Source organism: Trichosurus vulpecula, chromosome 3, assembly GCF_011100635.1.
Source record: "Trichosurus vulpecula isolate mTriVul1 chromosome 3, mTriVul1.pri, whole genome shotgun sequence".
In the NCBI taxonomy this organism is placed as follows: domain Eukaryota; kingdom Metazoa; phylum Chordata; class Mammalia; order Diprotodontia; family Phalangeridae; genus Trichosurus; species Trichosurus vulpecula.
Genome location: NC_050575.1, coordinates 418,671,157 through 418,743,245, shown reverse-complemented (window position 1 = coordinate 418,743,245; position 72,089 = coordinate 418,671,157). Strand labels below are relative to the sequence as shown.

Genomic DNA, 72,089 nt, shown 5'->3' with positions numbered 1-72,089 from the left:
ACCTCAGAGTTCTCTAGGAAATAGCCCACAGAGGTGTCACTGGGGGTGTGGTTTTTATTGTGAAATGTCACTAACTTCACTGTCAGTTGAGGCTAAAGGGGAATAGTTTCTCATCTAGTGTTTTGTTAGACAAAATACTATGTCTGAGATACACAATAGGAAGGTCAGTGAATAGTAAATATGGTTATGACTCAGTGTACTAAGGAAGAAGCAGTGATAAGCTGAGGCATGCTGCCCTTTAGCTAGAGAGAGATAGCCTGAGAGAGGATATGTTTTGAGAACTAGATTTGTTTATGAGAACTGGATGTGTTTTGGAATTGGGGTTCAGGCACAGGCACCAAAGCAGAGGTTGTTAGAATTAGGGTTCAAGCACAAGCACCTCATTAGTTGTTGTTGTTGTTCATTTCTAATCCTATTTCATTACTTTTTAAGTGGAGTTTTGTTCCTGGAAGACCATGGACCTGGCCCCTGTCTTGCTATGCTGGGGTCTCTGTGGCTGATTCCTTACCTGTTATCCTGGGATTTTCTGGTCTGTAGGTACTGGGGCTTCCGTGGGTGGCAGTGTCTGGGCTGAGGCCCCAGGGTGTGCCAAGCCTGATAATTAACCTTCTGTACCAGGGCAGAAAACCTTACCACAGTCTAGCTGTGCCACTCGCCTAATTATCTGGGCTTTTTAGGCCATATTTGCTGATCTGTGCAGACCCTAGGAGCCTCCTTCTGGCTTGTCCAGAGACCACATGTGCTGGGCTGTGCTCCTCTTCTACCCAAATGAGACAGACCTTTCTTCTAGTTTTCTTTTTAGTTATCTTAGTCTAGAAAATTGTTTCACCCTTTCCTGTTGTGTTTTATTTTGCTTCTGAATTCATTTTGAGGCATAATTTAAAGTTACTTCAAAGTGAATTGAGGAAAAATCAGGCAACTTTCTCCCTTTTCTCCACCTTCTTAGCTCTGTCTCCAAGAAACACAGTAAAGCAGAGAGACAAATGGAGTTAAAATAAGATAATGGAGCAGAATCGCTTATGCTTTAGCTGAAGTAAAATATCAGGGGTACCAATCAAGATCTCAGAAAAAAAAAACATATGCAAAAGCATAGCTCCAATTGAAAAGGATAAACAGGGAAAATATAACTTGCTAAAAGGAAACATAGAGAATAAAGTAATAAGAATACTAATCAATATGAACTAACTGGAAGAGCATCCAAACTCTTAAAGGAAAAGTAAAATGAATTAAAGAAGAAAATAGAAAATAAAATATATTTTACAATTCATAAGGACATCTATTTGTATAAGGGAAACTCACAAACAAGTACAGGAAAGAAGAAATATTAAATACAACTCACTAAGACCATAATTTAATAAAAAATGCCACGGAAGCATAAAGTAAAAGTTAATAGAAAACTAAATAATCTTATATTAAAGAATGAGTGGATCAAAGAACAAATCATGAAAACAATAAATAATTTCATTAAAGACAATGACAGCAATAAGACAAAATCTTGCAACTTGTGGGATACAGCAAAAGCAGTACACTGGGGAATATTTTTATCTTTAAATGTATACAACAATAAAAGAGAGAAAAAGCAGATCAATAAATTGGGAACACAATAACAACAAAAAACTAGAAAAAGAACAAATAAAAAATGTCTAAACATCAAAATGGAAATCCTAAAAATCAAAGGAGAGATAATAAAAGTGAAACTATTAAAAAACAAATTAATAAATTAAACTATGAAGTGATTTTATGAAAAAATAAAATAGATAAAACATTGATTAATTTAATTTCTAAAAGGAAAGAAGATAACCAAATTGTTAGTATAAATAATGTAAAGGGTTAATGCAGAATAAATGAGGATGAAATTAAAGCAATTATTAGGAGTTTTTTTGCACAACTATATGCCAGTAAAACTTAAAATCTAATAAAGTGGAAAAATATTTATGAAAAATAAAATTTACAAATTAACAGAAGAGGAAATTTGTCCTTTTTAAGTCACTTCTGCCATGTGAAGTAAAGCAAGGAAGTTTGGTATCAAAACTATCATTCAATATTGTAAAAGGAACATTATTGTAACAATAGGATAAAAAATAAATTGAAAGAATAAAAATAATAGATGAAGAAGCAAAATAACTCTCAGCCAATGACATGACGATATACTTAGAGAATCCTAGAGAATAAATTTTAAAAAATTTAAGCAATTAAAAATTTCAGAAAAGTTGTAGGGTAAAACCCTCATAAATCATTAGCATTTCTATATGCTACCAACAAAACTCAGCAGGAAGTGATAGAAAGATACATTCAATTTAAAGTCACTGCAGACATTGAAGAAGGTCAAATACTGAAGGTGAACCTTTGACCACATGAGACAATTGGACTCATTGGAAAAGACCTTGATGTTGGGAAAGATTGTAGGCAAAAGGAAAATGGACAGCAAAAGATGAAATGGATGCAAAGTGTTATGGAAGCAACAAATACGAGCTTGGACAAATTTTGGGAGATAGTGGAGGATAAAAGCCCTTGGAGTGTTATGGTTCATGGAGTCATAAAGAGACGGACCTAATGGAACAAATGAACAACAACAAGAATTTTTTACTACAAGTCCAGAGATTTATTAATCATAAATTACTGCTGCTGATAAAATGCTGAACATATTCATATGCATAATAACACAAATTCTTTCTATTGTGCCATGTTATTCATAAGTCATTCTCAAGAGAGCTACTTAGATAGGTAATGATAGTGTGAAATTCACCACCTTGCTTTTGGAAATAAAGAAACTGAATCTTTGAAAGCTGTCATAATTTCTTGTGATGATCAAGATTATAAGAATCAGAGGTTAGCAAGCATATAACTCAGGTATTCTGTCCTTAAAAATGGTCTTTCCTTGACCTTCAAAAAAAGCAGATAATATGCCATGGTTTCAGTTTTTTTAGTGGTAGATCAGGTTCTCTGTGTAGATTACAATTAAATCCTTAGTTCTACAGATTTGCTGTTTGGCTCCTCCCCCAGGCCATTCAAGTTGAATTAATTAATTAACATCATCTTAAATTATTTTACAATAGATGAAATACAAAACCAGGGCAGCTGGTGTGTCTTCTAGTGGGTCTGCTTCCGATCCTAGGAAGTTTGTAGGAAAAAGTTTGATTATTTTATTTGCTTTCTACATAGCTACATCACAGGTCAGCAAGGAGTCAACCTGCCTTCTCCATCATAAGAATCTTTGAGGTAGGCAGGCCAAGTGTGAGAAAGACTTATTTATTGAAATTAATCAGTGACACTTTTCATCACTTAGTAAACCAGAGTCTTAATTGGGTATCATCCTTTTTGTGTTGTAAATTTAGTTGTGAGACAATGGCACCCATGCACATTGGATGAGGGGTAGAACTTGGCAGCACTAGAGACAGTAGAAAGTGTGGTGGCTCAGAAGACTCCAACCCACTACCTGAAGATGCTGATCATTCTCTAGGGCCATGTGAGTCTGGTAACTACAGGGAAACCAGAAGCAAGACAGATGTGGTTCTGAGGTAATCTTGGGATAGAATTTTTGTTTGTTTGTTTGTTTTCCCTTTTTATTCCCATTCAAGTTTTTCAAGAGGTCTATCATAAAAAAAACCTTTTCTATCTACCTTATTAACTTCTTTCTTATTTATTTTGGTTAGATTTATGTAATTCTGAGAGAGGGAGGTTGAGGTCCCCTATTATCATAGTTTTGCTGTCTTTTTCTTCCTGTACCTCACTTAACTCAAATTCTAAGAATCTGGAAACTATAACAGTTAGTGCATATATCTTTGAAACCTATATTACTGCAAGATGCAGTTTCCTTCCCTGTCTCTTTTAACTAGTTCTATTATTTGGCTTTTTCTTTGTCTGAGATCAGGGTAGCTATTCATGCTCTTTTATTCTCTTTAGCTGAAGTATAATATATTCTGCTCCAGTCAATTACCTTTACTCTATATCTCTCGACTTTAAATGTGTTTCTTGTGAACAACATATTTTAGAATCCTGGTTTTTAATCCCTTCTTCTATCTGCTTCTATTTCATGGGAGAGCTCATCCTATTCACACTCACAGTTATGATTACTGTGTATTTCCCTTCATCCTATTTTTTTCTTATTCATATTTCTCTCTCTCTCTCTCTCTCTCTCTCTCTCTCTCTCTCTCTCTCTCTCTCTCTCTCTCTCTCTCTCTCTCTCTCTCTCCCCCATCCTTTTAACCTGTCCCTTCTCACCAGTGTTTTGGTTCTGACCTTGCTCAATTTGTCTTCCCTTTTATCACCCCCCGCCACACACACACATACCTTTTCATTATCCCTTCCCCTCCAACTTCCCCATAGGGTAAGAGAGATTTCTTTACCCAACTTTATGTGTATCTTTGAGCCAAATCCAATGAGAGTAACATTCAAACAGTGCTCACCCCTCCCAGCTTTCCCTCTACCATAATAGGTCTTTCATGCCTCTTCATGTGATATAATTTACCTCATTCTGTCTCCATCTTTCCTCTTGTCTCAGTACAATCATTTTTCACCCCCTTTTTTAATCATCACATCCAGGTCAATTTATACCTTCACCCACTACATCTACCCCTTCTAATGGCCCTAATAGAGATACAATTCTTAAGAGTTATTAGTGTCATCTTGCCAAGTCCAGATGTAAACAGTTTAACCTTTCTAATGCCATTTCTGTCTTCCTTCTTTGCTTTTTTATGCTTCTCTGGAATCTTGAATTTTAAGATCAAATTTTCTGTTCAGCTCTGATCTTTCCATCAGGAAGGTTTGAAAGTCCCCTATTTCAATGAATACCCTTATTTCTCCCTGAAAGATTAAGCTCCATTTTGCTAGGTAGTCAATTCTTGGTTGTAATCCAAATTCCTTTGCCTTCCAGAATATCGTATTCCAAGTCCTTTGATTGTTTAATGTAGAAACTAAGTCCTCCTGATTGTGGCTCCTCAATATTTGCATTGTGTTTTGTTTCTTTGTTTGTTTAATTTTGTTATTTTGTTTTGTTTTGTTTTGCTGGCTGCTTGCAGTACTTTCTCCTTGATCTGATAGTTCTTGAATTTGGCTACAATGTTCCTAGGAGCTTCCATTTTGGCATCTTTTTCAGGAGTTGATTGGTGGATCTTTCAATGATTCTTTCACCTTCTTTCTCTAGAACATGAAACCAATTTTTCTCGATAAGTTTTAAAATTTGTTTGACATCACAAGTATTTAATATTTAGAATATTGCAATAATATTTTTCACATACATAGCACCTTTCAATTAAGGATGTTGATTTCCAAACATTAAACAGATTAGAAAACGAGGTCAGCTAAAAAAACTGTTACGTGCCCAAAATCTCGTTATTAGTTAGTAGGAAAATGACTAGTATATCCAGGTCTGCCAACTTCCACTCTTTGTGGGAGCATTCATGCCATCTTACTATGACAATGCTCTCTTAAATATTGAACTTCATTTCCACAGAAGGACATACGAACATAAAACTGGACTTTAGCTTTTTAAAATGCTCCTATTTATTGTGTTGTTAAGTCTAAAGAGTTACTAAGCAATGTGAAAAACATGTTGAACAAAAACCTTGCTCAAGTTAATACATAATATTAAAAAGATACTGAAATGAAACCCATTTTAAGTTGTAAAGTTTTAATATAAAAATTATCAGCATTGAAATGCAATTAAATCAACTTTCATCAATATTAAATGATATAATTGTATATAGTGGCTAGTGTTTTTTTCATAAACTGTAATTCGACCAGAAGAATAACATTTTCTCCCTCTCTCCTTCTCCCAATATATTCCTCTCTCACCCCTTAGTTTTAATTTTTAAGATATCATCCCTTCATATTCAACTCACCCTATGCCCTCTCTCTCTTTATCTCTCTGTCTGCCTGTCGACAGTATATATGCGTGCATGTATATATGCATGCATGTATATATATATATATATATATATATATATGTATGTATGTATATTCCCTTCAATTACTCTATCTCTCTCTCTCTCTCTATATATATATATATATATATATAGATAGATAGATATATATATATAGATATATATATATATATATATATATATATATAGAGAGAGAGAGAGAGAGAGAGAGAGAGAGACAGAGACAGAGACAGAGACAGAGACAGAGAGACAGAGAGAGACAGAGAGAGACAGAGAGACAGAGGGCACAGGTGCAAGTTGAATATGAAGGGATGATAGCTAAAAACATAAAATTAAGGGATGAGAGAGAGGAATGTACTGGCAGAAAGGGAGTGAAAATTGTAGAATGGGGTAAATTATCTCACATAAAAGAGACAAGAAAATTATTTTACAGAGGAGGGTACGAGGGGTAAAGTGAGAGGGAGTGAGTGGACTTTACATTTATCAGAATTGGCTCATAGAGGGAAGGATGTACACAATCAATTGGTTATAGATGTCTATCTTACCCTAAAAGAAAGTAGGAGGGGAAAAGATAAGAAAAAAAACAAGGGGGATATGATAGAAAGGAGGGCAGATTGAGGGAGGGGGTAGGGTAGTGAAAAGCAAAACATGTTTGAGAACTGACAGAGTAAAAGGAGAGAGAGAATAAAATAAACAAAAGGGAATAGGATGGAGGGAAATACATTTATCAGTAGTAACTGATCTCAAGCCCAAAAAGCATTACTGGAAGAGCTAAAGGAGCATTTTTAAAATGAAATTAGGGAGGTAAAAGAAAAAAATAGAAAAAATGGGAAAAAAACCAATGATGAAATCAAGTTCTAAAAAAATAAGATTGGCAAAATGGCTATGGAGATTCAGAATCTAAACAGAGAAAATGACACCCTGAGAGGTAAAATCAACAAACTGTAAAAGGAGACTCAAAAGCAAAATGAAGACAACAAGTCATTAATAATTAGAATTGAGCAAGTGGAAGCTAATGACTCTATGAGGTATCAAGAAGTGGTGAAACAAAATGTGAAGAAGGAAAAAATACAAAAATAAATGTGAAATATCTGATTGGAAAAACAACTGACTGGGAAAATAGATCCAGGAGAGACAATTAAAGAATTATTGGTCTACCAGAAATCCACGATGAAAAAAAGAGCCTTGACAGTATCTTCAAAGAAATTATCAAAGGTAACTGCCCAGAGGTCCTAGAAGCATGGGGTTAAATAGTCATTGAAAGAATCCACAGATCACCCCCTGAAAGAGATCCTGAACTGAAAACACCAAGAAATATTATAGACAAATTTCAGAATTACAAAGTTAAGAAGAAAATGCTGCAAGCAGGCAAAAAAAAACAATTCAAATATCGTGGAACCACAGTCAGGATTACGCAGGATTTCTCAGCTTCTACATAACAGACAGGAGAAACTGGAATGTGATATTCTGAAGGAAAAAGGAGCTGGGACTACAACCAAGTATCAACTACCCAGCAAAACTGAGCATAATTTTTTCAGGGAAGGAGATGGATATTTGATGAAATAAGGGAATTCCAGACTTTCCTGATGAAAAGGCCAGAATTCAATGGAAAATTTGATCTTCAAATACAAAACTCAAGAGACACATAAAAAGGTAAACAGGGTGAGGAGGGGAGAAACCCCACAAACCTTATTAACCAATAAGGGCAAATTATTTGCATCTTTATATAGAATTATATCATCTTATGTATGAGATATATATATATATATATATATATATATATATATATATATATATATATACATACATACACATATATATGTCAATCTTGAGAATAGTACAGCTATTATGAAAATTGGAAGGGATACACATAGACTGTGAATGTCTGTTAAAAATAACTGATATAGGGGGGGCGGAGCCAAGATGGCGGCTGGTAAGCACGGACTAGAGTGAGCTCCGTACCCGAGTCCCTCCAAAAAACTATAAAAATGGCTCTGAACCAATTCTAGAACGGCAGAACCCACAGAACAGCAGAGGGAAGCAGGGCTCCAGCCCAGGACAGCCTGGATGGTCTCTGGGCGAGGTCTATTCCACACAGAGCTGGGAGCTGGGAGCTGGGAGCTGGGAGCTGGGAACAGAGTGGAGCAGAGCCCAGCCTGAGCGGCATGGACGATCCAGACCAGAAGCCGGGCGGAGGGGGCCCTAGCGCCCTGAATATGTGAGCTGCGGCAGTTACCAGACCCCTCGACCCACAAACACCAAAGACTGCGGAGAAGGTTAGTGGGAAAAGCTGTGGGAGTTGAAGGAGTTCGCGGTTCGGCTTCCAGGCCCGGGGGCAGCGGAGGTGGGGCAGCTACGGCTGTTGTTACTTCCGGCTCCAGGCCCACCTGGTTGGAGGAATTAAGTGGCGGATCAGAGCAGGAGGGCAACAGCCTGCTGAAGATCTAAGTCCAGTCTGGACTGGGGGTCCTTGGGGAAGGAGGAGTGCGGCTCTGACAGAGCTGGCACCTCCCCCCCAAACGTAGAACATAGAACTCGTTAGTCTACAAGCAGTCATACCCCACTGAAAAACTCAAGGGTCAAGTTAGTTGGTTGGGAATATGGCCAGGCAGCGAAAATGCACCCAGATTCAGTCTCAGACTTTGGATTCTTTCTTTGGTGACAAAGAAGACCAAAACATAAAGCCTAAAGAAGACGACAAAGTCATAGAGCCTACAACAAAAGCCTCCAAGAAAAACATGAACTGGCCCCAGGCTATAGAAGAACTCAAAAAGGATTTGGAAAAGCAAGTTAGAGAAGTAGAGGAAAAATTGGGAAGAGAAATGAGAAGGATGCGAGAAAACCATGAAAAACAAGTCAATGACTTGCTAAAGGAGACCCAAAAAAATACTGAAAAATACACTGAAGAAAACAACACCTTAAAAAACAGACTAACTCAAATGGCAAAAGAGCTCCAAAAAGCCAATGAGGAGAAGAATGCCTTGAAAGGCAGAATTAGCCAAATGGAAAAGGAGGTCCAAAAGACCACGGAAGAAAATACTACTTTAAAAATTTGATTGGAGCAAGTGGAAGCTAGTGACTTTATGAGAAATCAGGATATTATAAAACAGAACCAGAGGAATGAAAAAATGGAAGACAATGTGAAATATCTCCTTGGAAAAACCACTGGCCTGGAAAATAGATCCAGGAGAGATAATTTAAAAATTATAGGACTATCTGAAAGCCATGATCAAAAAAAGAGCCTAGATACCATCTTTCAGGAAATTATCAAGGAGAACTGCACTCATATTCTAGAGCCACAGGGCAAAATAGAAATTGAAAGAATCCATCGATCGCCTCCTCAAATAGATCCCAAAAAGAAATCTCCTAGGAATATTGTTGCCAAATTCCAGAGCTCCCAGATCAAGGAGAAAATACTGCAAGCAGCCAGAAAGAAACAATTTGAGTATTGTGGAAACCCAATCAGAATAACCCAAGATCTGGCAGCTTCTACATTAAGAGATCGAAGGGCTTGGAATGCGATATTCCGGAGGTCAATGGAGCTAGGATTAAAACCTACAATCACCTACCCAGCAAAACTGAGGATCATGTTCCAAGGCAAAATATGGATTTTCAATAAAATAGAGGACTTTCAAGCTTTCTCAGTGAAAAGACCAGAACTGAATAGAAAATTTGACTTTCAAACACAAGAATCAAGAGAAGCATGAAAAGGTAATCAAGAAACGGAAATTGCAAGGGACTTACTAAAGTTGAACTGTTTTGTTTACATTCCTACATGGAAAGATGATGAGTATGATTCATGAGACCTCAGTATTAGGGTAGTTGAAGGGAATATGCATATATATATATATATATATATGTTTATGTATATATATAAGTGAATGTGTATGTATGTATGTATCTTTTTGTATATGTATGTATGTGTATGTATGTGTATATATATGTGTGTTTATATATATATATATATATATATATATATATATATATATATATATATATATATATATATATGTAAAAGAGAGAGAGCAGACACAGGGTGAGTTGAAGATGAAGGGAAGATATCTAAAAGAAATAAAATGAAATTAAGGGATGAGAGAGTAACATACTGAGAGAGGGAGATAGGGAGAGATAGAATTGGGTGGATTATCTCTCATAAAGGTGGCAAGAGGAAGCAGTTCTATGGGAGGAGGGGAGAGGGCAGGTGAGGGGGGAATGAGTGAACCTTGCTTTCATCAGATTTGGCCTGAGGGGGAATACCATACATACTCAGTTGGGTATCTTACCCCACAGGAAAGAAGAGGGAGGAAGATAAAAATAAATAAAAGGGGGAGGATGATGGAGGGGAGGGCAGATGGGGGTGGAGGTAATCAAAACGAACACTTTGGAAAGGGGACAGGGTCAAGGGAGAAAATTCAATAAAGCGGGATGGGTTGGGAAGAAGCAAAATGTAGTTAGCCTTTCACAATATGAGTATTGTGGAAGGGTTATACATAATAATACATGTGTGGCCTAGGTTGAATTGCTCAACTTCTTAGGGAGGGTGGGTTGGAAGGGAAGAGGGAAGAGAATTTGGAACTCAAAGTTTTAAAATCAGATGTTCAAAAACAAAACAAGTTTTTGTATGCAACTAAAAAATAAGATACACAGGCAATGGGGCGTAGAGATTTATCTTGCCCTACAAGAAAGGAAGGGAAAAGGGGATGAGAGGGGAGGGGGGTGATAGAGGGGAGGCCTGACTGGGGAACAAGGCAACCAGAATATAAGCCATCTTGGAGTGGGGGGGGAGGGTAGAAATGGGGAGAAAATTTGTAATTCAAAATGTTGTGAAAATCAATGCTGAAAACCAAATATGTTAAATAAATAAATTGCATTAAAAATAAAAAATAAAAACAATAACTGATATAAGGATAAAAAAATATAATTAAGATATGTAAAGGGAGAGTTATGGGAGAAGACGTAAGGAGGTAGTAGAAAATGGTAAATTGCCTCAAATGAAAAGGCAGAAAAATACATTTTAGTAGAGTGAAAGAAGGGAGGGAGAAGAGCAGTATTTGAGCTTTACTGTCATCTGATCTGGTTCAAGAGGTGAATAACATACCCAGATAAGTATAGAAATCTAATTTGTACTACAGTTAGTAGGAGGGGAAAGGGGGAAAAAAGAAGGGTGGTGGTCAGAAGGGAGGGAAGAAGTAGCAAGTGGAAAACAGCAAGATGAGGGAGGGGAATCAAGAGTGAGTGTAAACTGAGGAAGGCAGCAGTCAAAAGCAAAATTTTGTTGAGGAGCGGAAGGGGAAAGGGAGAAATAAAAGCATAAATGGGGGGAAATGGGATGGTGAAAAAGACACAGATAGTAATCATAACCGTTAATGTGAATGGGATGAACTCTCTCATAAAACAGAAGCAGATAGCAGAATGGATTAAAAACCACAACCCTACAATATGCTGTTTACAAGAAACACATTTGAAACAGGGGGATACACACAGGGTAAAGGTAAAAGGCTGGAATAAAATATATTGCGCTTCAGCTAAAGTAAAAAAAGCAGGTGTAGCAATCCTAATCTCAGACAAAGCAAAATTAAAGATAGATTTAATTAAAAGAGATAAGGAAAGGCACTACATCCTGCTAAAAGGCAGTATAAACAATGATGTAATATCACTGTTTAACATATATGCACCGAGTGGTAAGGCATGCAAATTCTTAGATGAGAGGTTAAGGGAGTTACAGGAAGAAATAGACAGCAAAACTATAATATTGGGAGACCTCAACCTCCCCATTTCTGAACTTGATAAATCTAACATCATAATAAATAAGAAAGAAGTTAAGGAGGTGAATAGAATTTTAGAAAAGGCAGATATGATAGACCTCTGGAGAAAACTGAATGGAGATAAGAAGGAATATACTTTCTTCTCAGTGATACGTGGCAAATACTCAAAAACTGACCATGTAGTAGGGCATAAAAACCTCACAATCCAGTGCAGAAAGGCAAAAGGAGTCAAAGCATGCTTTTCAGAGCACGATGCAATAAAAAAAAATATATATTTGTAACGAAGAACCATGGAAAAATAAGCTAAAAATTAATTGGAAACTAAATAATCTAATTCTAAAGAATGAGTGGTCCAAAGAACAAATCAGAGAAAAAATTAATAACTTAATTCAAGAGAATGACAATAATGAGACAACATACCAAAACTTGCAAGATGAAGCAAAAGCTGTTCATAGGGTAAGTTTTATATCTCTAAATGCTTACATGTATAAAATAGAGAAAAAAGGAGATCAGTGAATTGGGCATGGAACTAAAAGAGCTAGAAAAAGAACAAATTTAAAACCCCCAATTAAATACCAAATTAAAATACTGAAAATCAAAGGAGAGATTAATAAAATTGAAACCAAGAAAACAATTGAATTAATAAATAAAGCAAAGAGCTGGTTTTATGAAAAAAAAAAATAAAATATGATAAACCTTTGGTCAATTTGATTAAAAAAAAGAAAGAAGAAAATCAAATTACCAGTATCAAAAATGAAAAGGGTCAATTCACCTCTAAGGAAGAGGAAATCAAAACAATAATTAGGAATTATTTTGCCCAGTTGTATGCCCATAAATTCGACCACCTTACAGATATAGATGAATATCAACAAAAACGCAAATTGCCCAGGTTAATAGAAGAGGAAGTAAAATTTCTAAATAACCCCATCTCAGAAAAAAGAAATTAAGCAAGCCATCAATGAACTCCCTAGGAAATAATCTCCAGGGCCAGATGATTTTACATGTGAATTCTGTCAAATATTTAAAGAGCAATTAATTTCTATACTTTATAGACTATTTGGGAAAATAGATGAAGAAGGAGTCCTACCAAATTCTTTTTATGACACAAATATGGTAGTAATACCCAAATCAGGTAGAGTCAAAACAGAGAAAGAAAATTATAGACCACCTTCCTTAAAGAATATTGATGCAAAAATATTCAATAAAATACTAGCAAAAAGATTGCAGCAGCTTATCAGGAGAATAACATACTATGACCAGGAAGGATTTATTCCAGCAATGCAAGGTTGGTTCAATATAAGGAAAACTATTTGCATATTTGACCATATCAACAACAAAACTAACACAAACCATATGATCATCTAAATAGATGCAGGAAAAGCCTTTGACAAAATACAACACCCATTCCTATTAAAAACACTAGAAAGTATAAGAATAAATGGAACCTTCCTTAAAATCATAAACAGCATCTACCTAAAACCATCAATAAGCATTATTTTTATTGGGGTAAGCTAGAAGCATTCCCAATAAGATCAGGGGTGAAAAAGGGATGTCCATTTTCACCCCTACTACTCAATTTGGTACTAGAAATATTAGCTGTAGCAATAAGAGAAGAAAAACAAATTGAAGGAATTAGAATAGGCAAAGAAGAAACTAAAATATAACTTTTCACAAGTGATATGTTGATGTATTTAGAGAATCCTAGAGAATCAAGTAAAAAACTACTTGAAATAATAAACAATTTTAGCAAAGTTGCAGGATATAAAATAAACCCACATAAATCCTCAGCATTCCTATACATTAATAACAAAGCTCAACAGCAGAGATAGAAAGAGAAATTCCATTCAAAGTTACTTTATAGACTATGAAACATTTGGGAGTCTATCTGCCAAGACAAACCCAAGAACTATATGAACATAATTATAAAACAGTTTTCACTCGAATAAAGTCAGAACTAAATAATTGGAAAAAAAATCAGTTGCTCATGTTTAGGCCAAGCTGATATAATAAAAAATGACAATTTTACCTAAATTAATCTATCTATTCAGTGCCATACCAATTGAATGAACAAAAATTATTTTACAGAGCTGGATAAAAGTATAACAAAATTCATCTGGAAAAATAAGAGGTCTAGAATATCTAGGGTATTAAAGAAAAGAAATGGTAGAGAAGATGGCCTAGCCATACCAGATATTAAACTGTACTATAGAGTATCAACCATAAAACTACCTGGTACTGGCTAAGAAACAGAGTCATAGATCAGTGGAATAGGATAGGTGCACAAGATGGAGAAGTCAACGACTATAGCAATCTACTCTTTGATAAACCCAAAGAGGCCAGCTTCTGGGCTAAGAATTCACTATTTCACAAAAACTGCTGGGAAAATTGGAAAATGGTAGGGCAAAAACTGGACATACAACAATATCTTACACCATATTCCAAAATAATGTCAAAATGGGTTCATGATTTAGGAATAAAGGCTGATACTATAAACAATTTGGGAGAGCAAGGAATAGTTTACTTATCAGATTTATGGAAAAGAAAAGAATTCATGACCCAACAAGAGATAGAGAGCATTGTAAAATGTGAAATGGATAATTTTGATTATGTTAAATTGAAATGTTTTTGTACAAAAACCAATGCAACAAAGATTTGGAGGGAAGCAGAAAATTGGGAGAAAATCTTTACAACCAGTGTCTCTGATAAAAGCCTCATTTCTAAAATATATAGGAACTAAGCCAAATATATAGGAATACAAGTCATTCCCCAATTGAGAAATGGTCAAAGGATATGAAGAGACAGTTTTGAGAGTAAGAAATGAAAGATATCTATAGGCATATGAAAAAATGCTCGAAATCACTACTGATTAGAGAAATGCAAATCAAAACAAATCTTAGGTAGCACATCTCTCCTGTCAAATTGGCTAACATGACAAAACAGGATATGATAAATGCTGGAGAGGATGTGGGAAAACTGGAACATTGTTAAATTACTGGTGGAGTTGTGAACTGATCCAGCCTTTCTGGAGAGCAATTTGGAATTATGCCCAAAGGGCTATAAAAATGTTCACACCCTTTGACCCAGCAATACCACTTCTAGGGTTGTATCCCAAGGAGATCACACAAGTGAGAAAAGGACCCATATATACAAAAATATTTATTGCACCTCTTTTTGTGGTAGCTACGAATTGGAAATCAAAGGGATACCCATCAATTGTGGAATGGCTGAACAAGCTGTGGTATATGAAGTTAATGAAATACTATTGTGCTATAAGGAATGGGGATGATACGGACTTCATAACAACCTGGAAAAACCTACACAACATAATGCTGAGTGAGTGGAGCACAGCCAGGAGAACATACACAACAACAGGTATATGGATTCTGTGAGGACTAACCCTGATAAACTTTGCTCTTCTCAGCAACACAAGGTGCAAAGACAACTCCAAAGGATTCACGATGGAGAATACTATCTACATCCAGAGAAAGAACTATGAAGTATGAATGCAGATTGAGGCACACTTTATGTTCACTTTTTTCCCCTTTTTTTTCTCTTTTTTGTTTTTGTTCTTGGGTTTGTTTCTTTTGTTTTTGTTTTTGTTTTTTTTTGCTTCTGTTTCTTCTTTCTCATAATTCATTCCATTATTTATAATTCTTCTCCACAACTTGACTAGTGTATAAATTGGTTCAGTGCGAAGTTATACATGGAAGATATATTGGATTCCTTGCCATCTTGGGGAGGGAGTGGGGGAGGGAGGAAGAAAATCTGGAACTCAAAATTATGTAGAACCGAGTGTTGTAAACTAAAAATAAAAAAAAAAATAGAAATTAAAAACAAAAGAAAAAAAACAATTTTCTCTGAGAAAGACTGGATTTCTCAAACATGCAGAAAACTGAGACAGTTTATAAAAAAAATAAATCATTCCCCAACCAAGAAATGATCAAAAGATACAAACAATTTTCAGATGATGTAATCAAAGCTATCTATAGTTATACAAAAAATGCTCTTACTATTAAATGGACAAATGTGAGTTAAAACAATTCTGAGGTACTATCTCACACCTATTAGACTGCCTAATTGAACAGAAAAAGAAAATGACTAATGTGGAAGATGTGGGAAAAATGAGATATCAGTGCCCTGTTGGTGGAGTTGTGAAGTGTTCCAATCATTATATAGAACAATTTGTTACTATGCTCAAAGGGCTATAAAACGATGAATACTATGTGACCTAGCAATACCACTACTAGGTCTGTATCCCAAAAGAGATTTTTTTTAAAAAAGAAAAAGAACCTATTCATACCAAAAATATATAGAGCAGCTCTTTTCTGGTCAAAGAAAACTGGAAATTGAGGATATGCCCATAAATTGGGGAATGACTGAAAAAAATTGTGGCATGTAATTATGATGAAATAATATTGTGCTATAAGAAATGATGTGCAGAATGCTCTCAGAAACACCTGGAAAGACTTACATGGGCTGAAGCAAAATGAAATGTACTGAGTACAAAATTAACAGCAATATTGTGTGATGGTCAGCTGTGGATGATTTCAATATTTTCAGCAATAAAATGATCCAAGACAACTCTGAAAGACTTGTTATGAAAAATTCTATCCATACCCAGAGAAAGAACTGATGGTGTTTGAATACAGATTGAAACATATTCTTTTTTTACTTTATTTTTTGAGTTTTTATTTTTTGTCTATGCTTTCTTTCACATATGACTATCATGGAAATGTTTTGCATTACTACACATGTATAACCAAATTGATTTGTTTGCCTTCTCAATGGGATGGGAAGGGAGGAAGGGGGATAATTTGGAATGAAACATTTTAAAAATAAATGTTAAAAATTGTTTTGCATGTAACTGGGGAAAAATAAAATTACAATGTAAGATAAACAAAAAATTACGGAGTAGAACCTGGTTGTGTGGAAATTATTCTTCAGAATCATGGTACTGCCCATGTCTGTACATGATTCTTATCATCACAGACTAATACAAGGTGTTTAACTTAGAGCATGATCTTTACAATAGGACTTTGTTGAACTTTGAACATTTGGGAAAGCTGCGGTCCTGAGCTAACTGTTTCTAGGTGCTGTACAATTACTCTTACAGTTCCAGAACTTTACCATAGACAATCTGAATCTAATTACCACTGACACTTGTTTTAGGTGTGAGGTAGACACTAAGTGCTATAATAGCATTATTTGAATGATCATGATAAAATTTAGTTATAAGAAGTTCATTGTCTTTGATTCTCAAAGAAAATTTCTGCATATCTACATAAAAAATGGATCCATTGTTACAATGCAACAGGAGCAATGATTGAGCAGTTTCACAGCTATAATAGAAACAACATCCTGAACCTAACAGTGTTGCATGCTCCTATTGTCCCTTTATGACTTATGGCCAGCAACTGGTTCAATGAAGAAGAGAGCATCTACAAAAATTCCAAGACTGAATGCTCCTATTTCACTGCCACAGTTTCAATCTCGAATATTCCACAGAATAATAGTGCTATCTGAGGCAACAGTCACCATCTTATCTTTGTCTTCATGTGGACCTTCAACTACTTTTGCATTCAAAGTCACTTGTTCAATAGTCCAATTCAAATAGGGACTTATAAACACCTGTTGCCATCCAGAACATTCTTTGATTGTGTAACAAACAGCAAAATGGGCATATGCAGTGACAATCCAGTTGTGATGACCAGCCACTCTCAGCACACTTCATGGAACCACAAGAAATTACAGTCTAATTGCCTCTTCTCCAATTCTAGAAAAAAATGGCTGGGCACCATTTTTTCAGGCTGATGGACCTGAAGAATTCTGTCCTATTTCCAGAATCTGCAGAGGGTCCAGGAGTATTGTTTATTTTGCGACTAGGTGGGGGCAAGTAGCTATGAAAAAGGACACTACCACATGACAATGCTCTAATTCTTCACATAAGAGAAGCCTACTTACTAATGGAGGGGGGCAAGTGAGGCAGCTATGTAGCCAGGCTAATAATGGCCAGAAGGCTGAGGAGGGGAGAGCCTGCCTCCCTTCAGAGTGGCCAGGAGTGGGCAAGGAGGGAGTGGTAGTGGGACCCTTGTCCTCCCCTGTGATTCCAAACCCTGTCCCTACAGCCCCAAGGCCACAGCAGCCTGGACTGCACCCTCCAGTTGCTTCCCAAGTACTCTACAGGGCCCAGGCTATGGCCTCCTGATAATTTCTTGAAAGATGCTGTCCAGGCCGTTCTGTTTTATCATGTCTTTCAGGTAGTCCAATAATTCTTAAATTATATCTTCTGGATCTATTTTCTAGGTCAGTTATTTTTTCCAGTGAGGTATTTTACATTTTCTTCTGTTTTTTTCATTCTTTTGATTTTGGTTCACTGATTCTTGATGCCTCATAAAGTCACTAGCTTTTACTTGTTCAATTCTAATTTTTAAGGAATTATTTTCTTCAGATAGCTTTTATATTTCCTTTTCCATTTGGCCAAATCTATTTAAAAAGAGTTGGTTCCTCTAGTGGAATTTTTTTTCCAATTTGGCCAATTCTATTTTTAAGGAGCTATTTCCTTTAGTCTTTTTTTGTGTTTTCTTTTCCAACCTGTTGACTTTTTTCCATAATTCTCTATCAAAAGTCTCATTTCTTTTCCCAACTTTTTTCTATCTTTCTTACTTGTTTTTAAAATTCTTTTTGAAATCTTCCAGGAGGACTTTCTGGGCTTGAGGCCAATTAATATTCCCCTTTGAAGATTCATATGTAGGCATTTTGTTGTCCTTTTCTAAGTTTGTGTTTGGATTTTCCATGATGCCACAGTAGCTTTCTATGGTCAGGGCTATTTTTTTGCTTTTGCTTATTTTTTTTAATCAAGATCTTCTCCTGGGGCAGAAGAGGCACTGTCCCAAGCTTATTCCATGGAGATACAGGGGTCCTGTCACTGGATTTCTGTGCCAGATCCTCTGGAACTGAAGGCTTGACCACTGTGTTAGGATAGTCTAGTCAAGTAACACCTGTTGTGCCCTGGGTTCTAGGACTGGCAGTTGTCCTGCTGCACAGGGGCTGAAGGTCTTACAGCTGGCTTGCTGTACCACTAGCCTGCTGGTTTAGGACCAGTGCTGATCTGTGTTTTGGCTAAGAGCCTACCATTGGCTTACCCAGACACTGCTTGCCCTGGGCTCCACTCCTTTTTTATTCAAGTGAGACAAGCTTTTCTGAAGTCCCTCTAAGTTATCTGGGGCTGGAAATTTTTTTCACTCTGTCATTTTGTGGATTCTGTTACTCCAAAACTCTTTTAGAGGCTTGATTTAACATTATTTCTGAGAGAAACTGGGGAGAGCTCAGGCAACTTCCTGGCTTCTCTCTGCCATCTTGACTCCATTGAGGCAAGATTCTTGATCAGCTCATTGTGATTCCATTACTTTATCCACTGGGCCACAGAACTTACTGACTGCCATCTTGATTTTCATTTGTAAAATGACTGTGATATATGTCCTACTTACCTCCCAGTAATGTTAGTAGATGAACAAGAAAAACCATTGACATTATGCAATATGTAGTATTCTACATAAAAGTCCATCTATATTTTTATCATCATCCTTATATTTCCATATCATCCTCCAACAATTGCTGTAGAATTGTGTGTATTGTCATTATTGCTGGGAAATATTTAAGGAGAACACCAATGCTTTTAGGTCCTATTTCACAGGGCTGCCGACAAGACAGTGCTCTGGAAACCTTAGAGCGCTACAATAATGCAAAGTGTTGTTATTTGCACTATTCTCGATGTTTTCTTTAAAATGAGGATAATACTTCAATGATTATAGAGTAGTTTGTCTGAGAATAATATGGGCATATTTATGGACTGTCCGGGCAATATGAATCACCAGTGGGACACAAAAGCAAAAAAGATGGTGTTATCTTGTACTAAATACTGTTAACCAGAGTATCCAAGAATAAGGACATACCCATATCTTTGTCCTCTGTTCTCTTCTCTCTCTAGACCTCACTCAAGTGAAGCTTTATGACCAGGACTGGGGACCTCAAGAAGGATTATGAACTCTGAGTTAAAGGAAAGAAATACATAGTGGTAGGTTGTGACTGCCTGATTTGAAATCTAATTAATTCTATAATAGTTTAATTAATATTGAGAAAGAGAGAATATAGTATTCCAGTATCTCTGCTACTACAAAAAATGAGAACTTTGCAATGGCAAATATTATGTAGGTATGAACTAATTGCATTAGTATTGATAGAATATATACTTCTCAAGAGTAGGGATTGGTTGTTTTTATTTCTTTGTGTCATTACTGCCTTGAACAATGTCTTGCACATAGTAGGTGCTTGTTAAATTGAACTGAAATGATGCTAAGCAGGATCACTCTTAATAAAAATTTAAGAAGATCAGATTTAAGAAGACAAACTCCAACCCCACATGCTCAGACTTCAATGAAGAAGACTGGGCTCATTTCTGTAGCAAATTTTAAACCAAGTATCACAAGCAAGGCTCTTTGAAACTCATTATTAAAAAAAAATAGCAACTAAAAATGGGAAATGTCCATGCCGTTGAGTATTGCCAGTCTGTGTTTTATTTCATTCCATCCTGTTTGGAGCTTAGTTGGACAGAATTGGTGTGCTCATTGAATTGAAAACATACCTCTGTGGAAAACACTTATGAAGGCGGTTTTTCACTGGAGCATAAAGGCTGACAACCCATAATATCATCCTGTTCCTGATTCCATTCTCACACAGGTCCCTTGGGAGCCTCTTCCATTTTGTTTTGCCAAGAAACCACCCAAACTATCTCAAATTTTAAAGGATTGAATTATGTTGAACAAATGTCTGGACATTTCCAAAGCTGTTGTGAATCATGGAGACAAGAGCCTCAGTTTTGAATACATCAATGTATTATCAGTGGGAATTATGGCCTTTGTGGATTGTAGGAGGCCTTTTTTTTAAACCATTGTTTGTCAGTTTTAGTCTTTGTCTTTCAAGCATTTATCATATTTAGTCTAATGTCTTTGATTGATTAAGCTCTTTAGTAGAGATGTCTAGCCTTTGTTTCTGCCTAGTTCATACCTATAACTAATTGAATGTCTCAATGCATGTGTTCCCACTTGACAAAGTTAGTGTCTTTTAAGTGCGGTAGGGAAATTGATTGATGCAATGAGTTGTCATTTATATTAGTATACTTTTAAAATTATCAATGTTCATATTATTTCATTCCCTCCATATATTTGTGACATATGTACATACAAACAGACTGATAAAAGACAATTTGCTTTGCATAGTATTTTAAATCTTGTTTTCATTCATAATTATTGTTTTTAATTCCAGTTCCCAATCAAAGGTGTCATAAAAGAAGTTAAATGAAAAGTTAGAACTGGAACAATTTGAACAATCTTCAGTCTTGAGGTCCAATAGCATTTCTCTTATGACATTCTATTGTGTTTTCTACCATGTTTTCCTTGATATAGTTGAGCAGAAGTTAATGAAATGATGATACAGTAAGAGAATAATATTTGGAGCTATGAGACTGTAATTTTAATAGAATAGGAAGATCTTCCCTGTCCATTAATAGGTCTATGCAACCACATGTGTTCAATCACCACTGTGACATATCTTGAATCACATAGGGTTCTTTGGGGGAGGAACTTGCTTAAGGAAGAGCTTGCTTAGGGGAAAGGCTTGTTTACTAAGAAGCTTGTTTGTAGAAAGGCTTTCACACCTTTTTGTGTCAAGCTAGTTAGGCACTGAGTCACAGGATTCGTGATGCCTTCTGATTCTCAGTCTGTTAGCCAAAAGTGTGTGTAATTATGTCTTTCTATCTATCTATCTATCTATCTATCTATCTATCTATCTATCTACCTACATATATGTGTGTATTCTGAGGTGAGATTTTGCTTTAGGGGCTTCCTCATGAGGAGGACCTTTTGATTCCATGGACAAGACTTAGAGTAGCTGTTTGTTAAGAGCTCCCTGCCTACTCAAATGCTTCATGCTCCCTCAATCTGGTGGTGTATATAGGTGGTTTTTTACTTTGTCCAGACAATTGGAACCCTGTCTGTTGACCTTTGTGCTAATTTCTATGCTTATAGTTTCTCTGCTTGCATTTTCTCCATGTTGAGGGTGCTGGCCTTTTCCTTGAACTAGTGAATGTAAATAAGGTAAGATTGCTGACCCCTTTAAAGGCCATTTTCTTTTAGAAAAGCAGATCAAAGAACCTGTGCTAGCAGGCCATCCTGGGTGTGCCAGGGTGCTTGCTATTACAGAGACATATTTTCAAATGCTGCTTAATATTCCCCTTCATTTGTTTTGAATTTATCTAATCCACAAAAGGGTGAGATTGAAAAATGGGAGAGGATTTACAATGTGAAATCTCCATATTTAAATGTTTACCACTCTTCCCTTAAATACTTCTTCAATGGACCATGCTAAAAAGTAGATTATCAATAGCATTTAATAAGATACCAATATATATATATATATATATATATATATATATATATACACACACACATACACACATATATATACATATATATATATATATATATATATGATAATAAACATATAATAAGAGGGAAACAACACATAAGTCAGTTCAGTAGTATTTGAATAAAACCTTGTTTTAGTTGAAGAAATTGAACCTTGGAGATTAGGGAGATACAGAATTCCAAAATTCCACTTGTTTTATGTAGATTCACTATCTAGGGCTTTTTCCACTTTGACATGACCCTCTTTATTATCAAGCAGTATCCTCAAATTATCTTTCCCCTTCCAACAACTGGTAAATTGATCATTGCCATAGGAACAGGGATACTGGTAGTGACCTAAATCTTGACTTCACTCTTCTAAAATGTCAAGAGTTCTATGTAACTTACTTGATGCTGAAGACAATTTCTATGATCTTATAACATTCAATTGTGGAGGAGGAGTAAATATTTCCCTCAGTCTTAAAAAGACGTGACAGGAAGCACACTGTGACAAGGCATGTTTACCCCTACTTATGAAAGAAATGAAGAGAACTGAGTTATAACTCAACCAGAAATAAGAAAAAGTGAACTGTGGTTGAAAATGTCTAGTCTGAAGGCCATATTCACAGCTCTCTGACAAGCCCTTTTGTGTAGCAGCATATAAGTTGAAGTACTAAACGGTGTATGTTTTAACTAGCTCTGAATATTGTTGCTTACCATATTCTCATTCTACAATAGGCAATAGTCCTTTTTCTAGAAGAAATGGCAATGGTGAAAGCAGCAGGAACAAAATGTATTTGACAGAACAGTAAAGTTCCTAAGTCTCAAAAGGAACACACACATGGGAAAAGATCACCAAAATAAGGAAGGAATTCCAAGATCACTTTGAGGAACAATGAGTCACAGAGCAGTGATCTGGAGAATCAAGGAAAAGTGTTTCCGTCACTGGTACAGTGGACCATATAGCTTATATTGTTACTTTTAAAAAGTAGAGCCTGTAGAGAGGAGGAGTTCCTACTTAACTGGATTTTTTCTTGGTGGGTATGAACACCTTCAAGTTGACTGTATAAATCCAGGGTGGTTGTAGAAACCCTGGTGAGAGAAGCAGAGGGATAAATTGTCCTTACTGTCTGTGGTCTCAGATACATCCTTTTTTGGTGTTATCTGTGGTGTCCAATAGAATTTTTCTATGACATTGCTTGTTGGGTTGATCAATCATAGAAACAAAAATTTAGAAGTCATCTAATATAAACTGAGGACTAGAAGGATATGAATTGATTTTCCTGAATTCATAGAGGTAAATTTCAGAGCTAAGATTCAATTGCAGGGTTGCTAATTTCTTCATTTGTGCCATGTTGACAAAGTAAATGAAAATGTTATCTTTAGAGGAAAAATGTGAACTATTCATACTAAGGGAGAAGCTCTGTGAGAGCCTGAGCCATAGGGTAAAACATTATTGTTCCTATGTCTGCCAAGTTGCATCTCTAGAGGGAACTAAAAAATGATAAAGGGCTTTGTAGACAGAACTCCAATTAACATCCTCTGCTTCTCAATCTAGCATGATTTCCACTTGTTCTACTTCTAATATGGCCCTGAACAATATCATCTAAGAGAACAATCTTTCTGAAAAGGAGCTCACCTTCCTTGCTAACACAACTACTCTGTTGTCACCAGAGTCATCACAATCTTTACCAGTAAGACCATCAACAGTTGACTGACTAACAAGAATGTGAAAGAAAACCAACAATTTCGAATTCAGCAACTCTCTAAGCCACCAGCCTTGCTTCCAAATACACCTTTATTACCATCAATAAGGACCACAACCCATATGCAGAAGGTCCATAACACCCTACTATCAAGTGCAACTAGGTGGAGGATAGAGTGCTGAGCCTGGATTCAGAAAGACTCATCCTTGTGAGTTTAAATCCAGCTTCAGATACTTACTAGCTGTGTGACCCTGGGCATGCCATTTAACCCTGTTTACTTCATCTCCTCATCTGTACAATGAGCTGGAGAAGGAAATAGAAAACTACTGCAGTATATTTAGTAAGAAAACCTGGGAAATCCCATTTCAAATGGGATTATGAAGAGTTGGACATGACTGAAACAATTGAACAAGCAAATCAACGCAAACTTTGAACTAAGTGTGGCTTGTAATAGTTAGCAAAGCAAGTCTGCCTACAACAACAAATACCATAATGGAGACATCATAAGCTGCACATTTAATTCATAAACCACTAAATATATCACCACCTATGCTCTTGCCCAGAGGATACGGCCAGGGATATTGAGCCCAAAATCCTCAGGAACAGTAATGCCCCAAAGAACACTGTCAAAGTTTCTAGCCTGGCTCCACATGAACTGATGAGAGGACAAATTCTTATGGAGAAAAATCATGAAATCTCTGCCACCAGAAACACCAAACATCTCTCAATTGCAATGATCCTGAACACAGAGCACCCACCCAGCATCCTGAAGCCATCTTTCTTATAAATCTTTTTAGACATTTATCATGTCCTGTTTTTAGATGGATATCTAATTATTTGTATATTGTAGCTTCCTACTGCCCAGTAAACTTAAGGGCAAGCACCTTCATTTATTGCTCTTTACCTTTCTTTTGGCATCAAACATAATTGTTCTTCTCTTAGTACTTCAATTTCTTCAATGGATTTTTAATGTCATCATTATAGACTTTTTGTCATGCAAACACAAAGCTCTCCATGTCATCATATCTCGTTATGCATGCCCTTCCCTAAATCCCCCACAAAAAATATTCAGGAACACTCCGATTAGTTGTGTAACACAGGGGCCATCCAATTGCATAATGTGAAGAACTTTCCTTTCTTTTCTGGTGCCATATTTCTTGGCTGTTATTTTATGACAATTGGGTACATGAATTTGGAAAGTCAATATGTCCTTGATGAGTGACTGTTAAGATAACTATGAACTTAAGAATTTGGCTTTTATATAAAACTCAAATGTAGACGAAATCAACAGTATAATCTTAAATAAAACACACTGTGGAATGTGTTTGTGTAGGGTATTTTTAAGTTTAGCAATAAAAAAAAAATTCACTAAACTAGTGCCTGCACTACAAAGTACAAATAAGATATAGTCCTGCAAAGTTCATAAACATAGGCTATATTTGTAATTTGTAATTCACACGTGAGCTGCCTCCTCACCTCTTCTTTCAGCCAGGAATCTGGATCATTTCTTTCCCACAGTATATTCTGTCTCCAAACTCTGTGCCCTGGCATAGATTGTTTCTCATGTGTCAAATGATCTTCTGCTTTGATTCTGCTTCATAGGATCCATAGTTGCTTTCAAAGCTCAAATAACATGTTACTTCTTACATAAAACCTTTCCTGATCCCCCAGATTCTCCCTGGACCAGCATTTGAAAGGTGCCTCATACACTTTCTACTTGTACAACCTTGGGCAAGTCACCTAACCTTTGTCTTCCTCAGTTTTCCAATCTGTGAATGGATATGATAATAACATTTACCAACTAAGGTTATTGTGATGATTAAATAAGTTAACATACAAACCTTTAAATGTCTTTTAAATGCTAACTATTATAGTTATTGTTATGAATACTATGACTTCTACTACTACTACTACTACTACTACTACTACTACTACCACTACTACTACTGCTACTGTTACTACTAGTACTACTCCTACTACTACTAGATGGTGTGGTAGAGTGCTAGGCCTATAATCAGAAAAATTCAAGTTCAAATCCTTTCTCAGACACTTAACTATGTGATCCTGGGGAAGTCACTTAACCTACTACCCTCAATTTTCTCGTTGTTAAAATAGTGATGATAATAATAGCACTGACCTCTCAGGCTTAGTGTGAGGATGAGATGAGATAATGACTGTAAAATACTTAGCAGAGTGCCTAGCACCTAGTAAGGGTTATATAAAAGCTAGCTATTTTTGTTACTACTATTTACATTTTGCAAATTTGTACTCATGTACACATGTTATTGAACATGATAGAATGTAAGCTTTTTGAGGGAAAGGATTGTTTTATTACCTTTATTGTCTCCAGCACTTGAGATACTGCTGGACATGTATCAGAGAGCTATTAAATGTTTATTGATTGCTTAATTAATTAACAACACTATAGGGAACTGAATTCAGTCAAATAATAAAATCCAGAGATTTCCCCAGATCACTGACAATGACAGCAGATATGTATGACAAAGATTGGGTATTCTGGAATAGAGTTACTTTGGGCCTAATGCCTTTAATTCATCAATATTAATTTTCATGACAGGAGAATATGAAGATTATCCCTTGAATGAGAAGCCTTAGATGGGCTTGGATATGTACCACTGAATTTAGCATGAATATTGATAAAGTCACAGGGGACACATCCACCTGTTCAATTAATATTTTTCTTACATTTGTGTCTCACTAGTATAGTGAGCTTAATTTTTTTCCTTCTATGAAAAAAGCCAAAGTGAAGACAAATTAAGCAAAAATCTGCAATTTATTTTCTAAATTTGATAGCTTAGATTCACAGCTTAGAATAATTATGGCACAGGGCCAGAGACCGCCATGAACAATGAAATTAGTTTTTCCTCTATTTATGCAACAGGATCAGGCCTATTTGTATGTATTTGAATAAATAAAGGAGCAATTTTAGTTTAAAAGTTGAAAATGCATAATGCAGGGAACTTTTCACAGCTTTACACTGTGATGGTGTAAGGACTGCTGTAAGCTTCCCAATTGCATCTTAATTAGTTTAAAAAAAAGCAGTAATCAAGATCATCCATCTTGTTAATTCTGCCCAAAAAAGCCGGGCTTCCCCTCCATTGCTCTCACAAGGAATATTTGGAAATGGCAGAAAGTGAGTTATACGAAGAAGAACATTTCACAGTTGGGTGATTTTGTTACTATGAAGCAAGCAGGGAGAAGTATGGGAAGATAATTTAAGTGGGTCTGGTCTGAAAAAGTTTGAGGATAAACATTTCACATGTATGCAGATGCCCTGGGTAATGAGGTGATAGATGTAATCTTTTTTGAAATGTAATGATCAGGTAGCACTATATTCTTGTACATTGACAATTCTCACAGCTATAAAGGCATAAGAAATCAAGCTGTTATGGCTCCTTTGCCTCAAAGAGAGGGAAAAAGGCAGAAAGGTACAATGAATGGATAACCACCCTAACCTCAGGTTCAGTAAGGAGGTCAGTCTATGACTTCACTCACTTGCATGTTGTCCCATTAATTCAAAATAAGTTTATTCAAAACCAAATGGAAATTAGAATGGATAACCCACCACCACATTTTTCCCAGATATCATAAAATTCAAACCATCAGATAATCAAAATAATAAAATAAAAACAAAGCTAATCTTCATCAAAAATCTAATACAATAGACAACTCTAATGTGTGGATATTACAAAATGGAATATAATTAAATCCATGAGATAATTCCAAACAATTGTTGCTATTTAGTCGTTTTTGGTGGTACCCTAATCTTCATTACCACATTTGGGGTTTTCTTGACAGAAAATACTGGAATGCTTTCTATTTCCTTTCTCAGATCATTTTAATGATGAGGGAACTGAGGCAAACAGGTTTAAGTGACTTGGCCAGAGTCACACATCTAGTAAGTGTCTGATGCTAGATTTGAATTGATGAAGGTTTCTCTTCCTGATTCCAGGCTCAGCTCCCTATCCACTTAGCTGCCCTAATCTCAAACAATAGAATATCTCAAACATCAGGAAATATAAAAAGATTGGTGAATCCTAAACAAGTGATTATGCAGAATTAGATAGGGATCCATGGGATCTTCAAGAATAGTATTATTCAGTTTAGGAACTCTCAGGTCCCTTAGAACTCTGAGATTTGGCAACTCAGTGGCCTTCAGATAAATAAAAACACAGATAATCCCAATTAATTTTATACATATACATACACATACATGTGAGTACACACAGATTTAGATAGATATAGATCTGTGTGTGTATGAACATATATGTATACATATATGTGTGTATCTGTAGATACACATGTACATAAACATATATGTATATACACACACATATACACAGATATATGTGTGTATGAAAAAATGGATGATTTGTAAAAATGGTGACTGCCAAAGATCAGACAATTTTAAAAAGCAGGTGATTGCAAAAGAGAACTGCTCAATCAGATCAAAAACAGCAGCCAATATAAACAATAATATAAAAAAGCTATCAAACAAAAAATACTCTCAAGAATATCAGAAATGTCTGAGAAATAATCTAAGATAATGGAAACTTAACAATTAATGTACTATTTTGTTTGGTTCTCTATTGTGCAGTTTCTAACAACAAAGCCTCCTTGCTAATTAGTATTTTCTTATACTAATTTTAAAATTGTTTGTGTTAACTGAACACACACTTAATGATCAAGGAAGGACATGTATTATCTCATTTTCATTTCACAAATTATGTAAATAAACTTTATGTGCATAGATGAAAATTAAACATGTAAATAGAAATATTTTAAGTAAATAACCTGCGAATATAAGGTGGGAGAACTCCATAGGTTTCTCAGGATTCTGTTATTTCCAGAGGAGACACTTAGAAAATCTAGGGGGCAATTTCCACTTTTCAGAATAGTTTCCAGGTCTGGAGGTAGAAGGAGAAAGTAGATGAGGTGAGGCACTATTCAGAGATAATCATAATGTAGTATACATTTGCTAAATTCTGGGCAGTCTTCTCTGACACTTAAGGGGCCAATGACTCTGATTCTTTAGGAGTAACAGACTAAGTCCATTATGAAAATTGTATCATATAGTGATGCTGAAAAACAAAGAAAAAAAAAACAAGAATTAGGTGTACATTTAATGTGCACTATTGGACAATCAAACTTTATTTTTTTAATTTTTTTTTTTTTAGTTTAAAACACACGGTTCTACATAATTTTGAGATCTAGATTTTCTCCCCTACCTCCCCCTCCCTCCCCAAGACGGCATGGAATCTCATATAACTACTATGTATAACTTCGCATTGAATTAATTTATACACTAGTCAAGTTGTGGAGAAGAGTTATGACCAATAGAGTGAATCATGAGAAAGAAGAGACAGAACCAAAAAAAAAAACCCAAAAACAAAAATAAAAGAGAAGAAAAAAGGCGAGCATGAAGTGCGCCTCAATCTGCATTCAAACTTCACAGTTCTTTCTCTGGATGAAGATAGCATTCTCCATAGTGAGTCCCCTGGAGTTGTCCTTGCACCTTACGTTGCTGAGAAGATCGAAGTATGTCAGGGTTGGTCCTCACAGACTCCATATGTCTGTGGTTGTGTACAATGTTCTCCTGGCTCTGCTCCGCTTACTCAGCATTATATCATGTAGGTTTTTCCAGATTGTTACGAAGTCCATATCTTCCCCATTTCTTATGACACAATAGTATTCCATTACCTTCATATACCACAGCTTGTTCAGCCATTCCCCAATTGATGGGCATCCCTTTGATTTCCATTTCTTGGCTACCACAAAAAGAGCCACTATAAATACGCTTGTACATATGGGTCCTTTTCCTGCTTCTGTGATTTCTTTGGGATACAATCCTAGAAGTGGTATTGCTGGGACAAAGGGTATGAACATTTTTATAGCCCTTTGGGCATAGTTCCAAATTGCTCTCCAAAATGACTGGATCAGCTCACAACTCCACGAGCAATGTAACAATGTTCCAATTTTCCCACATCCTCTCCAGCATTTGTCTTCCTCCTGTTTTGTTATTTTAGCCAATCTGACAGGAGAGATGTGGTATCTGAGAATTGTTTTGATTTGCATTTCTCTAATCAGAAGTGATCCAGAGCATTTTTTCATATGCCTATAGATAGCTTTAATTTCTTCCTCTGAAAACTGCCTGTTCATAACTTTTGACTATTTCTCAATTGGATAATGGCTTGTATTCCTATATATTTGGCTCAGTTCTCTGTATATTTTAGAAATGAGGCCTTTATCAGAGAAACTAGTTGCAAAGATTTTCTCCCAATTTTCTGCTTCCCTCCTAATTCTTGTTGCATTGGCTTTTTTTGTACAAAAACCTTTCAATTTAACATAATCAAAATTATCCATTTTGCATTTTGTAATGCTCTCTATCTCTTGTTGTGTCATGAATTCTTTACTTTTCCATAAATCTGATAAGTAAACTATTCCTTGCTTTCCCAAATTACTTATAGTATCAGCTTTTGCTCCTAAATCATGAACCCATTTTGACTTTATTTTGGTATATGGTGTGAGATATTGGTCTATTCCCAGTTTCTGCCCTACCATTTTCCAATTTTCCCAACAGTTTTTGTGAAATAGTGAATTATTAGCCCAGAAGCTGGCCTCTTTGGGTTTATCAAAGAATAGATTGCTAAACTTGTTGATTTCTCCTACTTGTGTACCTATCCTATCCCACTGATCCACACCCCTGTTTCTTAACCAGTACCAGGCAGTTTTGATGACTGCTGCTCTGTAGTACAGTTTAATATCTGGTATGGCTAGGCCACCTTCTCTAGCATGTCTTTTCATTAATACCCTAGATATTCTAGACCTCTGGTTTTTCCAGATGAATTTTGTTATTATTTTGTCCAGCTCAGTAAAATAATTTTTTGGTAGTTCAATTGGTATGGAACTGAATAGATAGATTAATTTAGGTAAAATTGTCATTTTTATTACATTAGCTTGGCCTAACCATGAGCAATTGATATTTTTCCATTTATTTAGATCTGATTTTATTCGCGTGAAAAGTGTGTCATAGTTATGTTCATATAGGCCCTGGGTTTGTCTTCACAAATAGACAACCAAATATTTTATAGTGTCTATACTAACTTTGAATGGAATTTCTCTTTCTATCTCTTGCTGTTGGGCTTTGTTAGTAATGTATAGGATTGCTGAGGATTTATGTGGGTTTATTTTATATCCTGCAACTTTGCTAAAGTTGGTTATTATTTCAAATAGTGTTTTACTTGATTCTCTAGGACTCTCTAAATAAATCATCATATCATCTGCAAAAAATGATAATTTAGTTTCTTCTTTTCCTATTCTAATTCCTTCAATTTCTTTTTCTCCTCTTATTGCTACAGCTAAAGTTTCTAGTACCAAATTGAATAATAGGGGTGATAATGGACATCCTTGTTTCACCCCTGATCTTATTGGGAATGCATCTAGCTTATCCCCATTACAGATAATGCTTGTCGATGGTTTTAGGTAGATGCTATTTATAATTTTAAGGAAGGTTCCACTTATTCCTATGCTTTCTAGTGTTTTTAATAGGAATGGGTGTTGTACTTTGTGAAAGGTTTTTCTGCATCTATTGAGATGATCATATGGTTTCTGCTAGTTTTGTTGTTGATATGGTCAATTATGCTAATAGTTTTCCTAACATTGAACCAGGCTTGCATTCCTGGAATAAATCCTACCTTGTCATACTGTATTATTCTCGTGATGAGTTGCTGCAATCTTCTTGTTAATATTTTATTTAAAATTTTTGCATCAATATTCATTAGAGAAATTGGTCTATAAATTTTTTCTCTGTTTTGACTCTACCTGGTTTGGGTATTAGTACCATATTTGTGTCATAAAAAGAATTTGGTAGGACTCCTTCTTCACCTATTTTCCGAAATAGTCTACAAAGTATTGGAATTAGTTGTTCTTTAAATGTTTGATAGAATTCACATGTAAAACCATCTGGCCCTGGAGACTTTTTCCTAGGGAGTTCATTGATGGCATGCTCAATTTCTTTTCCTGAGATGGGGTTATTAAGAAATTTTATTTCCTTTTCTGTTAACCTGGGCTGTTTATGTTTTTGTAGATATTCATCCATATCTTTAAGGTTGTCAGATTTATGGGCATACAGTTGGGCAAAATAATTCCTAAATGTTGTTTTGATTTCCTCTTCATTAGAGGTGACCTCACCCTTTTCATTTTTGATACTGGTAATTTGATTTTCTTCTTTCTTTTTTTTTTAATCAAATTGGCCAAATGTTTATCAATTTTATTGTTTTTTTCATAAAACCAGCTCTTTGTTTTATTTATTAATTCAATAGTTTTCTTGGTTTCAATTCTATTAATCTCTCCTTTGATTTTCAGTATTTCTAATTTGGTATTTAATTGGGGGTTTTCAATTTGCTCTTTTTCTAGCTTTTTCAGCTGTATGCCCAGATCATTGATGTCCTTTTGCCCTATTTTATTCATGTAGGCATTTAGGGATATGAAACTTCCCCTAAGAACTGCTTTTGCTGCATCCCATAAGTTTTGGTATGTTGTTTCATTATTGTCGTTCTCTTGAATGAAGTTATTAATTTTTTCTCTGATTTGTTCTTTGGCCCACTCATTGTTTCGAATTAAATTATTTAGTTTCCAATTAGTTTTTAGCTTATTTTTCCATGGTTCTTTATTAAAAATGATTCTTATTGCATCATGATCTGAAAAGGATGCTTTGACTACTTCTGCTTTTTTGCACTGAATTGTGAGGTTTTTATGCCATACTACATGGTCAATTTTTGAGTATGTGCCATGTACTTTTGAGAAGAAAGTATATTCCTTTTTATCTCCATTCAGTGTTCTCCAGAGGTCTATCATATGTGCCTTTTCTAAAATTCTGTTTACCTCCTTCACTTTTTTCTTATTTATTTTGAGGTTAGATTTATCAAGTTCAGAAAGGGGGAGGTTGAGGTCTCCCAATATTATAGTTTTGCTGTCTATTTCTTCCTGTAACTCCCTTAACCTCTCCTCTAAGAATTTGTATGCCTTACCACTTGGTGCATATATGTTAAGCAATGATATTGCTTCATTGTTTATGGTGCCTTTTAGCAGGATGTAGTGTCCTTCCTTATCTCTTTTAATTAAATCTATCTTTACTTTGGCTTTGTCTGAGATTAGGATTGCTACACCTGCTTTTTTTTACTTTAGCTGAGGCACAATATATTTTACTCCAGCCTTTTACCTTTACCCTATGTGTATCCCCCGTTTCAAATGCGTTTCTTGTAAACAGCATATTGTAGGATTATGGTTTTTAATCCATTCTGCTATCTGCTTCTGTTTTGTGAGAATGTTCATCCCCTGCACGTTCAGAGTTATGATTTATATCTGTGTCTTTTTCTCCATCCTATTTCCCACTGTTTGTGCTTTTATTTCTCCCTTTCCCCTTCTCCTCCTCAAAAAAGTTTTGCTTTTGACTGCCGCCTTCCTCAGTTTACCCGCCCCTTTATTACCCTCCCTTATCTTACCGTTTCCCACTTGCTACTTCTCCTCTCCCTTCTGACCACCCCCCTCCATTTCCCCCCCCTTCCTCTCCTACTTCCCATAGGACAAGTTAGATTTCTAAACTTATCAGGGTATGTTATTCCCTTCCTGGACTAGATCAGATGACAGTAAAGCTCAAATACTGCTCTTCTCCCTCCCTTCTTTCCCTCTACTATAATATGTTTTTGTGCTACTTCATTTGGTGTAATTTACCCTTTTATACTACTTCCTTACCACTGCTCTCATAGCCCTCCCTTTCTATCTCTTACTTGTATTTTATATCTTTACATCAGTCAATTTATACAGGCATTCACAACCTATGTATATCCCTTTCAATTGTCATAATAGCTGTACCATTCTCAAGACTGACTTATATGTGTATATATATATATATATATATATGTGTGTGTATATATATATACATATATATATGTGTATATATATATACACATATATATATATATATGTATATATATATACATAAGATGATATAATCCCACATAAAGATGTAAACAACCTGCCCTTATTGGTGAATAAGTTTTGTGGGGTTTTTCCCCCAGGTTACCTTTTTATGTCGAACTTGAGTTTTGTATTTGGAGATCAAATTTTCCATTGAGTTCTGGCCTTTTCATCAGGAAGGTCTGGAATTCCCTTATTTCATTGAATGTCCATTGCCTTGCCTGAAAAATTATGCTTAGTTTTATTGGGTAGTTGATCCTTGGTTGTAGTCCCAGCTCCTTTGCCCTTCGGAATATCATACTCCAATTTCTCCTGTGTTTTAATGCGGAAGCTGAGAGATCCTGCATGATCCTGACAGTAGTTCAACAATATTTGAATTGCGTCTTTTTGGCTGCTTGCAGTATTTTCTCCTTGAGTTTATAGTTCTGAAATTTGGCTATAATATTTCTTGGTGTTTTCAGTTTGGGATCTCTTTCAGGGGGTGATCGGTGAATTCTTTCAATTACTATTTTGCCCTCTGGTTCTAGGACCTCTGGGCACTTGTCTTTGATAATTTCTTCGAAGATACTGTCAAGGCTCCTTTTTTCATCGTGGATTTCCGGTAGACCAATAACTCTTAAATTGCCTCTCCTGGATCTATTTTCCAGGTCAGTTGTTTTCCCAATCAGGTATTTCACATTTTTTTCTATTTTTTCATTCCTAACATTTTGATTTACTACTTCCTGGTGCCTTATAGATTCATTAGCTTCCACTTGCTCAAGTCTAATTTTTAATGAGTTAGTGTTTTCATTTTGCTTTTGAGTGTCTTTTTCCAATTGGTTGATTTTACCTCTCAGGGTGTCATTTTCTCTCTTTAGATTCTGTATCTCCGTAGCCATTTCACCAATCTTATTCTTTAGGGACTTGATTATGTCTTCTTTTAGCTCCCTAATTTGGTATTTAAAATCCTCCTTTAGCTCTTCCAGCAATCCTTTTTGGGGTGGAGACCAGTTCATATTACCTTTTGAGGTATCAGTCACGTCTATAGTGTCATTGCTATTCTCTTCCATATTGACATTTTGATCCTGCCTGTCTCCATAAAAAGAATCTATTGTCCTCGTTTTTTTTTTTTTTTTTCTATTCTTCTTCATGTTTGCTGTTTTGCCTTTTCCTGGCATTACAACAAATTTCTATCTTTGGGCCTCAGGGCTCTCTGTCCCAGCTTTCTTATTTTGAGGGTTGTGAGTCTAGAATTATAGCCTTCAGTTTCCTGAGGTGTGGGGGAGGGGTCTGGCTCCCTGACGTCTCACTCCCTATGGGTGCTCTCCGGCACTTGCTTTTCAGCAATGGTCTCAGCTGTTTGTTGTTTGAGCTGACATCTGGCACTTCCCCTGGGGGAGGAAGATTACGGCTGGGCTCCTGGTGTTGACCCCTGTCGACTCTGCCCCTCTGGGACTAATGAGCTTCTACTATTTGTCCTGTGAGGCCCCACTACTTTCTCCTCTGTTTCTGTTCTCTTTTTTTTTTCCTGAGGAATTGTCTGGGTGAGGTGGGAGGGATTAGAGCTGTTTACCTGGCCATTGCGTCTTCCGGAAGTTCAAGAAGGCGAGTTCCTGGGCTGCAAGCATCATGAGTTGGTATTTTCCCGGCCAGTGGCATTGAGCTGCCTCTCATCGCTCCCACAGACTGCCGTCCTGTGTTGGGAGTCCTGGGGATCTCCGCCGGTTTCAGGCGCCCAGCTTTCTCCCAGCCTGTCTCCCATGTGCATTTCCCAGATGGCTGCTTCCGCTTTGGTCTGGAGCAGCTCCGCAGCCGAGCACTCTCCGAGCCTACAGGGTCGTGTCTTCAGCCTTTCAGACTCTCCCGGCTTGGAAATTGGCCCCACGCAGACTGCTTGCAGTTTCTGACTCTCTCAAATCTGTTCAAATTCACTTTTTTACGGGAATCTGACAGACCTTGTGAGAGAGCTCTGGTAAGACACTTCCTTCATGGGGCCATCTTAGCTCCGCCCCCTTCAAATGAAATACTTGAAGTATTTGTGGCAGACACTACCTATGAGGAGAAATTTATTCCTCAGTGTTGGCCAGTGGAGGAAATTGACTCATTGAGCCTTTGGATGCTGTGGCTTGCTCTAATCAAACTTTATTTTAAAATTGCCATATTGCTTTGTCAGAATAATGGAAAATTTTCAACTTGATTCATGAGATGTGACATTATATTCCATTTTCTGATCAAGTCAGTTCTCTTTTCTGAGCTTCAATTATTTCCTCTATGAGATGAAAGATTTAGACAAGATCATGTCTAAAGTTCATTAAACCTCTGGACTTTATAATCATGAGGACCTATTGAAGGGGATGGATCAGAGGTGGTATTGTTCAGAGCTAATTCTATATGGATACTGTGTAGTATCATTTTAGAATCAAAAGTTCTTTGATCTTAAAGTGACCTACTGTCATCTAGTTCAACATATTTTGTTAAAATTTGAGTAAAATATAAACTACATTGACTGATCTTGAAATCTGACATTTACAATTAATCAAATTAATCTGAAGACTAATTTTTGATGGAATCATGCTGTTTTGATAAACAATTCCTTTTGTATTCATTAATCATCTCTTTGATTATCTGATCTAGCATATTGCAGGACATTTAACTCTAACACTTAACTAAATGGCTTATGCATCATATATTCTGTTCTCTTGCCTTTTGCAAAATCTGGTACATTTGGCATGCTTCAAACTTGGATAACCTCATCTGTCTTTTCACCATTTTCCAATTTTGCTCAGTAATCACATTGACCACTACTTTTGTACCTTAGAATGTAGTTCATCTGGGTTTGATGACTCGAACTGAATGTGGGCAAATTTAGTGCTTTCTTATTCTTTCTTTATTTATGTGAAATATGAACTTTCCATTAATTATTTTTCTCCTAACTTTGTTCAGTATCACTGTCATTCTCATGAGCAAAGAAAACAAGACAATGAACAATTAGGCTACTCTTTCTTCTATCTTCTATCAGTCATGTTCCTCTTTACCTCACACAACAACAATTTCTCAGTTTTATCCTTCCTCTGTCTCCTAATATAGAACACACACACACACACACACACACACACACACACACGGATGTGCACACATACATGTACCCTCACACGCATACACAAATACACACACAGATACATTTTTTGGGTGCCCTTATCTCATCTCCAGTTTCAGTTCTTTCAAGATTCAGTGTTCCTAAAACTATTCTTACAGGTCCAGGACAGGCATTTCATCCAATCTTATTACTTTCTTCTGCTTCACCATCTCTCTACAGTCTTTTGTTTTATGTTCAATCTAAGTTGTTTTGTGAATTCTCTGAGTACCCAGCTTAGTCCAAAAAAAAACCCTCCTTTTTCCTTCTTCTTATTAAAAAAATTTCTTTCTGTCTTCACAATTTCATTCTTATCAATTTCTGTTCCCTCCTGGGCAGAGTTTTTCTGCGTATGATTTCTCCAACAGTTTAAAATCAGTTTTGTAAAAATATCAAGGGTTTCTGTTAGCCTATGGCTTTCATCTCTGTATCATAAACTCTAGTACAGAGTGCCTACCCATTTCCATCCCCATGTTTCCATTGTTTCTACAGTGCCTTTTCCTAATTCACAGAAGAGATTCAGAACAGAATCACCCCTTTTTGCTTCCTATGCCTTTTGAAGGATATGATTATAATTAAGTCTATGTAAGAAAAAATTAGTTACTATGTCTTTGGCAACAAGAAATTCAGCATGCCTGGGAATTTAAAGTCCTTTGTTCATTTTACAGATGAGGAACTGCATCTAACAGGGTTTAGTGACTTGCCTAGTGTTACACAGGTAGTAAATGTCTGAGGCCACATTTGAACTCATGAAGATGAGTCTTCCTGATTTCAGGTCCAGTGCTCTATCCATTGTACCACCTTTCTGCCCTTTTCACTACTAAATGATATATATATGTACCAAGGCAAGTTGCTTGACACCTCACTATTCTTCTTTCTGCATGTTTTTGTTGTTCTCATTATCTTAATCCTCCTCCCCCTCCTCCTCCTTCTCTTTTTTCCTCCTTCTTCTTCTCTGCTTCTTCCTCCTCTACCATATCCTCCTTCTCCTTCTCTTATTCTTCCTCACCTTCCTTCTCTATTTTCTTCTCTTTCTTCACCCCTTCCTCTTTTTCTCTTTTTCCGCTACATTTTACTCTGCTTAGAGTGTCATGTCTGATTTTTTTGGCCCCAATGATTTTTACCAGAAAATTCATGCTTACTTTCTCTGGTTCCTAATTTTTTCTCATATTGCAATATGATTTATTATAAAATGATATTTTCTCCTCTTGTGTGTACTGTTCATTTGGGGGAAAATATGTACTTGCAAATATTCTTTCTTGTCATGGATATCATTCTACCAAATGTCAGGGATATCTGTAAGGCCTTACATCCTCTTTGCATTAGGATCACTTGCTAACCAAGAATTGTGCACATGCTTTCTTCACATGGACACAGACATTTAAGTCCAAGTTTCATTATTTTTCACTTCGTGGTTGCTTCGTTGAATTTTGACTCCTACTGATTTCTTGGTGTCTTTGCACATCTTCTGCCTTCATTTTAGCTAATACCTTTGGCATCTGGTTTAGTAGACATATATGAGTGTACTCGGTTAGTGTTCTGGTTCTTCATTCCTTTTGAATTTAAAGACATTTTAGTTGAATATAAAAGACTCTAGGCAAATTCAATTTTAACAGTCTTTGCTAGGCACTCAACCTCTTTGACTAGGAACCTGTCATTTCGATATTTAAGGAAATGGTCCATTAATCTAAATACTTTTCTTGATCTGATTTCTCCTTTTAAATTCAATTGTAATGGTAGACATTTTGAATTTCTGAACCTATTAATGGTGAAGTTATATAATTTGGAATCTTTGTCAGTTTGGAGTTTGCAAATACTTTCATCACCTTGGCAAGCGGTTCCCATAGTGTCATATTTTGACTTGCATGGATTTTAAAATACTGCTTTATAAATCCAAAGGATTCTCCCTGCCATCTTAATATTTCCCCATTCTATCCCCTTTAATCATGAAGGGAGACAGAATTTATTTCTATTTACTGATTAGCTTTTAGATGAGTCAGCATACTATGTATTTCCCATTTACATACAAGGTGGAGCAGTAGTTGGGGAATATAATCTCTAGAAGACATATCTGAGCTCAATGCTAAGGCCAAAAATTGTCTCTAAATTCCATTCATCCTGGAATTCAATTCATTCCAGTAGAGGCATTTATTCTTAAGTAAAATGAAAGACAAATATTCTATTTGTAATCATTTCTCATTCATCCTTCTGTCTGGGGACTTATAAGGAGTCATGGCTTGTCATCCTATTTCTTAAGGTAATTATGTGCACTTCCATGGGTTACTCCCTTTCTCAAGTTTTCTGTTGCAGAAAAAAAGATTGGGTCGCAAGACACCTTCATCTTGTAACAAATATCATATGGGAAATATAAAATGTTCTTGTATGTGTAAACCTTTACTTTTGTTTTTTTGATAAGTATATTACTTCTTTCATTAAAGGTAATGTTCTGTTCACTGTTCCTTCGACACTTTTAGTTGATTAAACAAAGTGTTGTATAAAGACTAAACATGGTATTGAAAACTTACCAATAAAAATATATTCTAATGCAGCATGCATTCACCAAGTTTTCCATATGGAAAATGAATGCCTTGTATTCTGTGTAATGAATAAGGTTATGTACTTGTCTGCAGGAAGCTCACCATTAATGAAAGGCAGAATATGAGTAACATAAAAATAACAGCATTACAAATCTATAACATTGTATCTGAAGGTAGCAGGTTACTTGAGTTGTTAGAGATTTCTGATATTTAAGGTCTTCTATTGATTGGTATGTGACTTCCTTAGAAATTTAATTTAAATCAAGAAATATTTGTTATTTGTATACCACATATGAAGCACAATGCTAACTGATGGGGATACAAAAACAAACAAAAAACATCCCTGTCCTTCAGTACACTTCAGACATTCTATGAAAGTTCTTATGCACTAACAGGCAAAGAAATAAAATTTAATGGCATAGTGGTTGAAATTAATTCAATAAGTTACACTTTCCCACTAAAAGTAAGGCACGGGGTGTTCACTCATTATGAGAAAATAGTTAAAAAGGAAGGAAGGATTAATATTATGAAGAGAAGACTTATTAAGTGGTTATATTTTGCCAGGAACTGTGTATTCCCTTTAAAAAAAACTTAATTTTGAAAATATTTCCCAAATACATGTTAAAAATTTAGCAATCATTTTTTATTATTTTGAATGCCAAATTCCTTTCCTCTATCCAGCCCTCTCTCCCTCCTTGGGAAGGCAAGCAATTTAATATTAATTAAACATAAGAGGTCATGCAAAACCTATTTCCACATTAGCTATGTTGCAAAAGAAAACTATAAAAATAGAGTAAAAAATATACTTCAGTCTGTATTCAGAGTTCCTCAGTTCTTCCTCTGGAGGTAGCTTACATTTTTCATCATGGGTCCATTGGAATTGTTTTGGATCACTGTTGATCATCATAGCTAAAGCTTTTTTTGTTGTTATTGTTGTTTTATACTTGAGCATCTTCAGTAATGGTGTTAATGTGTACACTGTTCTCTTGATTCTGCTCACTTCACTTTTCATCAGTTCACATAAGTCTTCTCTGTTTTTTTTTTCCTGAAGCCATCCTGCTCATCATTTCTTATAGTGCAATAGCATTTCATCATAATCATATAATCCAACTCATTTTGCAAATCCCCCAATTAATGGGCATCCTTTCATTTCCCAATTCTTTGCCCAATAAAAAGAGCTGCTACAAATATTTTTGTACAAATATGTATTTTTCCCCTTTCTTTGATCTCTTTGAGATATAGACCTAACAGTGGTGTTCTAGGTCAGAAGATATGAATAATTTTATAATCCTTTGGGTTTAGTTCCAAATAATTGTTCTCCAGAATGGTTGGACAGCATTCACTGAAGTTCCCTTACAAATATTATCTCATTTACAAGAACTATTCCCATTTTGTAACTGAGGAAACTGAGGGAGAGGTAAAGTGACTTGTCCAGTGTCACACAGCTATCAAATATCTGAATCCAGATTGAAATTCAACCTTTCTGAACTCCAAGCCTAGGGTCTTATTTATTGTGCCATCTAGTTGACACAACTTTGGTGTTGGGTTCCTATCACCTCATTTTTCTGCTTGGAGTGAAGATTTAAGGCAAGATGGTGCATCAAGGAAGGCTGAAATGGAAGCCCTAAGAAACCACAGCACCTGATACTTGAGCCAAAGAGAGATTTGAGACTTATAATTGGGGCCATTTTCTGTCAGAACTGAGCTAAGCTATGAAGCTCATTCCATTTCCCTCCCCAGAGACTGAAGTAATACAGGAGGGGAGGGGTGGAGAAGAATTATGCCTCCCACATGTTGAGGGAGTAAGTTTGTAGATATGTGGTTATACATTTGGAACTAAATATTCTTTACAAAGGTCTTATGTTGTGTATGTGTATACTTATGCATGTATGTATGCCTATATATATATATATATATATATAGGCATACACACAAAAGTGTGTGCATATATGTGTGTGTTGAATATGTATGCATGCATGTATATGTGTGTGTATAATATTTGTTAGTCATCAACAGTGGAAAACATCAAATGGTAATTAAATCTATGGAAAATTAAGAGGTTAGAAAAAATAGTACTGGAAATAATAGAGACTAGGACAGAGCCTTGGGTACAATAATAGTAAGAAATAGGATATCTATGAAGGAGTTGTCAAACAATGGAAAGCTATTATTAAGCAAATACTATGTTCCAGGCACTGTACTATACACTGGGGATGAAAAGAATGCAAGAGAAAGTCCCTGCCCTGCAGGAGTTCACACTGTAATGGGACAGTCTATATGCCGATGAATATGTACAAATAGCTATGTACAGGATAAAAAGGAATCAGAGGAAAAACATTAAAATTGAGAAGGATTGAGAAAGGCTTTCTGCAACAAAAAAGGATGGAATTCTCAGCAGGATTTGAGGAAGCCTGGGAATCCAGGAGACAAAGACAAAGAAAGAGGACATTATGGTCATGGAGGACATTTGGAGAAAATGCTTGGATTCAAGAGTCAGAGTGTTGTTTGTGGAACAGAAGGGAGATCAATGTTACTTGAAAGAGAAGTACAGGGGGATTTTAAGGAAGGTTTAAGAATACTGGAAATGAAGAGGGGGTGGGAATATTGATCATAAAGGGCCTTAAATTCCAAAAAGGATTTTGTTTGGTGATCATGAAGGTGGTCAGATACATATAAAAGGAACCAGGAAACAATACTGCAATGGAAACTGAGAGAAGAGAGAGTATCCAATAGTCAAGTATGGTTAATATTGTCCAAAGCAATAGTTGTGTTTGTCCTTCATTCTTGAAGAGGATCATGACATCAGGGAAATGAAGACATGGCATGCAGTTGACTTTGATTTGAGGAAGGGAGGGTTGTGCAAGGTCATCAGCCTCCTCACTTTCTCCTTCAGAGCCATCTGGGTCCACCAGCCTGATATTCACCAGGATGCCTTAGGAAACCCTGGCTTTTCCAGGCTAAGGCCTTTTCAGTTTCTCAGTTTGAGTGAGGTAGCCCCCATTCAGTGAATAGGCCTCTTCAAGAAGTCAAATGGTATGGAGAGGTAAAGAAGGATGGAAGCTAAAAAAGAACACCAAAGCTGACTGGAGATAATCTGAAAATAAAGTACAATTCCTTAAATGTCAAATAATTAAAGGTTAACTAGCTGTCTTCTCACATCCATTCTGTTTCTAAATTTGTGCTTCCAAGCGAATCTAAGAGAAGGAAATTAGTATGACCTAATCATAATGAAGCATCAAATTGCAAGGAATGAGTTCAAGCAAAATCTCTCTCCTCATTTTTTTGCCTCTGTCTTTAATCTTCTTTATACCTCTCCCAGTATAACTCGTATTATATTTATTTGGGAAATTGTCGTACTTCCCCCCGCCCCTTAAAGAAGTTGTGTGACAGTCATTTTGATGGTTTTTATGACTACTTTCATCACAGTATTTACTATCACTATTATTATCAGTGTTATTGTTGCAATCATCTTCTTCATCACCATCAGCATTGTAATCATTATCATCAGCACCATCATAAATAACTTGATGGCCTTCATCATCATCATCGTCATCATCATCATCATCGCTGTAACCATGTCATCGTGATCATCACAGAATCCCAGAATCTTAGAATTAGAAAGAATAACAAATGACATTGAACCCAAATGCCCACTGAAAAATAAAAACTCCTACTAGAAAATATTTGTCCAGTGGTCAGACAGCTCTGCTTGAAAATCTGCCTTAAGGAAAACATTCTACTTTCTAAGTAAAACAATTCCACTTTGTTATAACTCTAATTCTTAATAAGTTGTTTGCCCCCAACATTAATCATATTTTTAAAAAAAAAATTCCACTAATTGCCCTTAATTCTTTTCCTGAGGGCAAAAATAAGCATAACCACAAAATAACCACAGCAAAACAACTGCCACTTGGGATTGTAAACTGTACAAATCATTCTGCAGAGCTATCTGGAGTTATGCCCAAAGGGTAATTAAACTACCTTTGCCATTTGAACCAGTAACACCACTACTAGGTCTGTTTACAAAGTTGATTAGGGGAAAAAGAGGGAAGGAAAACTATTTGTTCTAAAATATTTATAGTATCTCTCTTCGTGGTGGCAAAGACCTGGAAACAGCAGGGATACCCAACAACTGGGGAACGGCTTGTGGTACGTGCTATAAGAAATGATCAACTCAATGATTTTAGAAAAACAAGGACAGACTTGAATGAGATAAAGAATAGGGAAATTAGCAGAAGCACAAGAATGTTGTATAGAGTAAAAACAACATTATATCACAATAAATAACAATAAATAATTAATGACACAACTTTGAGTGACTAAGTCATTTTGACTATTAAAAATTCCCAAATTAACTACAAAGGAAATAAGAAGGAAGATACTATCCACATCCAAAGAAAGAGCTGTTAAACAGAAATATATATAGAATGTAAAAGGAATAGCAGTGTGTACATAATAGATTTGCAGTTTCATGTACAATCATCTGTTTTTCCTATTATACTATGTTATGGAAATGCATGTTTTATTTCTTAAATTCAGAATAAAATTAATATTTTTTTAAAACCAGCACATAAACAAAATTCATCCATCTTCCTGAATGACAGCCCTTCAAATACTTAAAATCATAGATTCAGGTAAGGAGAGGAACTTAGATCTACATTCTAGGAGCTTCACTTTATAGATAAGGAAGGAGAGGTCCAGAGAGTTTACCTTCCTTATCCATTGTGGTATATGGTATGAATGGCAGACACATGCACACCTTCTAACTCACCTCCTGAAAATGCCCATTATTTGTTATACCTTTGTATTGCAGATCCTTGAAGAGTTTGGCTTTTGTTTCCTTTGATTAATTCAGTGTATTTCATTGAGTCTTACTAGGTGCTAAGCCCCAGGCCCAAACCCCTATTAGGAGCTAAACTTATTTGGGTGTGGATTGGTAACTAAGGTAGGCCCCAAGGTGGGGCTAACTAAGGGAGGCCTGATCAGATCTTTGCTCCTAAGTTTGACCCAAAACCCTAATTACTAAGTGCTAAGCCTATGTGGGTGTGAAGCTCCCAGGGTACTAAGGGGAGATGCTAACTCAAGAGCCAATCATAGGAGCCTAAGTTCTGTTCTCTCAGGTGATGTTTGATGACATCTGAAACTGTATAAAAAAGGGAAGACAGAGCCATTTGCTCAGGGCTCTCACTCTTGGTGGCATGTTGATATGGAGACTCTGGGCAGCTATAGTTAAGAGCCCTCCAGCTTGCCAGGATGTCCGGACTTGGTTTTCTTTCCACTGACCTGCTAAGTGGTCTTTGGCATTTGTGGGTTGAGAAGTCTGGTAACTGCCACAGCTCAGTGATTCAGGGCCCTGAGGCCTGCTTCACCAGATCTACTCCTGGCCTGGTGTGTCCTGGCATGGCCCATGCTTGGCTGTGCTCTGCTCCCAGTAATGTGTGATAGACCCTTCCTAGGACCACCCAGGCTGTCTTGGGAGGGTTACTTGTTTCCCTATGTGATTTCATGGATTCTGTAGCCTAGAGTTTGTTTAGAGTCATTTTTACAGGTGTTTGGAGGGATTTGGGGGAGACCTTAAGTGAGTTCCTATTTTCCAGCCTCCATCCTGGCTCTGCCCCTGAGACCTACTGTTTCCTAGATGTGATCTCCTAGAGGGGATACACTTTCTATGACTGCTGGATAGATTTTATATTCTATTGGATACATTCAAAGTTACCAGAAGAGCAGACACTTGGAGAGAAAATCAGGCTTAATCCATCTAAATTCCAATGTATAAAGATTTTCCACGTACCCCTAAGAGCTTACGCCAGGTTTCATCCACTGACTTCTCTTATGAGGTATATGAGCTTCTTTTCTATCACATGCAAACCTGCCATAGACCCAGCAGCATTTCATTAGTTGGCTGACTGCATCCATACATGGTATATGATATCCTTGGCCTCATGGTGCCAATTGGCCCTCTGACCAAACTGTGCAGTAGTTCTAAAAGATCGCTGAATACAAAAGAAGTAAAATGGCAGCAAATGGAATGAATCTCAATGAGTCTTCTGAGACTGGACACTGTGAACTAGAACACCTGTCTGATCCAAAGCTGGCTGATTCTCCCAGCAAACATAATGAAGCCAGGAGTCTCTTGCAATACTAGTGAGCTCCTTTCTCCAAGAGACCAAGAAAAGCCACGTGACTAAGGCTTTTGGTGGAGTGACCCCTGCCATTACCTATTGCTCATATGAATGGAGGAGGCTGAGGCCTGAAGAAGATAACCTCTATTAAGTCAGACACACTTGAGCACCGAGATCCCCCATTCCCCAGCAAGGAGCTGAGCTGTTCCCAGGATAAGGATTGTTACCCACTAAGACCCCATGGTAGCTTCCACAATTAGATGGTGTTCAGGTAGGGTTACACAATTCCAGATGCTAAAAGCATAATTTAGGTGTGCTGTAGAACTGTATGGGATTTCGAGGAACTAAGCTTTTTGTGATTTTTATACCTTTGGATAATTGTGAACCTTCCCCATCCAATCAGGAGTGCTTGGGTTGGTCATTTTCCTTGAAGTGCTATGCCTTGTTTCATCATGATTATATCACCACACTAGGTCTTAAGCAGATGCATTTGGTGACTCACGTTTCTGCAATGAGGAGATGTTGAAATGTTTATAATGCTCGGGTCATTGGTCTCTGCATTAGTTCTACCTTCTTAGGAGGCAAGAATGATTTTTTCTTTCAGTTTGGACATTACCATAAGATAAAAATTCTTTTTTAATTGATAGAAGCTTACAAAATTGACCAAATAGCATCCATTTGTGTTAGTGAGAATGTGCCCACTTCCTGCCCTTTTGCTCCTGTCTCCTAAAGCTTCCTCCAACTCTTTCCTATTCTAACTCAGTGAACCTTTTCTTTTATTTCCCATAGTATTGTTGAGAACAGTACTAGTAATACTTTGAGGGTCACGGCTGAGATCTTGTCTGTTTAAGGACACAGAACTCCCACCAAATGTATCTAATTCTGGGAATGGTAGTGGGGCAGAAGTAGGAGTTAAGTGGAACACAATTACACCCATTCAGCATATTCATTGACAGTAGTAAGAGTGGTTGGTGCTTACATGGATACAGGAGCTGACACAGTAATACTTGAGAAGAAAACTTGCAATCATGCTGGTGACTGCAGATTCCAGAGTTTTAGTTTTGTTACCTTTTGAATTATAAAATAACTCAATGACATTTTTTTAAAAGATGCTTTAGCTTCCTGCCCCTTTATGTGAACCCATCCTAGTATCATTTTCCTGTCTCAAAATACTCTTAACTGACTATAGAAAAGGGTTTGGCTAAGTTTACAGCTCCCATTTGTCTTGCTCTAACCTGAATGAGACTGACAAATTCATGTCTAACCTTGGAAAAACAGGGTCCCCAGGAAAAAAAAGCAATATGTTATTCTCCCAAATGCCAAACATCCTTTGAGTTAAAAGGGAGTTATTGACCCTTTTGAGCATAAGAATCACTTCAACTGACATTACTGCTTTTTCTTGGTGGCATTTATTATTTGACCTGGAAAAAGTCATGTAAATGTAATTTAAAATTTAAAAAATTCAAGTTGTGTAGATGAGTAATATCTATACTGAAGTGACTGTGAATGCTCTGCTCTGCTTCCAAAAAGACTACTGTCCAGGCAGCATTTTGAAAGCCAGAAAAGGGGATTCTTCTTATTTTAGGTGCAGTTTCAATAACTCATTTCAGTGGAACTTTGGGAAAATTATTCCTACTCAAGCTTCATTTTCCTCATCTGTAAAATTAAGAGGCTGGACTCACATGATTCCCTAGGTGCCTTCCAGCTCTTAAATATATGATCTAATGTGGGGGGAGAGGCTATCATCAGGTAGACTGAAAATGCTGCTTGTGGGATCCTGCCCATCATTTGTGGTCAGAGCAGCTGACTTGTCCAAGAAGGCTGACCATCTCTGGTTCTTAATGGTGATTTGTATTTGCTGCAGTTTTCTAGGAACTGCTGTTACTGTTAGCACTGTGAGAGCAATGAAGAGGAATAACCTAAAATAATTTTCTCGGGCTATAATTAATATTAAGGAAAGGGGAAGAAAGAACCTCAGGTGTATAAGAACATAGGGTCACTAAATATCAAAGTTATCTATATTTATTTCCATATCAATATACTGACAGATAAATAAAGGTGGACAAGTCTTATCCAAATAATTTGTTTTCTTTTTATTCCCATGTATTTTATTACATCCATTTAAAAACACATTATTCTGAGAAACTGGTCTCTACACTTCCCAGATTACCAAAGGGAATAGTCAAACACACACACAAACACACATACACACAGAAACATATATGTGTGCACACATGCTTTAAGAACCACTGAGCAACAGATAATGAATACCCTGACTCAAATTTGAAATGAGTACTGAATAAGACACTCCAGATGTGGTAGAGTAGAACAGGACTATTATGGAAATCCAGAATTTCCATGTTGGAAGAGTCCTCAGAGACCACTGAGTCTGACCCATACTGGAGCAAGAATCCTCTCTATGACATCCCTGACAAACAATTATCAAATGTCTTCTTGAAGACTTCCAGAAAGGAGGAGCCCACAGCCTTTCGATGTAGGCTATTCCTCTTTGCAATAACTCAACTTGTTAGAAAATTGGTTTATTTATTTATTACCACATGTTTAAATCATCCCTTCTAGCCAAACCTGTTACATAAGCTTTCTTCTTTGTTATGCTCAGTTGGGACGTTTTGCCTGCCACTGCCACTAATTCTCAAAACCTATGAGAGATACTTCTCCACTGGTATATCCTGAAGAGTTCAGCATCCCTTCTGCACAGTCAGGAAACATCAAGGGAAGAGCAAATAAAAACAATGGACTGAGAGAAAATGATGAAATGAGACTTCCCCTTATGCATAGAAAATTTCCTTATATTGAAGTCCTTTTTTGCCTCTTACTAGACAACCCATATACCTACCTCTATCTTTCACTTGATACAGTCCTGGACTAGTGAAAAGGTCTTGCCCTTGCTGTGGATATGCATTGTTCAGATGCTGAGATATTTGGGGAAAAAGATGCAATAGCAACTGTTTGGCTATCACTTTCATGAGTCTTGCTCATTAGCTTTAAGCTGGAGGCAAACCCCTGAATACTTTCTCTGTTCATCAGCAGTTTGAGACAGTCACAGTCCCTCCTACACCTCACACAGATGCATGGCAGAAAGAACAAAGGTGGGAGGCTGTCAGTTGTCTTTGCAAGCACTTTCCTCCCCTCCACCATCCCCTCCTCCCTTGACTGTTTCTTTACAATATTATTTATTGCATGTCCCTGTCCCAAACCCAGACATGTTACATATTAAAAATCATCATTGCAGCTTGAAGGAAGGACTTCATGTGTTTCTCTGAGGTTGGAAGTCAAAGCCTACAGGAAACCTCAAGGGATCCTTTTATATTATGTTCCCTACCCCCTCTTATTTCAAGATAGATGGACAATGCTTAGGCTCAGGAAGCCTGGGGGATGACAAGAACAAGGTCATAAAAGTAGTGAAGTGCAAAGAATAGAAAGGAGCTCTTCTCATTTCCAGTCCAGTGCTACAAATGGAGAATCCTTATAATCACAGAATGGGGTATTTAGATCTGAGAGGGGCTCTAGATCACTTGACTAGTCCCTTCATTTTTATTTTTTTATTATTATTTATTTATTTAATATTTTTAGTTTTCAGCATTGATTTCCACAAGAGTTGGAATTACAAATTTTCTCCCCCTTTCTACCCTCCATTCACTCCAACATGGCATATATTCTGATTGTCCCATTCCCCAGTCAGCCCTCTCTTCTGTGACCCAACTCCCCCCATACCCTTTTCCCTTATTTTTTTGTAGGGCAAGACAGATTTCTATGCCGCATTACCTGTATATCTTATTTCCTAGTTGCATGCAAAAACTTTTTTTTTGAGCATCTGGTTTTAAAATTTTGAGTTTGAAATTATCTCCCCTCTTCCCTCCCCACACACCCTCCCTAAGAAGGCAAGCAATTCAACATAGCGCACATGTGGATCATTAGGCAAAACCCTTCCACAATACTCATGTTCTGAAAGATTAACTATATTTTGCTCCTTCCTATCCTATCCCACTTCATTCAATTTACTCCCTTGATCCTTTCCCTTTTCAAAAGTGTTTGCTTTTGATTACCTCCTCCCCCTATCTGCCCAACCTTCTATGATCCCCCATTTTTATCTCCTTCCTCCTTCTTTCCTATGGGGTAAGATACCCAATTGAGTGTGTATGTTATTTCCTCCTCAGGTCAAATCTGATGAGAGCGAGATTCACTCATTCCCCCTCACCTGCCCCCTCTTTCTTCCAACGAACTGATTTTTCTTCCCACATTTATGTGAGATAATTTACCCCATTCTATCTCTCCTTTTCTCCCTCTCTCAATATATTCACTCTCATCCCTTAATTTGATTTTACTTTTTTAGATGTCATCCCTTCATATTGAACTCACTGTGTGTCCCCTGTCTATCTATCTGTCTATCTATCTATCTATCTATCTATCTATCTATCTATCTATTTATCTATCTATCTATATCTCTATGTATATTCCCTTCAGCTACCTTAATACTGAGGTCTCATGAATTATACACATCATCTTTCCATGTAGGAATGTAAACAAAACAGTTCAACTTTAGTAAGTCCCTTATGTTCTCCTTCTTGTTTACCTTTTCATGCTTTTCTTTATTCTTGTATTTGAAAGTCAAATTTTCTATTCAGTTCTGGTCTTTTCACTGAGAAAGCACTGAAAGTCCTTTATTTCATTGAAAACCCATACTTTACCTTGCAGCACGATACTCAGTTTTGCTGGGTAGGTGATTCTTGGTTTTAATCCTAGCTCCATTGACCACCTCTAGAATATTGTATTCCAAGCCCTTTGATCCCGTAATGTAGAAGCCGCTAGATCTTGTATTATCCTGATTATGTTTCCATAATACTCAAATTGTTTCTTTCTCCAAATACAAAACTCAAGAGAGACATAAAAAGGTAACCAGGGGGAAAAACCCCACAAACCTTATTAACCAAAAAGGGCAGGTTGTTTACATCTTTATGTGGGATTATATCATCTTATGTATGTTTTTTATGTATATATATATATATATATATATATATATATATATATATATATATACACACATATATATATATAAGTCATTCTTGTGAATGGTACAACTATTATGACAAATGAAAGGGATATACATAGGTTGTGAATGCCTGTATAAATTAACTGATGTAAAGATATAAAATATAAATAAGAGATATAAAGGGAGGGCTATGAGGGAAGTGGTAAGGAGGTAGTAGAAAAGGGTAAATTACACCAAAGGAAGTGGCAAAAAAACATATTATAGTAGAGGGAAAGAAGGGAGGGAGAAGAGCAGTATTTGAGCTTTACTGTCATCTGATCTAGCTCAAGAAGGGAATAACATACTCTGATACGTTTAGAAATCTAACTTGTCCTACAGGAAGTAGGAGGGGAAGGGGGAAAAAGGGAGGGGGGTGGGCAGAAGGGGGAGGAGAAGTAGCAAGTGGATAACGGTAAGACAAGGGAGGGGAATAAAGAGGGAGGATTAACTGAGGAAAGCCGCGGTCAAAAGCAAAACTTTGTTGAGGAGGAGAAGGGGAAAGGGAGAAGTAAAAGCACAAACAGGAGGAATTAGGATGGAGAAAAAGACAGAGATAGAAATCATAACTCTGAATGTGCAGGGGATGAACATCCTCACAAAACAGAAGCAGATAGCAGAATGGATTAAAAACCATAATCCTACAATATGCTGTTTACAAGAAACGCATCTGAAACAGGGGGATACACATAGGGTTAAGGTAAAAGGCTGAAGTAAAATATATTGTCCCTCAGCTAAAGTAAAAAAAAAGCAGGAGTAGCAATCCTAATCTCAGAAAAAGCAAAAGTAAAGATAGATCTAATTAAAAGAGATAAGGAAGGATATTATATCCTGCTAAAAGGCACCATAAACAATGAAGCAATATCATTGCTTAACATATATGCACCAAGTGGTAAGGCATACAAATTCTTAGAGGAGAGGTTAAGCGAGTTAGAGGAAGAAATAGACAGCAAAACTATAATATTGGGAGACCTCAACCTCCCCCTTTCTGAACTTGATAAATCTAACCTCAAAATAAATAAGAAAAAAGTGAAGGAGGTAAACAGAATTTTAGAAAAGGCACATATGATAGACCTCTGGAGAAAACTGAATGGGGATAAAAAGAATATACTTTCTTCTCAAAAGTACATGGCACATACTCAAAAATTGACCATGTACTAGGGCATAAAAACCTCACAATCCAGTGCAGAAAAGCAGAAGTAGTCAATGCATCCTTTTCAGATCATGATGCAGTAAGAATCATTTTTAATAAAGTACCATGGAAAAATAAGCTAAAAACTAATTGGAAACTAAATAATTTACTTCTAAAGAATGAGTGGGCCAAAGAACAAATCAGAGAAACAATTAATAATTTCATTCAAGAGAATGACAATAATGAAACAACATACCAAAACTTATGGGATGCAACAAAAGCAGTTCTTAGGGGAAGTTTTATATCTCTAAATGCCTACATGAATAAAATAGGGAAAGAGGAGATCAATGATCTGGGCATACAGCTGAAAAAGCTAGAAAAAGTGCAAATTGAAACCCCCCAATTAAATACCAAATTAGAAATACTGAAAATCAAAGGAGAGATTAATAAAATTGAAACCAAGAAAACTATTAAATTAATAAATAAAACAAAGAGCTGGTTTTATGAAAAAACCAATAAAATTGGTAAACCTTTGGCCAATTTGATTAAAAAAAAGAAAGAAGAAAATCAAAGTACCAGTATCAAAAATGAAAAGGGTGAGGTCACCTCTAATGAACAGGAAATCAAAACAATAATTAGGAATTATTTTGCCCAACTGTATGCCCATAAATTTGACAACCTTAGAGATATGGATGAATATCTACAAAAACATAAACTGCCCAGACTAACAGAGAAGGAAGTGAAATTGCTTAGTGACCCCATATCAGAAAAAGAAATTGAGCAGGCCATCAACGAACTCCCTAGGAAAAAATCTCCAGGGCCAGATGGTTTTACATGTGAATTCTATCAAACATTTAAAGAACAACTAATTCCAATACTTTGTAGACTATTTCGGAAAATAGGTGAAGAAGGAGTCCTACCAAATTCTTTTTATGACACAAATATGGTACTAATACCCAAACCAGGTAGAGTTAAAACAGAGAAAGAAAATTATAGACCAATTTCTCTAATGAATATTGATGCTAAAATTTTAAATAAAATATTAGCAAAAAGATTGCAGCAACTCATTACGAGAATAATACACCATGACCAGGTAGGATTTATTCCAGGAATGCAAGGCTGGTTCAATATTAGGAAAACTATTAGCATAATTGACCATATCAACAACAAAACTAGCAGAAACCATATGATCATCTCAATAGAGAAAAAGCCTTTGACAAAGTACAACACCCATTCCTATTAAAAACACTAGAAAGCATAGGAATAAGTGGAACCTTCCTCAAAATTATAAATAGCATCTACCTAAAATCATCGACAAGCATTATTTGTAATGGGGATAAACTAGATGCATTCCTAATAATATGAGGGGTGAAACAAGGATGTCCATTATCACCCCTATTATTCAATTTGGTACTAGAAACATTAGCTGTAGCAATAAGAGAAGAAAAAGAAATTCAAGGAATTAGAATAGGAAAAGAAGAAACTAAATTATCACTTTTTGCAGATGATATGATGATTTATCTAGAGAATCCTAGAGAATCAAGTAAAAAACTACCTGAAATAATAAACAACTTTAGCAAAGTTGCAGGATATAAAATAAACCCACATAAATCCTCAACATTCCTATACATTACTGACAAAGCCCAACAGCAAGAGATAGAAAGAGAAATTCCATTCAAAGTTACTGAAGGCACTATAAAATATTTGGGAGTCTATTTGCCAAGACAAACCCAGGGCCTATATGAACATAACTATGACACACTTTTCACACGAATGAAATCAGATCTAAATAAATGGAGAAATATCAGTTGCTCATGGTTAGGCCGAGCTAATATAATAAAAATGACAATTTTACCTAAATTAATCTATCTATTCAGTGCCATACCAATCAAACTACCAAAAATTATTTTACTGAGCTGGACAAAATAATAACAAAATTCATTTGGAAAAACAAGAGGTCTAGAGTATCTAGGATGTTAATGGAAAGACATGCTAGAGATGGTGGCTTAGCCACACCAGATATTAAACTGTACTACACAGCAGCAGTCATCAAAACTGCCTGGTACTGGTTAAGAAATAGGGGTGTGGATCAGTGGAATAGGATAGGTACCCAAGTAGGTGAAATCAACAAGTTTAGCAATCTACTCTTTGATAAACCCAAAGAGGCCAGCTTCTGGGCTAATAATTCACTATTTTACAAAAACTGTTGGGAAAATTGGAAAATGGTAGGGCAGAAACTGGGCATAGACCAATATCTTACACCATATACCAAAATAAAGTCAAAATGGGTTCATGACTTAGGAGTAAAAGTTGATACTGTAAGTAATTTGGGAAAGCAAGGAATGGTTTACTTATTAGATTTGTGGAAAAGTAAAGAATCCATGACCCAACAAGAGATAGAGAGCATTACAAAATGCAAAATGGATAATTTTGATTATGTCAAATTGAAATGTTTTTGTACAAAAAAAGCCAATGCAACAAGAATTAGGAGGGAAGCAGAAAATTGGGAGAAAATCTTTGCAACTAATGTCTCTGATAAAGGCCTCATCTCTAAAATATACAGGGAGCTGGGCCAAATATATAGGAATACAAGCCATTCCCCAATTGAGAAATGGTCAAAGGATATGAACAGGCAGTTTTCAGAGGAAGAAATTAAAGCTATCTACAGGCATATGGAAAAATGCTCTGAATCACTACTGATTAGAGAAATGCAAATCAAATCAACTCTTAGATACTGCATCTCTCCTGTCAGATTGGCTAAAATAACAAAACAGGAAAATGATAAATGCTGGAAAGGATGTGGGGAAATTGGAACATTGTTGCATTGCTGGTGGAGTTGTGAGCTGATCCAGCCATTTTGGAGAGCGGTTTGGAACTATGCCCAAAGGGCTATAGAAATGCTCATACCCTTTGACCCAGCAATACCACTTCTAGGGTTGTATCCCAAAGAAATCACACAAGCGGGAAAAGGACCCATATGTACAAAAACATTTATAGCAGCTCTCTTTGTGGTAGCCAAGAAGTGGAAATCACAGGGATGCCCATCAATTGGGGAATGGCTGAACAAGCTGTGGTATATGAAGGTGATGGAATACTATTGTGCCATAAGAAATGGGGATGATGCAGACTTCATAACAACCTGGAAAAACCTACCCGACATAATGTTGAGTGAGCGGAGCAGAGCCAGGAGAAAGTTGTGCACAGCCACAGATATATGGATTCCGTGAGGACCAACCCTGACATACTGCGCTTTTCTCAGCAACCTAAGGGGCAAGGAGAACTCCAGGGGACTCACGATGGAGAATGCTATCTTCATCGAGACAAAGAACTGCGAAGTTTGAATACAGATTGAGGCACTCTACATGCTCGCCTTTTTTGCTTCTTTTTTGTTTTTGTTTTTGGTTTTTTTTTTTTTGGTTCTGTTTCTTCTTTCTCATGATTCATTCCATTGGTCAAAATTCTTCTCTACAACTTGACTAGTGCGTAAATTAATTCAATGCGAAGTTATACATGACAGTTATATGAGATTCCATGCCGTCTTGGGGAGGAAGGGGGGAGGGAGGGGAGAAAAACTGGAACTCAAAACTATGTAGAACCATGTGTGGTAAACTAAAAATAAATAAAGAAATTTATAAAAAAAATTGTTTCTTTCTGGCTGGTTGTAGTATTTTCTCCTTGATCTGGGAGCTCTTGAATTTGGTGACAATATTCCTAGGAGTTTTCTTTTTGGGATCTTTTTCAGGAGGTGATTGGTGGATTGTTTCAATTTCTATTTTACCCTCTGCCTCTAGAATATCAGGGCAGTTTTACTTGATAATTTCTTGAAAGATGATATCTAGGCTTTTTTTTTGGTCCTGGCTTTCAGGTATTCCAATAATTTGTAAATGATCTCTCCTGGAACTATTTTCTAGGTCAGTGGTTTTTCCAATGAGATATTTCACATTGTCTTCTACTTTTTCATTCCTTTGGTTCTGTTTTATAATATCTTGATTTCTCATAAAGTCACTACCTTCCACTTGCTCCAATCTAATTTTTAAGGTAATATTTTCTTCAGGGGTCTTTTGGACCTCCTTTTCCATTTGGCTAATTCTGCCTTTCAAAGCATTCTCTCCCTCACTGGCTTTTTGGAGCTCTTTTGCCGTTTGAGTTAGTCTGTTTTTAAGGTGTTGTTTTCTTCCGTATTTTTTGGGTCTCCTTTAGCAAGCCATTGACTTGTTTTTCATGGTTTTCTCACATCACTCTCATTTCTCCTCCCAATTTTTCCTCTCCTTCTCTAGCTTGCTTTTCCAAATCTTTTTTGATCTCTTCCATGGCCTGAGACCAGTTCATGTTTTTCTTGGAGGCTATTGATGTAGGCTTTTTGACTTTGTTGACTTCTTCTGGTTATATGTTTTGGTCTTCTTTGCCACCAAAGAAAGATTCCAAATTCTGAGTCTGAATCTGTGTCCATTTTTGCTGCCTGTTCATGAGCCCAGCCAACTACTTGATCCTTAAATTTTCCTTTGGGTTATGACTGCTTGTAGAGTATAGAGTACTTTGTCCCAAGCTTGAGGGGCTGTGCTGTTGTTTCCAGAGCTATTTCTATACAGGAAGCTCTACCACACCAGCCCTCCTCCTCCCCCAAGAACCACCAACCCAGACTCTGACTCAGATATAAGCATGCTCTGTACTCCTGTTCTGATCTGCTGCCTAATTCCTCCCACCACGTAGGCCTTGGTCTGGAAGCAACTGCAGCTGTAGCTCTATAAACAGCCTCAGAGCTGGACCAACTCTGCTGCCCCTGGAGCGGCGGCCAACAGAGAACTCCTTTCCCTCAGTCCCTGCAGTTTTTTCCCACTAACCTTCTCTGTTGTCTTTGGTGTTTGTGGGTTGAGAAGTCTGGTAACTGCCACAGCTCACTGTTTCAGGGCACTATGGCTTGTTGCATCCACCCCCAGCATGGTGCGATAAACTTTACCCCACAATCATCCAGGTTGTCCTCTGCTGGAGCCCTGCTTCCCTCTGTTATTTCGTGAGTTCTGCAGTTCTAGAATTTGTTCAGAGACATTTTTATAGGTGTTTGGAGGGTCCTGGGGGAAGAGCTTTAGACAAGTCTCTGCTTTCCAGCCACCATCTTGGCTGTGCCCATCCCTTCATTTTTAGATGAGAAAACTGAATTCCATAGAGGTTATCTGAAGAGCCAAACATCCAAAAGCTAGAAAGTAGAAGAGTTGAGATTTCAACCTGTATCTCTGCCTCCAAATACATTTCTCTAAAATGTGTGGACTGATAAACTTTGATTTCACCTCTCTTCTTTCACTCTAAGCTAAGGAGTCAAAATTGCTTGTCTGGATACTCTCTCTACTAATGCAGGTCACAATTTTTTTTTCTGTACATGCTGGCATACCTTGTTTTCTGTGATTAGTGTGGAAAAATAATTGATTTTCTCATGGAAGCCAAAATTTTCTCTTCCTGATTCCAGCTATAGCCAGTGCTTGAATGGAACACACACACACACACACACACACACACACACACACACACACACACTCCATCACTCAGATATAGTCAAAGTTTTTCTAACTTGAAAAATTCTGCTAGAATTTACCATGTACTATCATTGACTTCACAGATCATTCCCATGTCACAGTCAATGGAACACTGGAATTGGAAACAGGAATGACAGTATTTCCGTCTGCCTCTAGCTTTTCTTTCTCTTACATTAAACCTGATAAGTCATTTGATTTCTCTGAGACTCAGTTTCCTCATCTATAAAACAAGTGGATTAGACTTGCAAGTCTTTAACACCCTTTCCAATTCTGAGATTCTTTGATACAGTAATAGACACACCACACACACACACACACACACACACACATACACATCCCCCTACTTAACCCTTCTTTCCACGCATAAACACTTCCATACACACACACCCTCCCTTAAGGTCAGCAGCCTTATCTTATAATTTTATTCCACTCTCTCCTAAGAAATGTACCATTTCTGATGCTGTTAGTGTTCTTCCTGCCCTCATACCATCCCTGAAGTTCTGTTGTATTTCTTTTGCATATGCTTTGTGTTTACCTATCACATGTACATAACATCCTGCTACTACAGTGGAAGTTCAATGAAGGCCAGGTCTGTATTGTTTTTGTCTTTGTATCTCCATACTCTAGTTCTTAGCCCAGAGTTGGACCCATGGTAGGCATAGAATGTGCTGCTTATATTGAAATGAACTCTTCAGTACTGGTTTAGTAGTTTCCAATCTCCCCAATGGAACTTCCATTTCTCTCACTTATTATTGTCAGGCAAAGAGAGATGCAGAGGTTTACACAGTTCTCAGATGCCTATATAGCATGCTATGAGAGCCAGAGGACAACCATAAAGAGATAAGACTGTCTCTCCAATACCATAGCTTTTGTTCTCATTAACATCATGGTCTATTTCTATACCTCCACATACACTTGGGATTTCCTTGGAGCTGAACATGAAAGGTAAGTGGGGTCAGACATGATTATCACTTCAATGGGAGGTTGTAGTCTAGGACAGTGAAAGAGAGTTACATAAATATGTCTGATACAAAATTATAGATAATAGGCATATTTAAGAAGCTCAGGAAAATGTTTTGTGAGGAAGCAGCATAAAACTATATTTCTTCTGCTGTCAGGGGGTTAAGACCTACCTCTAATATCACCTTTGGGACCATGGGCAAATGACTTAGTGTCCCTGGAGCTTGACTTCTTTATCTATAAAATGAAAGGCAGATCTCAATGTTTTTTGAGTTCCCATCTAATTCTCAATCTATAAACATATGATTCATGAGGAAAAGAACATTGCCCACAGTGGCCATTAAGGGATGCTTTGTGAAAGAGGCAGTTACTAATAAAGGCAATGAAAGATAAAATGGTTATAGAAAGAGTGGTTCAGAGAAGGTGAGAAAGATGTTTGCCGAACTATGAGTAAATGGACTGAGGGAGAAAATATGTGGGTAATGCAATTAGGCTGGAGGATAGATCACATGAAGGTAGAGAATCATGAGAAATGATAGAAAAGAAGATTGAGTCTAGGGTTCTGGAGGATACTAAATGATAGACTAATTAATTTACATTAAACTCTTTATACAATAGGGAGTTATTGAAGAGTTTGGAACAGGATATGGATAGGACAAGATCTGTGCTAAAAGACTATTGGTCTGCTAGGTGATGAAGGATAGAACAGAGGGTGGGGGGTGGCATCAGTAAAGGAACATAACCTATTAGGAAGTTATTTGATTAATCCAAATAGTAATAATGAGGCCCTGTATTAATATATCATACATAGAAAGGGAGAGGAGGGAATGAAAATGACTGACTTTGCCAAGAAAACAAATATTTAGAATGTAACAAATAACTGTAAAATAATCACAATATTAATACCTGGGAATGATATTGCATTTTAAGATGCAGAAAGTGTTTTGAACAGTTGGCTTTGGCACAGTGTCCAGAAAACAGTGTTTTGTAAATGCTGACTGGTTGAATAATTGATATAATTTTATCCTTACCACAACCCTGTGAGGAGGTCCTTTAGTTATCATTATCCATATGTCACAGAATAAGTTAATTTCTCTGGGTCACATATGAAGTACGTGTCCGAGGTTAGGTTTAAACCTAGAATTTCTTGACTTTAGTCCAAGGCAAAACCAAAAGAAAAAACCTTCACCTGGCCTTATTCTCAAGTGACTAATGTAGTTCATTTACAATTCAGACTTGGGATATGCTCAGCTTACTGGACATGGGAAATATTTTTCTTTTAGTGGCAATGTCTTTGATAATGCAAAGTTAGTCATGTACCATGATGACATATGGAAAAGCAAAAATATTGGCAGAATAGTCATGTTAATCATTAGGATGAGTCATATTAATAAAATATATTTACACAGGTTTCGTAGTATCTCTGGCACTTACAACAGACACAGTAGGTAATTGATGAATAATCATTTGTTGATTATTTGTTTGATTGACTGGTAATATGATACAGGATAGCTTTATTACTGCATTTGAATCTTTCTTTTTTGTTGTTGTTGTCCAAAATCTTTAATATAACAAGGAGGAAGGGAATTAGTTTTTGTAGCTTGGGCTGGCGTGGGGGCCCCTGGCACGCCCAAACTTTCGGCCCTTGGATCGGACACATGGTTTGGTGTGGCTGTGGGGAGTGCCTGGTGCCTTCCCAAAATGCCTGTACACCTCTCGGCCCTTTTGGGGACCAGACAGCAGGACAGTGCCCCGTCCCTTAGGTGAGCTTATGGCCAGCTGGCAAAGGTGAGGATCTTCCCACCAGCTTTGAAGATGTGATTGCGGGCATTGCTGGTAACACGAAGGGCACAGACCTACAGCTTGGGAACATCCTGGATTCTGACATCATGTGTCACAGTCCCAACAACCACGGCTGTCTTGTTTTCCAGGCCGGGCAGCTTCATTTTCCTTATCATGCGGGACAGGGACAGGGGGGGCCGGTTGGTCCGACTCATGAACAGCCTTTTCAGAACAACCTTGTTGAAAGTCGATTTGGTTCTTCGGGCCAGGAACCGGTAGAGCTTCACTAGGAGCCTCAGGTAGATGGTCCTGGCTCTTGGGCTCCTTGCGCCGGACTTTGCGGTCCCTGTTGACGGATGTCAACTCCCATGCTGGCACCCTACCAAACGCTGGCCCAACCAGGAAAGCTGTATTTGAATCTTTCAACGACCTTGCCAGTTTTGCGGTACTATAAGTATGCTAATATTCATTTTGTTGATGAGGAAATGGTTGGCAGCTAGTGGTTGCTTGAAGCTATGTAATCAGTAATAGAGAGACAATGCATCTATTCTACTACTTGCTTTAAAAGTAATCACTTAGCTGCTACTGGAAGAACTTCAGCGAAAGCTACCACCTCCTGAGATTGCTGCTTGCATTTTATGTTCCCATTGTCACTATTTTTTCTCCCAAGTTAAATATTCCCTGACTCTCTCTACCCTTCAGAAGCCTTGTGTTGCTTCAGTACTCTGACTAAGCATGCCCAGTCCTTGAATTTTCCTTTGATCCCCCCCCAACTGAAATTGTTCTCCTTTCTCAATTAATATTAGGACTTTTGGGGTCTCTCTTTGATTCCCACCACCTCCTGCTTGGTATCATGTTCCTCTGGAGATACATAACTTGTCTGATGTAACAAAGTAGACTATAAGATCTGTTAAGGTGAGGTCTGTGTCTCATGGTAGACCTGTATTAAATAATTGTGGAAACACATTCATGTCATAGAAATTTGAAGGAGTTATATTTATACATATTAATTTTTACAAAACGTTGCCCCCACTGCCTGAAAAGAGGATAAATAAACCTTTGGTTCTGTGAAATGTTTTTCATTGAGTGAAGAGTGTGGCAAAGTATTAGATAGAAAGTGAGACCTTCTGGTTATACCTATGTTGTAGTACTGCCATATAATATGAAATAGGTTAGTATTTTAATTGTCTGCATTAGAAAAAAAAGTGACCATAAGCTTCCTAGTTAACCAGTAGTCATGAATGATTGTGGAGTCTGTGACTTTGAAAATGAAGGCATTTGTATAATTTAACTGTGAGATTGGGGATGGGTAAGAAGGAGAGATGAGACAGTTCTCCTATTTTGTATATAGAGTTAGCAATGGAAAGTCAAATCATGATGGGAATGGGAAGAGCAATGGCTAATTGAATTTTGCATTCCAGTACACTGGATTCATTAAGAATCCAGGTGAGACTACTGACAAGGAAACAAGATTTGGAGCTAGAAAAGACCTTGCAGTCATCATAGAATTCTGCAATCTTATAGTTCTAAAGGAGGTGATCTCTGATGGCAACCAGATCACCATCACCAGAAATAGAAACCCGTTTACAATATATCTGAAAATCATTCATTTAGACTTTGAAATAATATACCATTCATGAAGAGTTTAGCACAGTGTCTGACATAGAGTAGGTGATTAATAAATGCTTGTTTTCTTATTTCCTTTGGTTGAAGACATACAAAGAAAAAGAACACACCCGGTTACGTAAGTCATCCTTGGAAAGTTCAAATTATTAGAAATTTTGGTTATTTGTATGTTTTCCCTTAACCCTGAGACTAAATTGACTTTGGGCAGTCTGCCCTTTCCGACTTGTTCTGACCTCTGGGAACAAGGAGAAAAATTTGAATCTCTTTCTCATACAACATCCTTTCAAGTACTTGAAGCAACTATTACATTTTCCCTGTTACACTCCTTAATTCTTCTCTTATACAGTATTAGCATCCTCAGTTCCTGCATGCTATCTGATCATGACATAAGTACAACATTCTTCATGCTGGTGATGTAGGTATACTCATTAGACAAAGGAGGAAAATAAGGCCCAAGAAAAGAAATGGTTGGCCTACTGTCATACTAGTAGTGTATAAGAGATCTAGGAAATGAGTCCATCCCCATAACTCTTGCACTTTTCCATTATAATTGTTTCATCATCTCTGACACAAAGAAGACCCACATCCTGCAGCAAAAGGCCTACCATGTTGGCAACTATGAAATATTAAAGGAAATAAGAGGGATTCCTCAGCACCAGGAAAGAGAAAAACAGTGGGCTGGAATTTCAATCAATCTGAATTCAATTTATGAAATGTTTGCTAAGCATTCAAGGCACCTTTTGATAAAGGCTGGGAAAACGGTCTCACAGTTAAGAATATCTAGTTCTATATCCTACTTCTGTCACTGAACATTTTAGTGTTTTAGGCAACTCTCTGAGATGAGAAACAGCAAAGCAGGTATCCATCTTCATTAATAGAAATGTTTTCTTTACAAGGACTTCCGTAGACCCCATTCCAAGTGAAAAAATAATTTTGAAAGTATGTCTGTCTGTCTGCCTCTCTTTTCTTTGTGTCTCTGAATTTGCTTCTGTCTCTCTGTGTCTCTATCATTATGTCTTTCTGTTGTGTATATATATATATATATATATATACACACACGCATGTATATGCACATATATACATATGTTTATATATACATACATATGTGTACATACACACATACGCACATATGTATATGTATATATACATTATACACACCTTTTTATTAAATGTGGCCACAGGTTCTACTCTCTACATGGAAATCTGCCAATTTTGATGTTACTTATACTTGTTTTAATTTTTTTGCTTCTAAATCATGATTTTTTTTCATGAAAATGTTTCTAATTTTCAATATGACAGATCCTTCCAAGACCTCTGGGAGACCAGGTGTTCCTCACTTCACTCTCCGCTGAGTTCCTGAAGCTCCCAACCCTAATAGGAATGAATTCAAGCCCCTTCGAGATTTCTCCAGGCCGTATCAAATTCATTATTGCCCTATGAGATATCATCTCCTTTTCCTTCATCTTTCCACAATAGCTTCTTATTTTGCCACATATAATGCATAAGCTCATCCATATGTGTCAGCCCTGGGAAATTCACCTTCTGTCCCAGCAAATTATGTCCTCTTCTCATATCCTGAGTGCTATTTCTTTCCATTTCTTCAGTGAGTTCTGAAAGTGGAATAAAAAGGGAAGAGGGGGGAATAATTTCTATTCCTCTGTGGCATTTTGACTTGAAATTATTACAAGCCCTACCTTTCAAATCCCTGTTGAAGAACAGTAAGGCCATTCTGGACACCCTGTGCAAAAGGAATGAGGACTTTATTAGACTTAACTCAGCCCTAGAGTTTAAAGGTGAGTTCCCCACCTCCCCTTTTTTGTATTTTTGGGTTATTATTGCCTTTTTTGCCTGAGGATGTGCTTTAAACTTTATTCTACTTAATTTGATTGAGTCATATCTTTTTTGAGGTTGAAGAATGGTGTGTGTGTGTGCGTGTGTGTGCGTGTGTGTGTGTGTGTGTGTGTGTGTATGTGTGTGGAAATGCCATCTTCTGAACAAAACCGGAGAAACAGACATCAATTAAGCTCAAGGTGGAGAATTGATTAATTTCTAGATAAAAGTGAGGGCCTCAAAGAAGTGCATATGTGAGTGTGTGTTAAGTTAGTGTAGTCTTTATTGGACTAGGATTTCAGTAGCTCTTTGAAAATAATGATTTCTGGAACTATAACCTTGAAAGGTAACTTAAAAGTTTTTTTTTTAAATTTATTAGCAGTTATTGATATCAAAAGTACACATAGATCCCTCAAATTCATATGGTTCCCCACATAGCCACCATATATGAAGTGCTTGGTATGGATACGGAATTTCAGAATTCAATATTCTTTTGGTAATGCTGCTTAGCAACACTGCCAAGAAAACTCTAAAGTAAAAACAATTGAATCATGTGGGGAGGGATAATGGTGGCTATTAACACATTGCTGGTGGAATAGTGGATAGAGTAGAAGGCCCAGAGTTAGGAAGACCTGAGTTCAAATTCAGGTTCTGTCACTTACTACCTGTGTGATATAGGGTAAATATAACCTCTGTCTGCTTTTGTTTCTTCAATAGTAAAATAAAGATAGTAATAGCACCCACCTCGGAGAGCTGTTATGAGGAATAAATAAAAGATTTTTTTTTCATTTTTAGGAGTTTCTTAATTTAATTTTTAATTTTTTCCTTGACAGTATTTTATTTTTTTCCAATTACATATAAAGAGAGGTGTCAATATTATTTTTTTTGTAAAATTGTGTGTCCAAAATTTTTCTCCCTCCACTCCCTTCCCCCACCCCAAGACAGCGAGCAATCTGATATAGATTATACATGTACAATTAGCTAAACAAATTTCCATGAGACAATTAAAAAAAACTTATTCATTTTTGACATTTTTTTAAGTTTTTAATTTTCTCCTTACATCATTGCTCCCCAACATATTGAAAAAGCAGAACGTGTTATATCAATTATACATGTGAAATCATGAAAGAACATGGCATATTAGCTTTGTTGCCAAAAAAAAGAAAAAAGAGTGAAAAAAATATGCTTTGATCTACACCCAGAAAGCATCAATTCTTTCTTTGGAGACGGATAGTGTTTTTCATCATCAGCTTTTGAGAATTGTCATTTATCGTTGTATATCATTCAGAATAGCTAAGCCATTAAGAGTTGATCATCCTTATTATATTGCTGTTTCTGTGTAAAATGTTCTGGATCAGCTCATCTCACTTTGTATCAGTTTATACAAATTTTTCTAGGTTTTCTTAAAACCACCATACTCATCACTTCTTAGCACAGTAGTATCCCATTGCAATTATATACCACGGTTTGTTAAGTCAGTCCTCAATTGATAGACAACCTCTCAATTTTCTAATGCTTTGATACAAAAAAAAATACTGTAAATATTGTAATACATAGGGTTCCTATTCCTTCTTCCTTGATCTCTTTGAGTTGCAGACATAGGAATGGTATTACTGGATCAAAGGGTATGTATGTACAGTTATGTATTTCATATAGATATAGTTCTAAATTGCTCTCCAGAATAATTGGATCAGTTTACAAGTCTGCCAACACTGAATTAGCATCCTGATTTTTCTAGATCTGTTTTCCCAGATTTATAATTTTCCTTTTTTGTAATATTACCCACTCTTATAGGTATAAGGTGATACCCCAGAGTTATTTTAATTAGCATTTTTCTACTCACTAATAATTGAGAGAATTTTTTACTTGACTATAGATAGCTTTATTTTTTCTTCTGACAACTGTCTGTTCACATCCTTTTACCATTTATCAACTGGGGAATGATTTATATTCTTATAAATTTTAATCAGTTCTCTATTTGAGAAACGAGGCCTTTATTAAAAAAAAAACTTGCAGTATTTTTCAAGTTTCCCACGTTCCTTCTAATCTTGTGCATTTTTGTATGTGTGCAAAACCTTTTTAATTTAACATAATGAAAATTATGTGCAGGAGCTAGATGGCAGAGTGGTTAGACCACTGGGCTGGGAATCAAGAAAACTCCTCTTTCTGAGTTCAAATCAAACATCTGACCCTAATTGTGTGTCCTTGGGCAAGTCCCTTAATCCTGTTTGCCTCATTTTCCTAATTTCTAAAATGAACTGGAAAAGGAAATTGCAAACCACTCCAGTTTCATTGCCAAGAAGTCTACAAATGGGGTCAGAAAGGGTAGGAATTGAAAGAAATGACTAAAAAAAAATGCAAGTTTATCCATTTTACTTCCTGTGACTCCACCTTTTGTTTGATCATAATTTTTTTCCCTTATCCATGGGTCTGACAGGTAAAATTTCCCATGGTTCCCTAATTTATTTATCATATCAGTATTCATGTCTAAATCCTGAACCCATTTTGCTCTCATCTTGGTGAAGTCTGAGATGATCTATACCAAGTTTCGGCTGAACATTTTTTCCAGTTTTCACAGCAGTTTTTGGCAAGTGGTGATTTCTTGTACCAAAAACTTAAATCTTTGGGTTTATGAATTACTTTGGTCATTTACTACTGTGTATTGTGTATCTAATCTAATCCACTAATGCACCACTTTTTTTTTCTTAGAAAGTACTAGATTTCTGCTTTCTAATATAGTTCTGAAATCTGGTACCACTAAGCTCTCTTCCTTCACATTTCCATTCCTTTGATATTCTTGACATCATGTTCTTCCAGATGAACTTTGCAATGTTTTTCTAGCTCTACAAAATGTTTTTGGTAGATTAGTATGGCACTGAATAAGTGAAATAATTTAGGTAGAATTGCCATTTTTATTATATTGACTCAGCCTTTCTATAAGCAATTAACATTACTCCAGTTGTTTAGATCTGACTTTAATTGTGTGAAGTGTTTTGTAATTGTGTTCATATAATTCTAGAATTTGTCTTGACAGGTAGACCCTTAAGGATTTTACATTGTCTGCAGTTATTTTAAATGGTATTTCCCTTTCTATCTCTTTCCGCTGGACTTTATTGGTAATATATAAAAATGCTGATGATTTCTGTGGGTTCATTTTATATCTTGCAACTGTGCTAAAGTCATTTATTGTTTCAACTAGTTATTTAGTTGATTCTTTAAGACTAAGTATACCACCATATACACAAAGAGTGGTAGTTTAATTTCTTTATTTTTTTTATTTTTATGCCTTGATTCTTTTTTTTTCTTATTTTTTTTAGTTAGCATTTCTAGAGCAATATTGAATAATAATGGTGTTTGTGGGTATTCTTGTTTCACCACTGAACTTATTTGGAAGGCTTCCAGCTTATCCTCATTACAGATGATGTTTGCTGATGATTTGACATATATGTTACTTATCATTTTAGGGAAAGCTTCATTCATTTTTATGCTCTCTGGTATTTTAATAAGAAAGAGTGTTGTATTTTATCAAAATGTTTTTCTCCAGCTATTGAAAAAATCATATGACTTTTTGTATTTTTCTTATTGATGTGGCCAATATTGCCAATAGTTTTCTTAATATTGAACCTGTTCTCCTTTCCTCAAATAAATCCAACCTGGTCCTAGTGTATGATCTTTGTGACAGTTCTGTGAATCCTTTTCTATCAATATACATAAGAGAAAATGGTCTATACATTCTTTTCTCTGTTTTTGTGATTCTTGGATTAGATATCAGTATTACATTTTTGTCTTAAAAGGAATTTGGTAGAACTCCTTTATCTATTTTTTTCAAATAGTTTATATAGCATTTGGATTCACTGTTCCTTAAATGGTTGGGAAAATTCACTTGTGAATCCATCTTGTTCGGGAGATTTTTTCTTAGGTAAGTTATTGATTACTTGTTCAATTTCTTTTGCAGAGCTATGTATTCTATTTATTCTTCTTTTAGTGTGGAAAATTTATATTTTTGTAAATATTAACCCATTTCACTTTTATTCTCAGAGTTCCCAATTTTTATTTTAATTTCATCTTCATTGATGGTACATTCTTCCTTTTCAGTTTTTGATTGTGGCAATTTGGTTTTCTTTTTTCAATCAAATTAACCACTGGCTTATCTATTTTATTTCTTGAAATAAAACCAGATCATAATTTAGTTTAATTTTTCATGTTGTTTTGCTTGCAAATTTATTAATCTCTCTTTTGATTTTCAGATTAGTGTTTAGTTGATGAGTTTTAATTTTTTTTCTAATGTGTTAGCCTGAGGTCCACTGGGCTTTTAATGTTGTTGATCTGACGTGGGACATACAATAGTTTATCCATTTTATTTTTAGTTTTAGATTTAAATACTAAAACTTAAATTGGATCATTGATAGGTGGAGCCAAGATGGCAGCTGGAAAGCAGGGATTGGCCTAACGTTCTCCCACAGAACCCTTGAAACACCTATAAAAATTGTTCTGAACAAATTCTAGAACTTCCGAACCCATGAAATAGCAGAGAGAAGCAGTGCTCCAGCTGAGGACAGGCTGGATGGTCACTGGGTAAGGTCTATCGCATGGACCTGGGAGCAGAGCAGAGCCCAGCATAGGCTGCCCCCAGACCAACCAAACTGGGAGCCAGGCAGAACAAGACCTAACACTCTAAATCAGTGAGCTGTGGCAGTTACCAGAATTCTCAACCAACAAACACGAAAGACAACAGAGAAGGTTAGTGGGGAAAAAAAACTGTGGAGAAAGAGTGCAAGGAGTTCATGGTTTGGCCACCTGCCAGGGGCCAGAGGAGGTGGTGCATCTACAGAACTACAGCTGCAGTTGCTTCCAGACCCAGGGCCACATGGTAGGAGGAATTAAATGGCACATCCGAGCAGGAGGGCAGAGCCTGCTCAGGTATGAGTCATGGTCTGAGTTGGCGGTTCTTGGGGAGGAGGAGTGCTGCTGTGGCAGAGCTTGCTCTGTAGAAAAAGCTCTGAAAACAACAACATAGCCCCTCAAACTTGGGACAAAGTACTCTATACTCTACACGAAGTCATGCCCCGACGAAAAACTCAAGGGTCAAGTAGTTGTCTGGGAAAATGGCCAGGCAGCGAAAACAGACTCAGATTCAGACTCAGACTTTGGAATCTTTCTTTGGTAACAAAGAAGATCAAAACATACAGCCAGAAGAAGTCAACAAAGTCAAACAGCCTGCATCGAAAGCCTCCAAGGAAAAACATGCACTGGTCTCAGGCCATGGAAGAGCTCCAAAAAGATTTGGAAAAGCAAGTTAGAGAAGTAGAGGAAAAATTGGGAAGAGAAATGAAAGTGATGTGGGAAGAACATGAAAAACAAGTCAATGACTTGCTAAAGGAGACCTAAAAAATATTGAAGAAATTAACACCTTAAAAATAGGCTAATACAAATGGCAAAAGAGTTCCAAAAAGCCAATGAGAAGTAGAATGCCTTGAAAGGCAGAATTATCCAAATGGAAAAGGAGGTCCAAAAGACCACTGAAGAAAATACTACCTTAAAAATTAGACTGGAGCAAGTGGAAGCTAGTGATTTTGTGAGAAATCAAGATATTATAAAACAGAACCAAAGGAATGAAAATATGGAAGATAATGTGAAATATCTCATTGGAAAAACCACTGACCTGGAAAATAGATCCAGGAGAGATAATATAAAAATTAAGGGACTACCTGAAAGCCACGACCTCAAAAAGAGCCTAGATCTCATCTTTCAAGAAATTATCAAGGAGAACTGCCCTCATATTCTAGAGACAGAGGGTAAAATAGAAATTGAAAGAATCCACCAATCACCTCCTGATAAAGATGCCAAAAAGAATACTCCTAGGAACATTGTTGCCAAATTCCAGAGCTCCCAGATCAAAGAGAAAATACTGCAAGAAAGAAACAATTTGAGTATTGTGGAAGGAAAATCAGGATAACACAGGATCTAGGAGCTTCTACATTAAGTGATCAAAGGACTTGGAATACAATATTCCAGAGGTCAATGGTGCTAGGATTAAAAGCAAGAACCACCTACCCAGCAAAACTGAGTATCATGCTCCAAGGCAAAATATTGATTTTCAATAAAATAGAGGATTTTCAAGCTTTCTCAGTGAAAAGACCAGAGCTAAATAGAAAATTTGACTTTCAAACACAAGAATAAAGAAAAGCATGAAAAGGTAAAAAAAAAAAAAAGAAAGAGAAATCATAAGGGACTTACTAAAGTCGAACTGTTTTTTTTTACATTCCTACATGGAAAGATGATGTGTATAATTTATGAGACCTCAGTATTAGGGTAGCTGAAGGGAATATGTATGTATGTATATATATATATATATATATAGACAGAGGGCACAAGGTGAGTTAAATATGAAGAGATGATATCTAAAAAAAATCAAATTAAGGGAAGAGAAAGGAATGTATTGAGAGAGGGAGAAATGGAGAGATAGAATGGGGTAAATTATCTCACATAAAAGTGGCAAGAAAAAGTGGTTCTGTAGGAAGGGAAGAGGGGGCAGGTGAGGGGGAATGAGTGAACCTTGCTCTCATTGGATTTGACCTGAGGAGGGAATAAAATACACACTCAATTGGATATCGTACCCCACAGGAAAGAAGAAGGAAGGAGATCAAAAATGGGGGATGATAGAAGGGAGGGCAGATAAGGGGAGGAGGAAATCAAAAGCAACCACTTTCAAATACGGACAGGGTTAAGAGAAAATTGAACAAAGGGGGATAGTATAGGAAGGAGTAAAATATAGTTAGTCTTTCACAACATGAGTATTGTGGAGGGGTTTTACATAATTACACACATGTAGCCTATGTTGAATTGCTTGCCTTCTTAGGGACGTTAGGTGGGGATAGAAGAAGAGAGAGAATTTGGAACTCAAAGTTTTAAAAGCAGATGTTCAAAAAAAAAGGTTTTGCATGCAACTAGGAAATAAAATAAACAGACCATGGGGCATAGAAATCTATCTTGCCCTACCAGAAAGTAAGGGAAAAGGGGATGGGGTGAGTGCGGTGACAGAAGGGAGGTTTGACTGGGGATTGGGACAATCAGAATATATGCCATCTTGGAGTGGGGAGGAGGGTAGAAATGGGGAGAAAATTTGTATTTCAAACTCTTGTGAATCAATGCTGAAAACTAAAAGTGTAAAAATAACTTAAATAGATGATGCAGCAAGTAACATGTTATAAAGTTAAACATTATAACAAATATAAAATAGAAAAGAAAATACCATATCATGTTGTAATTGGAAGGAAAATGGGACTTTTGCTGTTTTTTTTTCCTTATAGAGTGCTTCTCATCACTAAGGCAATCAAGTACCTTTGATTGAATCTTGCCTTTGTTTGAATTGAGTTTTTTTTTATTGAATCAAAGTTTTGATGACCTACTTAAGTCTCAAGAAAGCCAAAGTCACATGAGATTTTGTCACATGCTTGTGATGCTCTCTGTGGCCTCACTGTGAGGAAGTGTATATATACTCTGAGGTTAGCATTTTGCTTGGGGTCTCTCTTATTGGAAGAGTGTTCATGTGATTTGGCCAGAAGAGACTCTTGGTAGCTGTTAAGGAGCCCCCTGGCTTTGAAAACCCAGATATTCATGCTTCTCTCTCTGGTAACTATGTATGTGTTGCTATAGACAGACAGAAGCCCTGTCTGCTGGTTTGTGTTATTTGCTGTATTTATATAATTTCTGCTTGTAATTTCTGTTTGTGTTTTCTTTGAAGTTCGGTGTGATGACTTTTTCCCCTGAACTAAGTAAATGATATATGTATGTTAATTAAAGTGAGATTGTAAACCCCTTTAAGGTGCTTTCCTTCAGAAAAGCAGATAAAAAATCTGTGCTAGCAGCCCTTCTGTGTGCTGGTGTTGTTGGTCTTACACCTCAACAGCAACTGCTAGCAACATTGTTCTTGCACATATGCACAGCAGAGTGTACAAGAGAATTCAAAATATATATTAATGATCTTCCATGTCTTTTCTTTGCTTCCTTGTAGGCTTTCTTTTGCTCTCTGCTCTATACTTTTTACTTTGTTCTTATTTTCTCCTTCCCATTGTACCAGGCTATAATTAAGTGTGATATATTTATATATAGACATGTACATGCATGTATAAATGCATACACATACATACATATATAAACATATACTTCCCCTATCAGAGTGTACTCCTAATCTTTATCTTTGTCTGTGTGTATCTTTGGTTTCCTATCCCTCCTGACCCATCTACTTTACTTCTACCCTCTACATTGCCTTCCTATTACTTAACCTACCCCCCAGGGATCCCTCCCGTGTCTTCCCATTTCCATAAATGTAAACACCCTTCTATATCCCTCTTTAGTCTTTTCCCCAACAGTCCCCTTTAAAGATCTCCCCCTTATCCTCTCCCCCTTCCCTATACCCTCAGTATTTTATTTCTCTCTACATTAAAAAGACATTTGTACTCTTTCAGATGTATATGTATTATTCCCTCTTGAACCCATTCCTGATGAGTGTAGGTTTGTAGAAATAACAGCCCTCCTCCTCCCTCTAATTCTTCTGTATCAGTTCTTCCTCTAACCTCATTTGAATAAAATTATTACTTT

The 72,089-nt window shown here is 36.6% G+C and overlaps 2 pseudogenes; both read right to left on the bottom strand.

The window, feature by feature from the left end:
- Positions 1-16,551: 16,551 nt before the first annotated feature.
- Positions 16,552-44,249, bottom strand: LOC118842795 (annotated as a pseudogene).
- Positions 44,250-59,837: 15,588 nt separating this feature from the next.
- LOC118844021 lies at positions 59,838-60,402 on the bottom strand (annotated as a pseudogene).
- Positions 60,403-72,089: the final 11,687 nt, after the last annotated feature.